Source organism: Amblyraja radiata, chromosome 1 (assembly GCF_010909765.2).
Source record: "Amblyraja radiata isolate CabotCenter1 chromosome 1, sAmbRad1.1.pri, whole genome shotgun sequence".
Taxonomy (NCBI): domain Eukaryota; kingdom Metazoa; phylum Chordata; class Chondrichthyes; order Rajiformes; family Rajidae; genus Amblyraja; species Amblyraja radiata.
In genome coordinates, this window is record NC_045956.1 from 151,768,736 (window position 1) to 151,840,824 (window position 72,089).

The 72,089-nt window shown below is 42.4% G+C and overlaps 1 protein-coding gene across 1 annotated transcript; it reads left to right on the plus strand.

Annotated features, from left to right (window-relative positions):
* The first annotated feature begins 4,325 nt into the window (after positions 1–4,325).
* On the plus strand, positions 4,326–55,628 carry cplx4 (complexin 4). The gene is made up of 3 exons (XM_033025788.1): positions 4,326–4,492; positions 45,265–45,352; positions 55,401–55,628. Exons 1-3 carry the CDS (start codon positions 4,326–4,328, stop codon positions 55,626–55,628), a joined length of 483 nt encoding a protein of 160 aa, XP_032881679.1.
* Positions 55,629–72,089: the final 16,461 nt, after the last annotated feature.

Genomic DNA, 72,089 nt, shown 5'->3' on the forward strand with positions numbered 1-72,089 from the left:
CTTGCGCCACCATCAGATGTTCTAATTTAGACAGACGCCCAATCATATCTGCCATAGATGTCCCAAATCATTCGACAAGACTTGTCCCACAGACTTGGCTTTGACTTTGCCCCGACTTGGGGTTGTCAGGCTGCTCCCTTCAGCAGCCAACCAGGACTTGCTGTGCAGATCGGTGCTCTGTTGGTATCATCTTTAACTTACCAGACAGTTTGCACCTGCTATTGACTCCGAGCTTTACTCCCTTCTGGAACCCCAACGGAGCATTACAGGGAAGCACTGGAGAGCCTCTGGCCCCCATATGACTCGGATAAGCCGGTGTTATAATCGGAGTCATCTCTACCCGATAGTCCGCTAGACAGAGTTGGAGAAATACTGCAACCCTGCCAGTTGTTGTCATAGACAATTATGTTCATATGATTAAAAGAAGCATATCCCCATAAAATCAGAGATTCTACTGCTTTATCGATATGCAGATAGTTGGAATCTCCAACAGTCCCCTCTAGTGAGCAGAAATTACCATGAAGCCACCATGTGTAGCTCCCACAGGTCTCTGATAGGCACAGCTGAAAAAATGCTTTCTAAGCCAGAAGCTCTGGACTGCAATGGCAAGACCAATTAAACATTCAGGTAAGGACTGTTTGTCATACTCCATAGATAGGTGAAATATTGGGTTGTGACTCTTCAAGAATCCTGACAAATGTTGCTTAGCCATATCGTCCAGTGATGCTGCCTGACCTGCTAAATTATTCCAGCACTTTGTGTTCTACACTAATTTTCCAGCATCTGCAATTTCTTGTGTCTCTCTCTTCTATTCAATATGAACCAAGGTATCATCTATTCATTCCTAGTTTACTGGTTCTGGATGGTCCTTGGTTACAACTGGCTATGCCATGTGCATGTTAATTGCTCCTAAACTCAAATCCTCTCACAATGAAGGCCAACATCAGCTTTCTTCACTGCCTGTTGTTTCTGCATGCTTACTTTCAGTGGCTGATGTACAAGCACACACAGGTCTTGTTGCACCTCCCCTTTTCCTAATCTGAAACCATTCAGATAATAATTTGCCTTCCCGTTCTTGCCACCAAAGTGGATAACCTCACATTTATCCACATTATACTGCATCTGCCATGCATCTGCCCACTCCCCAAACCTGCACGTCCCCCTGCAGCCTCATAGCATCCTCCTTGCAGCTCACACTGCCACCCAGCTTTGTGTCATCCGCAAACTTGGAGATGTTACATTTAATTCCCTTGCCTAAATTGTTAATGTATATTGTAAATAACTGGGGTCCCAGCACCGAGCCTTGCAGCATCCCACTAGTCACTGCCTGCCATTCTGAAAAGGACCCGGTAATTCCTACTCTTTGCTACCTGTCTGCCAACCAGTTCTCTATCCATGTCAATACCCTACCCCCAATACCATGTTCTAATTTTGCACACTAATCACTTGTGTGGGACATTGTTAAAGGCTTTTTGAAAGTCCACATATACCACATCCACTGGCTCTACCTGTTACATCCTCAAAAAATTCCAGAAGATTAGTCAAGCATGAATTCCCCTCATAAATCCATGGTGACTTTGACCGATCGTGTCACTGCTTTCCAAATGCGCTGCTATAACATCTTTAATATTCCATTTTGAAGGTACATTCTTTCATTCTGAGGCTGTCCCCTTTGGTTCTAGACTCTACCATTACTGGAAATATCCTTTTCACATCCAATCTATATAGCCCTTTCATTATCCGATAGATTTCAATGAGTTCCCCCCCTTATCCTTCTAAAGTCCAATAAGTACAGTTCCAGACGCTCCTTATACGTTAACCTAATGATCCCCGGAATTATTCTTGTCATCCTCCTTTGAACCTTCTCCAAAACCAACACATCCTTCACCAGATATGGGGTCCAAAACTGCTCACAATATTCCAATGTGGCCTCGCCCTCATCTGATAAAGCCTCAGCATTACATCTTTGCCTTTACAATTTAGTCCCCTCGAAAAGATTGCTAGCCATCTCACTCACCATCCATCCCGTACATGTGGCCCACTTGGACAGATAAAAATCCAAATAGAAAGTTAGTCTAATTTAGGACTGCTGGAGTGGGGGAAGAAACATAGAGGCATAGAAACTATGAGCTGGAGTAAGAAGTAAAGAATATTTAATTGTCATAAGCACCAAGTGAATGAAATTCTTACTTGCTCTAGGTTTACAGACATATTAAGTAGCAACACAACAGTTAAATATTACATATGATAAATATGAAAAACATAAATTATCAAATATACCAGATATCATGAATAGTGCAAGCTGCAGTGCAGTGCAACCTTATACAAAGTCCATAGTGGTAGGTGCTGAAGTGGGCTTGTTGCTGAGTACGGTGTGGGAACTTGACAGTTGATGGGAAGAAGCTGTTCTTGAACCCTGAGGTTAATGGTTATCTGGCTCCTGTGCCTTATTCCAGGTGGTAGCAGCAAGATGAGAGCCCAGCCAGCTTGATGTATGTGTTGATGATTTTTGATGATTTGATGATACTTCCCGCAGATCCCTTTGGTGGCGAGGTCAATACCCATTACGCCCGGGCTAAGTCACTTTCTGCAGCTTATTTTGTTCTGAGGTGTACTTTGTTCAGGCCTTTCAGCATTCTCTGCCATTTAATATAATTGTTGTTGACTATCAACCTCAATTCTACTTTCCCCTTACATCTTTGTGTGTACAAAATCCAGCAACTTGCTTTCCAGCCTCCTCAGACATTGTTATGTCTTTGCTATATCTATCCTTTTCATAGAAGTGACCTGTGTCCCAGAAAGAAATAAGTCCTGCTTTTGAGTGAAATATTGTAGTTGCATTTTTAATGGGCCAATCTCTTTTTCATTTCATGAACACGAATACTGCTTCATGTCTTTCTAACTTTCTAACTTTCTAACTCTTGAAATTGAATTAAGTTAATTTTTGAAAAGAGTCAACAGGGCCATGAGAAACAGAACTTTAAAAATAAAATTTAAGGTGTACAACATCAAACAATTAAAATACACAAGAACATTACAAACATTTTCTTCAAAGTTGCAGTAGTTCCAAATGTGAAGTGGACTGAACCCATTTCTCAAAATAATCTCATTATTTATCTATTTTTGATATGAAAGGTTTTATGCCTGAATTACATTATACAGTGTATATTAGAGTAAGTCAAATCTACGTCATGTTCCTCAAAAGTTACATAACTGGTCTTTCATATGAACAAATCTAATCAGGAATTATGAACTTTTTTTTGTGATTACCTGCAGATAGACAAATGTAACATTAATAGTTAAGAATTGCATACTGTATCGAGATTTTCACACTTCTCAAAGGCTTTAAGTAGCAATGTTGAAACTATTTGTCCTTTCCCAGAATTCTTAATATCCTTATGAATAAAAACCTTTTGGTTTTAAATCCATTTCATCAAATAATACCACATTGAGAACATAACCCTTCCATAATGAAAATGTAATCTGCTGCACTTATCAGTGGTTTGAAATCCGTGGCTTTGAAAAATTAAACTGGTTCTGTGCTGAAAATAAAAAAATTTAAATCTCAATATGATGTTTTGACTTTGTAAAAGTACAAAAACTGAAATGGATGTGAAGTTATGGAAGACACGTGATAAGCTATATTTATTTTATTTTGTTCTACTGTTTTTAATGTAACATATTACATTCAATATACCAAATTTATGCTCCATTCATCATGTAAATAGGATTAGTGAATGCCACTGATTAGTTCGGGTCATTAACCTTTACTAGAATGACAAAAATGCCATAATATCCTAACATACTGTGCTGTGGAATTTACTTTCCTTTATTCATCGTTGGTGGTCATCTGAATACAGCTCATATCATTCATGATGTATTTTTATATAAACCTCTCTTTTGACCTGCATTGTTTTTCGACAACAGCTGCTATCTGATTAAAGGCGAATCTGATTAAAAAGATATACTTGGTTGAATTTCTCTGAATAAAATTTCAAATTCTGATGCAATTTAGTGTTTTCATTTCATTTATTTTTAATCAACAAGAAAACAGGATTCTATCGGCAAAAAAACAGTTGCTCACGCATTACGTAAATATCAATAGAAATAGATGGTGAGCAATAATGAATGCACAGTGTGATCTGAACCATCTGCCTTTGGAAGATTCATGAGATCAGTGGTTTAATCCAGATTACTAAATGCAAACCATTTTCTCAAAGGCACCTTAATGTAAAAACCAGGCAGACTGACTGGTTCGCTCTTCATTTTCCTCACAAACACTTTTTTTTATTTGTGACTTAAAATCGAATTATTTTCATAATAAAATGTCTTTCTTGTTGAAATCGATGGTGAGTAGCCAGGTAAAGAATTTGGGGCTTGGAGGTGGAAGTGAAGAAAGTAAAGAAGAAGGAGGTTCCTCGGATCCTGCAGCTGCAGCAGGCATGACAAGAGAAGAATATGAAGAATACCAGAAGCAGGTGCTGGAAGAAAAGTAAGTTTGACAAAGACTCGTAACAATAATTTGAATGACTTTAAATTTATACATTCCCATTTCCAAGAATAGCATCAATCCATACAAAATAATTGCACAGAAGTTACAGTATGAAATATTGTTAATAGTACATTTTTGACGATTTAATATTTTTTTACACTGGAAAATGAAAACCTTAATGCTCAATTATTTATTTGTGGAACCTTTTTGCTATCAGTGTGTGGATCTGATGTAAAAGAATCAATAAACCCTTCCCTATAGCTCAATGTGAAGAGTTATTATGGAACCAATTATTTCTTGAGTAACCTCAGATAAATTCGTCGAACAACCAAAAAAATACTATTCTGTAAAATCTCGGAAACATTCTTGTAACTAAATAAAAAAGCTTTGAGTTTGTTGTCAAAATTGCATCATCCCCAAATATATTCTCTGGTTGATATGATCATTTCCATGTGTCAAGCAGCACGTTTTAAAAGTTGTTGAAGGCAATTACATATTCGATCATATTCATATTCAGTAAAAGAGCAAAGGAATTTCTTTATTTTACAGTTTTGAAAGTTCAGTAAATTATCCTAATTGGTGGTGGAAGGAAAGGAAAGTAAGATCCCCTACATTTTAATGATAGCTCTAAATTGCCTGCTTTTACCAAACATTAAAGAGATGCTGCCCTTTGATTTTAGCTAATATTTGGTTAAAATGTCAAATAAATAAACAAACAAAAAGGGCAGCAATTATTATGATTATTATGAAGCAATCACAAATCACTCATGTACCATGCCATTACTTTTTTTAAGTGGTCTAATAATGTGTGTGCAAGTTTATTATGGAAACATTACTTTAGATTTGGTACCTACATTAAATTCTATAGAAGGCATAAAATCTGCAAAATATGCAGGCCAACTGCCCCATTTGATTTATTATTTTTCCAAGAATAAATGTAAAACATTTATCTTCTCCTAAACTAATTCACCTTGCACTTTACAAATTTAGCTTGTAATAAATTCACCCATTCCATAAGTCTTTTCCTGAATTTCCATATTACTAGCAGACTTATTAAACACCAATTCACAGAGGCTCCCAGTTAAAAGAGAAAGTCCCTGGTCGCTGCTTTGTCTCAGTCACTAATCCCATTCCATTACCTGCATAAATTCTACATGCATTGATTTTTCTCATGATTCTTTCAAAATATTCCTTGTCAAGAAAATCTACATCCAAGAACGTAAATATATATATATGAAGTCGAGGCAGAAGTGGGCCTTTTGGTCCTTTGCGACCACTGTTGCTTCTCAAGACCGTAGGTGTTCTTCAAGCTCTAAAGCATATTTGTGCAATATCCCCATTTCTTGTAATTCCCATAATATTCAGAAATCTATTGATCCCTGTTTTGAATGAGCCTCCATTACCAGGGTAGAGAATTCCATGTGTATGAAGAAATTTCTCCTCATCTATGTCCTGCTCAGATATATATTCCTTATATTGAGTATATTACGTTATCTCAGTGATATAGTCCATGATCTTCTTATAATTCAACTAGCTTAGTTTAAAAAATGATGATTAGTTTGATTGCTAGATGTGAATGAAAAGACATCATCACTTTAAATTTGTTATCTCCCGCATCTTTAATCGCTAGAATTTGTGTGAAGGTTGAAAATGTTCTTTTTCTTCTGTAAATAGTAAAATTGTCAAAAGGAAATCTTTGTGGCTCCCTAGTTACTCTAAGTTATGAAAATAGATTGATGACACATTACAGCAACGCTGCAGGCATTAACATTGATATGTTAATCCATACAATAAACTTTACGCAATGTAACAAATTACTCAAAAGATTAACTATATATAATTGGCACAATATTGCCCAAAGAGTTTTACATTAAAAGGATACCTATCTCATCAATTTACCCAGATTTGCCAGCATCATCAAGGACCCACACACACTCCTGGCCACTCACTCAGCTCCCTGCTGCCTTCAGGTAGAAGGTACAGGAGCCTGAAATCTGCAACATCCAGGTTCAGGAATAGCTACTTCCCCACAGCCATCAGGCTATTAAACTCAACTCAAACAAAACTCTGATCATTAATACCCCATTGCACTTTATCTGTTTGTTTATGTGTGTATATATATGTTCCTTGGTATATAGTCACACTGATCCATTCTGTTCTTTATTTATACATGCCTACCATATTCTGTTGTGCTGAAGCAAAGCAAGAATTTCATTGTTCTATCTGGGCCACATGACAATAAACTCTCTTAAATTTCTTGAGAAACAATACTGACAGGAATGTTACTTGAAGGACTGGTGTTATAAACTGTCTCTTTAAACTCAGTTTTGTTTAAACTTTTAACCTCTCATGAAAGAAAGGTCATTGACTATTTTTTAAAGATTCAATCAAATGGTTAGCTTAGTTCAGTTTAGAGAATCAACTTGGAAGCAGGTCTTTCAACCCACCCTGATCACCGTTCACCCATTTACACGACATAATTCTACTTTCTCATCTACTCCCTGCACATTAGGGGCAATTTGCAGAGCCTACTCAACCTGCAGACCAACAAGTGTTTGGGATGTGTGAGAAAATCAGAGGAGCTGGGGGAACCCCATGTGGCGACGGGGAGAATATGCAGACTCCACACAGGCAGCACCCAAGATCAGCATCAAACCCAATTCTGTGGCATTGTGAGTCAGCAGCTTTATCAGCTGCCCCACTGTGCCACCACCTCAGGATATCCGAAATTAAAAAAAACTACAAATGCTGGATATCTAAAACAAAAACCAACAAAGATGGAAATTCTCAGCAGTTTAGGCCACAGTAATGGAAAGAGAGACAGAATCAATAACTGTGGCCCAGTGTCAGTGACCCAAGTAACATGTTACTTAACATTTAAAAAAAATGCAGATACTGAAAATCTAAAACTTTTAAAAAAAGGGTCCACAGCTAAAAATGTTAACTGTGTTTCTTCCATGAATGCAATGTGATCTGCTGATATTCTTTAGCATTTCTGTTATATGTCTCTGCTCAAATTGCCACAACACAATATTTGTTAATATTTCAAATAAATCTAAATACTAAATCTACTACTAGTATACTGAACAAAAATTTGAAACGTTAGAGGAAACTGGGGCACTCAGAGGAAACGCACTCAGAGGGAGAATTTGCAAACTCCACACTGGCAGCAGCCGAGGTCAGGATTGAACCTACGTCTCTGGCACAAGTGGTGCTGGTGGCGGTGCCTTGTGGCAGTGGCTCGACTGCAGTCCATCTGTCTTTTTTCTTTGTTTTTGTCCTGTTAGGAGTATGTTATTTTTAGCAGTGTATATGTGGGAGGCGGGGAGTGTGGGGGAAACGTTTTAATCTCCTCCCTGATCGGGGGACGCGACTTTTTCCTTGTCGTGTCTCCGTTGTCGTTGGGGCCTAACATCGTGGAGCTGGTGGCCTCCAACCGGAATCGACCCGAGGGCTCCAGCCATTGAGCCTGTGGACTCACCACTGCGGAGCTGGCTGACTTCGGGGTTGTGGTGGCGCTGCGGCTGTGGCTGCGACCCGACTTCGGAGCTTCGGCCATGGGCCCTGTGGACGGTGGAGTCGGGAGCTCGCAGGTCCCTGGTGGGAGACCCGGGACTTTCCCTGGCAGGGAGCTCCTGCAGCGGCAACTTCGCCCGCACGAATCGAAGGGTTTGAATCAGAGGGGTTTGGAGCAGGGCCTTACATCGACTAGCGCGGCTTAAATGGCCGCGGGACATACCATCGCCCGCCGGGGGCTTTAACATCAGGTGCCCCAGTCACCTCGACGTTGCAGTTTGGCTGCCTGACCGCGGGAGAAGAACAAAGGACAGGGAAGAGATAAGACTTTTGCCTTCCATCACAGTGAGGAGGTGTTTGGAGATTCACTGTGATGGATGTTTATGTGGAACTGTGTTAATTGTGGGTTTTTTGTTTTTTTTGCTGTTATTTCGTTCAAACCTTGCTTGTTTGAATGACAATAAAGGGCAATTGAATTGAATTGAATTGCATTGAATTGATGGGGCAGCAGCTCTACTAGCTGCTGTTCTGTTCCTATTAGCAGTTAAAACATTTTTTTGCGCATATTGTTATTGATGCATTTTATAACAACTCTGCGGGACAGGCAACATCTCTGGATAGAAGGAATGAGTGACGTTTCAGGTTGAGAACGTTCTTCCATGCTGTATTTCTCTTCGGTCCTCCAAGTCTGTGCCCGCTTTCACCAACCTATTTTCACTAATCTATCATTAATCCCATTTTGTTTTAATCTCCACAAAGTCTCAACAACTCTCCAGATCATACCACCCACCTACATACTAGGAGCAATTTACAGTGGCCCTATTAACCTGCCCACACATGTAAAGTGGGAGGAAACCAAAGCACCTGGAGGAAACCCACGTGGTCACCAGCAGAAAGTACAGACCCCTCACGGACAGTACTGTGCATCAGAAGGCCCAGCTCCTACTCTTTTGATCCATTCAAGATATTTAAATTGCTGCCCAAGATGTATTAGTTTAGAGAATTCCATTGCTTGATCTAGTTTATTACCACTGAAGCCAAAATAATGGTGCAATTACATCAGAACAAGTATAGATTTTCAGGGGTAATATTAATCTTACATCATTGTAATAATTTATATAGTCATACAGCACAAAAACTTGACCAAGCTGACATACATCTACATTAGTCCCACCTGGCTGCATTTTGGCCCATATCCCTCCAAATCTTTCCATAGAAACATAGAAAACAGGTGCAGGAGTAGGCCATTCGGCCCTTCGAGCCTGCACCGCCATTCAATATGATCATGGCTGATCATCCAACTCAGTATCCTGTACCTGCCTTCTCTCCATACCCTCTGATCCCTTTAGCCACAAGGGCCACATCTAACACCCTCTTAAATATAGCCAATGAACTGGCCTCAACTACCTTCTGTGGCAGAGAATTCCAGAGATCATAAAATGTTTTTCTCATCTCGGTCCTAAAAGATTTCCCCCTTATCCTTAAACTGTGACCCCTTTCCGATCCATGTATATGGCCAAATATCTTTTAAATGTTGTTATAGTAGCTGCCTTAACCAACTTCCATATACCACCAAAGATAAAAACAATCCAGCATCTCTGGATAGAAGGAATGGGTGACGTCTTGGGTTGAGTTTCACAAATTCACAACATCACCCATTCATTTATCCAGAGATGCTACCTATCCCTCTGAGTTAATCCAGCATTTGTGTCTATCTTTGATGTAAACCAGCATAAGCAGTTCAGAATCAGAATCAGAATCAGAATCAGATTTTATTCGCCAAATATGTTTTACAGTATACGAGGAATTTCACTGGCCAGGTCAGTCATACAATTAAAAACAACAGACTCAAAAACACATTTTAACATGAACATCCACCACAGTGACTCCTACACATTCCTCACTGTGAAGGAAGGCGAAATAAAGTTCAAGTCCTTCCTTTTGTTCTTCCTCCGTCGAGGGCCTCGAGCCCACGGTTGACGGGACAGTCTTGACTCCCGTAGCCGGCGGCGTTCGGGCGCTCTGCGTCGGGCGTTCAGCTCCTGCATCGGGGGGTTGTCAGCTTCCCCACGCCGGGCGATCGAACCTTCTGTGGTATTGGAGCTCCCGACTAGCCTCTCCTGAGACTGCGAGCCCTTGATGGTAAGTCCGCAGGCCACAGTTGGAGCGATCCCAGGCAAGGGATCGCAGGCAAGCGAAGTCAGTCAGTCCGCGCCCCGCGGTGGGGCTCACGACAGTCCGAGGAGGCCAGCTCCAGCGATGTTGGGCCGCAGAGCCCGGAGAATGTGATCCGAAAAATTGATCACATCTCCGGAAAGGTAGGAACTTGAAAAAAAGTTTCCCCCGATCCCCTCCACCCTCCCCCCACATAAAACAAACCGCAGTATATTAAAACAAACTTTTAACAAATGCTAAAAATAACAAAAAGATGAAAAAACTACATATTCCATCTGCTCCACTGCAAAATCTCCAAGGTATACCTACTTTGAAGACGTTCTCTCTCCGATGAGAATTCTGCAACATCCTTTCTTGGTGCTCCCCCTCTGTGATTCCTCCTGCTCTCCAGCACTACACCAAATAGTTTTACTGACCTCCTGATTGAATTTTACCGATTGTATGTCTCATTGTCATCTTTCCCTCAGATAACAATGATCCAATCTGCATTTTCCTTGATCTTTGTTGCCTTTGATCTCATTTTCATAGAAAAATAGACAATAGGTGAGTAGGCCATTCGGCCCCTTGAGCTAGCACCGCCATCCAATGTGATCATGGCTGATCATCCACAATCAGTACCCCCTTCCTGCCTTCTCCCCATATCCCTTCATTCCGTTAGCCCTAGAGCTCTATCTAACTCGCTTTTGAACACATCCAGTGAATCGGCCTCTTATTCCTATTTGGTCTTTGGTCTTCTTGTACCCTTGGTGCAACAACCTCATTGTAAGTCCTGTCCAGGAAGCTCTTGTTTTCCTGGATGGTCCTGAGATCATCCAGCTGCTGCTCCAGTTCCCTAACACGGTCCTTCAGGAGCTGCACATGGACACAATTTTTGCAGATGTAGTTGTCAGAGGCATCAGCAGTGTCCCTGACTTCCCACATCCTGCAAGAGACACACTCTAACAACTTGCCTGCCATTATTTCAGTCGACAAATCCCAATTGTTTGTGCCTCTCACCTTCTCTTTCTCCTCGCCTCAGCCTCCTCGCCGAAGACTCGCACTTTACTCACCAAGGCACTTCACCTTAACAAGGTTCGCACCGCGACAGATGCACTTATTTTTATCTGCTACCTAATCCACTACTTTAGGGCTAATCTGTAAATTACTTGAAACTTTGGCGCTCTTTTTAAATCTCCGTTCCCTCTGAGTCGCCTTCTTTCAGCCAATACGCTCTTCTGGCTGTTGCTTCTTTCTGACCTTCACACCTTACCCTTCCATATCTCTATGTCTCCCTCACCCCAAACAGTTTGAAGGAGGGTCTTGACACAAAACATCACCCATTCTTTCTATGCAGAGATGTTGCCTGTCCCACTGAGTTACTCCAGCATTTTGTGTCTATCTTCCATATACCACCTGTGTGAAAAAGTTGCCCTTCAGGATTGTATTAAATCTTTCCACTCTTACCCATATCTTCTGGATTTGATGACCCAACTGTGGGTAAAAAGACTGCATTTTCCCTATTTATTCCTCTCATGATCTTACACCTCTGTCCAACCACTCCCTATAGCTCAGGTCCTTGAGTCCTGTCAACATACTCTTAAATATTTTACACTCTTTTCAGCTTAACAAAATTTTTCCTGAAAAAGGGTGACCAAAACTAAACACAATACTCCAAATGTAGCTTTACCAATGTCATGTATAACTGTAATTTAACATCACAACTTCTATACTCAAGCGCCCTGACTGATGAAGGCAAATGTACCGAAATACGTACTAACATATCTACCTATGACACCACTTTCAAAGAAATACATATCTGCACTCCGAGATCCCTCTGTTGTACAAGACTCCCCAGGGCCCTGCCATTCACTGTGTAGATGCTGCCCTTGTTAGACTACCCAAAGTACAACACCGCACACTTATCTACATTAAACTCCATTGATCATTCCCCAGTTTCGTCGTGCCCAACTGTTCGATATCGTGCTGTAATTTTTTATAACAATCTTTGCTATCTGTGATATGACCCATTTTGGTGTCATCAGCAAACTTACTGATTATGTTTTCTACATTATCATCCACATCAGTGATTTAAACCCCAAACAGCATTGGCTCCAGCATGGTTCCCTGAGGCACACCACTAGTCACAGGCCTCCTCTCTGAAAATCAACCTTCTGCCATCATTCCCTGCCTCCTATCTAGTTGTCTAGCTCTTCCTGGATCTCACTTTATTGCATTCCATTATATTGTTAGCTTTTATGGAAATCGGTTCAAATTAGCTTTAAAATTATTATGGATAAGGCCAAGGCTGGTGCCCAAGTTAAAGGTCTTAATATTTTTTAAATGTTGTCAAATATTGACAATTTGATTGATTGACAGATACAGGATTTGAAACGAGCGCTTTGGTTAACTAAATCCACAGTATTAACTAGTATTAATTAGTGCACAGCGAGAGTATGAACTAATGCACAGCATGGATCAGCTGGTTACACTAATTCTATGTTATCCATCTTTCAAATTCACTCCCAACACACGAGTGGCAAATTACAGAGGCCAATTAACCTACAAATCTGCACATCTTTGGCATGAGGGAGGACATTGAAGTATTACTGGGTGAATGTGCAAACCCCCACACACATAGCAGGATCCTGAGGTCTGGATCAAACCGAGACTCTACAAACCCAGATCAACAGCTCTACCAGGTTTACTATCGTGCTGCCCTAGTGGTATTAGGCTGGAGTTGGCAAAAATTCAATTGGAGCAGAATGTTTATTGGGCAAAGAGTCGTCTGGAAAGTGGGAACGTTTTTAAAAGTACTTAAGTGAAAGTTCAAGGTATGCTTGTTCATGTTAGAGTAAAGGAAACGTAGGAAGGAATAAGGAAGCCTGAATGACCAGTGAAATAGAGGTTGTGGTCAGGATAAAGGAGAAGGCATGGGTCAGGTATAGACAGCAGGGATCGAGTGTGGGGGATTAAGGAGGAAATAGGGCAGAAATGGGGCTAGAGATAGCTCTGGCAGATAAGATTGATAATCCAAAGAAACATTATAAGAATATTAAGCAAAAAAGGTAACAGGAGAGACAATAGTGTCCCCCAGAAATCAAAGTGATCGTCTATACATGGACAGAGGAAATGGACAAGGTTCTCAATAAATATTTCTTCTCTATTTTTACTGCGAGGAAAGATATGAAGACTGGGGATCTTAGGAAAGTTAATAGTCTTGAGGACTGCATTACAGTTGAGGAGGTGCTGAATGTCCTAAGATATATCAAAGTAGATAAATCAGCCAGAATTGATTAGAAATATCCAAGGACACTGTGGGAAGATTGAGAATAAAGTGCATGAGCTCTGGAAGGTTAGATTGCATGGGATGCAAAGAGAGCTTGATAACTAGAAGGTAGACACAAAATGCTGGAGTAACTCAGCGGGACAGGCGGCATTTCTGGAGAGAAGGGATGGATGACGTTTTAGGTCGAGACCCTTCTTCAGACTAGTTAGGGAAAAGGGAAATGAGCAATATAGACGATGATGTAGAGAGATAATCACAGAGGGGGAGCAGTGAGAGAGGATGTTGTAGAACTCTCATCGGAGAGAGGATGAGAATGTCTTCAAAGTGGACATACCTTGAGGAGATTTCACAGTGGAGCAGACGAAATGTGTAGGAAGCAACTGAATTGTTATTTGTCTGTGTTATTTGTCATCTATATCAATGATTTAGACAAGAAAGTACAAGGTATGATTAATAAGATTGTAGATGATGATAAAAGAATTGGTCTTGCTGACAGTGAATATGGCTATCAAGTATTACAGCAGGATCTTGATCCTGGAGAAAACCCACGCAGGTTATGGGGAGAACATATAAACTCCGTTTATAGTTAGAGCAGGGACTATCACCACATTTAAGAAGCAATTAGACAGGTACATGGATAGGTCAGGTTTAGAGGGATATGGGCCAAATGCAAGCAAGTGAGACGTGCAGATGGGACATGTTGGTGGTTGTGGACATGTTGGGACAAAGGGCCTGTTTCTCCACACTGTTTGACTCTATGAGTCCATGACACTATGGGTATGTATGTCCAATCTCCTAATCTCCTTTCACACTGCAAGCCCCCCTCCCAGGAATCTATCAACTGAACCTTTCCCACATCCACTGTAGCACGTCTAATCGTCTATTGGTATAGGCAGACAGGCCAGACCTACACTCGGTAGCACAGGTCTAAGAAGGGCCTTGCATAATTACAATAATGTGACCTTTCTCTGGAATTCAAATGTTTTTGCAATAAAGGTGGAAGCTGTGGGAGGGTCTGCCTGTCAAGGATAGGCCTAGTCAGCCACAGCAGGAAAAGCAACCTTAGATGATACATTCCCCTCCCCATGCAGGACAACATCAAAGCCACACCATCATCTCTCGCAGAGGGATGGGTGCCAACTACAGACTACTAAAGGTCATCATGTCATGAATATAATATTCCTCTTGTATTAATCTAATTTCTTGATTCATACTGAACTGATTCATTTCTAACTGATGATAGAAACATAGAAAATAGGTGCAGGAGCAGGCCATTCGGCCCTTCGAGCCTGCACCGCCATTCAATATGATCATGGCTGATCATCCAACTCAGTATCCTGTACCTGCCTTCTCTCCATACCCCCTGATACCTTTAGCCACAAAGGCCACATCTAACTCCCTCTTAAATATAGCCAATGAACTGGCCTCAACTACCTTCTGTGGCAGAGAATTCCAGAGATTCACCACTCTCTGTGTGAAAAATGTTTTTTTCATCTCGGTCCTAAAAGATTTCCCCCTTATCCTTAAACTGTGACCCCTTGTTCTGGACTTCCCCAACACCGATAACAATCTTCCTGCATCTAGCCTGTCCAAACCCTTAAGAATTTTGTAAGTTTCCATAAGATACCCCCTCAATCTTCTAAATTCTACCTATTACAAGCCGAGTCTTTCCAGTCTTTCTTCATAAGAAAGTCCTGACATTCCAGGAATCAGTCTGATGAACCTTCTCTGTACTCCCTCTATGGCAAGAATGTCTTTCCTCAGATTAGGAGACCAAAACTGTACGCAATACTCCAGGCGTGATCTCACCAAGACCCTGTACAACTGCAGTAGAACCTCCCTGCTCCTATACTCAAATCCTTTTGCTACGAATGCTAACATACCATTCGCTTTCTTCACTGCCTGCTGCATCTGCATGCCTACTTTCAATGACTGGTGTACCATGACACCAGGGTCTCGTTGCATCTCCCCCTTTCCTAATCGGCCACCATTCAGATAATAGTCTACTTTCCTGTTTTTGCCACCAAAGTGGATAACCTCACATTTATCCACATTATACTGCATCTGCCATGCATTTGCCCACTCACCCAGCCTATCCAAGTCACCTTGCTGCCTCCTAGCATCCTCCTCATAGCTAACACTGCCCCCCAGCTTCGTGTCATCCGCAAACTTGGAGATATTGCATTCAATTCCCTCGTCCAAATCATTAATATATATTGTAAATAGCTGAAGTCCCAGCACTGAGCCTTGCGGTACCCCACTAGTCACTGCCTGCCATTCTGAAAAGGACTCGTTTACTCCTACTCTTTGCTTCCTGTCTGCCAGCCAGTTCTCTATCCACATCAATACTGAACCCCCAATACCGTGTGCTTTAAGTTTGTATACTAATCTCTTATGTGGGACCTTGTTGAAAGCCTTGTGAAAGTCCAGATATCACACATCCACTGGTTCTCCCTTATCCACTCTACTAGTTACATCCTCGAAAAATTCTATAAGATTCGTCAGACATGATTTACCTTTCATAAATCCATGCTGACTTTGTCCAATGATTTCACCACTTTCCAAATGTGCTGCTATCCCATCTTTAATAACTGACCCTAGCAGTTTCCCCACAACCGATGTTAGACTAACTGGTCTGTAATTCCCTGTTTTCTCTCTCTCTCCCTTTTTAAAAAGTGCGGTTACATTAGCTACCCTCCAATCCTCAGCCATTGAGGATGATACATGATGGTTGTAGACATTTGTCACTTGTGCAAACATCCTTGTGTACAGTTGATTGAAGGGTGGTTAATGTTGTGATTCTATGTATGAATGTCTGCAAGGACAAGCCTGGAAAGTATAGACCCATGAGCCTAGCATATGTCATAGATAAGTTCCTGAGGGATAAGCTTTACCTTGGAGCAACTTTACACACGGCAATTAATTTACAAACTTGTAAATCTTTGGGATGTGTGAGGAAACCAGAGCACCCAGAGGAAACCTACAGTAACAGGGAGAACGTGTAAACTCCACACAGACAGCACCTGTGGTCAGGATCGAACCCGGGACCCTGGCACTGTGTGGCAGCAGCTCTGCCAGCTGCTTCACTGTGCCGCCCTTAAAGAATAGGTGTCAAGTCTTCTAATGTTTTTGCAGTTTCCCCGCTTGAAAGGGATTTGATTTATCTACCCCGAAATGATGAACTGGATTCACTCAGACCAAACACTTCTTTTCCACCTTTTTTATTTTCTCCTTCTTTTATTTTGGCAGATTAGTCCTTAGCAGTTTTTAGCAGTTTTTAGCAGTTTTAGTCTTTACCATTTTTGGTCTTTATCAGGTGAAAAACCGGCTGCCAATCGGGTCTGTAGAAAATCAGTCCTGCTTGCCTTTTCTGGCTCTCGCGGCAGTCTTTTCGGACAGTCCTTTTGATTTACTGTTCAAGTTCTCTGCTCGCAAGTCTCTACTCACTTCTTCCCTGGCTTCTGGTGCTGTGTGCCCTTTTGACCCCCAGGCAGAACTCGGCAGGCTGGGGTTCCGCCCACTTTAATCACTGTCTCGTGATTTCAATTGTAGCATTTCTCTGCACCTGTTCTTTCATTTCAGTTTGACTTGACACCTCCCACTCGATCTTCCAATGGAACCACTTGGGAGATCGACGCTTTAAAGTCAAACTTTGAAGTCTAGGTTTGAACTTGGTCTTTATAGGCTACCAGTCAATCTGTTGTGGTGCTTGGGAAAGTTGTGCCCCATTGCGCAGCACAAAAAATGTATTTTAGAGCATTTTCTTGTTTTCTTATTGTAATGACTCCTGTCAAAGAGATGGCCTCCCACTTTGGATTGTTTAGGGCTTTGTTCTTGCCAAGAAACCTCTTCGCTGCTCTCCAAATCCATGCGACTGTCTTGATCAGTCGAGTTAGAATGCTGAACCACTTGACATCAACAAGGTTCTGAATAGCTGACCCTGCAGGTGGTCTCTTTGGGCTTGTTGGTTCCGGTTCTTGGTTCTCTACTTTGGCCCTTGATAGTGCTGCAACAAAAGCTTTCTTCTGTAACTTGTTGATGTTCTCTCTGGCAGTGGCAGCCAGTTCTTTAGCTGATTTTATTGGCCACTCACTCACAGGCAATACCAGGAACTTCGGTCCATTTTGCCACTCCGAATACTGATCAAGGTCTTGAGGGCTGGCACCTCTGGTGATTACATCAGCGATGTTTTGTGGGCCAGGAATCCACCGCCAGTCCTGAATGTTGGTGCTTGTTTGAATCTCTCCAATCCGATTGGCGAAGAATGTCTGAAATCCGTAGCTTTCTCGCTGTATTGCACCAAGGATTGTTTGGCTATCCACAAGATGATACCACTTCTCCACTTGAATTTGACTGTGTAGCTCAAAATACTTCTTTAAGCGTGAGGCGAACACTGCTCCGCACATCTCTGCTTTAACAGCGTCTCCTCTGTGGTCCAAGGGAGTTAACTTGGCCTTGGATTCCACAAGTCTGACAATTGGGCCATGGTCTGAATCCCATCTCAGGTACATCACTGCCCCATAGGTGTGCTCACTTCCGTCAGAAAAGGTGATTCCCAAGGGTTCAGTTGCGGAGCAAGAGGGAGTCAGTGCCCTGACGAACTTGACTTTTCCAAGTTGTACGTACTCTTCAAAGAGCTTAATTGCATCCTCCCTGAGTCCATCTGAGAGTGCCATGTCCCATGTGTCTCTGACCGAACAGCTTCCCTCTTTTGCTTCTTGGAAAGCTCTGCGTACTAGAATCGCTCCCTTTTGTTTAACAGGAGCCACTATGCCGATGGGGTCATATATCCCTGCTACCTGGCTGAGAAGCTCTCTTCTTGTTAGGGGATTTGGCGTCTGAGTTTTGATTTGCTCTTGTAGAAGGCTTTGACCAAGCCGCATCCTTTTCTTTCTCTTGGAGAAATTGATTCCCACCATAACGTGGAGCATGTCCTCTTCAACAATGTAGCCCAGACCAAGTGCCTTGTTATCATCATCATGCATTTGGTTTGGTAGGATCATGCTTTTTGTTTTGCTTTTCTTTAAAGCATTATTGTCCTCCTTCCTCCCACTTTGGCCAGACAGAACCCAAGGCTTGAGCTCAAACCCACCAGCTTTTAGGATTCGTTCCACATTTGCTGTGATGATTCTCAACTGGTCGAGGCTGTTGTGAGATGTGAGGATGTCGTCAACATAGCTGTCTTTCTGGAGTACTTGCTGCTCATCCTTGAGGTGGGTAAAAGAAGGAAGATTAGCAGTCTCACGCATTGCCAACTGTGCAATGCACCCCGCAGGTTTGTCTCCGATGTTCACTCTTGTGATAGCATACTCTCCCAGCTCCTCGTCCTCGGAATCTCGCCAGAGGAATCTGTGTAAGTGTACTTCACGGTCCTCCAACCAGACTGAGTTATACATCTTCTTTATGTCTCCCAGAGCAGCATAGATTCCGCCTCTGAATCTGAGGAGGACGGCGCGAATTTGGTTGAGGACGTCTGGATCTTTCATCAGCAAATCATTTAAGCTGACACCATTGCACTTTTGGCTGCTGTTCCACACTAGTCTCACTGGGGTTGTGACAGAGTGGGGGTTTGGAGCAATAAGGTGACTCACATACCACACTAGTCCCTTCCAGTTTGCAATCATGTCTTCGGACAATTTGATTGCAGCCTTTCGGTCCACCATGTCGTGCACCTGAGCTGTGTAGGCACTTTTCCATTCAGGTTCTCTGGATAGCTGCCTCTCCGTCCTGAGAAATGTGGCTTCTACTGTCCTTTTATTATTTGGTAGAGAAGCTGGGTCTTCCAACCAAGGATAGCTAGCATGCCAATGTGGGTCTTTACTGTGACGGTCTCCTGTTATGTAGGTGAGGCCTTCCCTTACCACTTCGAGCTCTCTCTCTTCAGCAAGAGTCATTTCTTTTCCGCCTGGCTGGCAGTTTCCACAGCGGCAACCCCCGCACTTTGGCTCACATGCTGCTCCAATGCTATCCCACTTCCACCAATCCAAGAAGTCCCGATTGGCGGTTGATGTACGTGACTTCTGGACTTTGACGGCGACCTGTCCGTTTGGTGAAAGTTCCTCAGGGACTGGGGCAGTGAGCTCCTCATACTTTAAAGCAGCTGCTCTCATTGATCTTGCGAAGTGTGTTTTGGACATGTGGGCTGACATGGTAAGCTTCTCAAATAGCTCAGGATGACAACCTCCAACAGTCTTTCCCAGTGGTCCATCCCACAGAATGAGATCTCCAACAGTTCTAATCCTCTGAGGCGCTAGCTGACCTTCTCTATGGCTTATGAGCAAATGTATCTCTTTTGGTCTCACAAGTTCCTCAAGTGGGACGTCTGGAAAGAACTTTTGCAGCTGCTGTGGTGTCACATGTTTGTGAACATCTGCAATGCTGTCCAATCCATAACAAACTAACTGGTGCGACTTGAGTGTGCCCTTGGGAGTCTTCACTCGGATCTTTAGAAGGTAGCGCATCGTCTCTACGTGGACCTTCATCCCCCCAACTCCATGGACGATAAGCGTGATGTCTTCACTCCTAAGGTTCAGTCTACTCGCAGCCTTGTGAGTTATGTAGTTGGTATCTGAAGCCAAGTCAATTAATGTCCCAACCTTTTGTCCAGCATTTGCTACGACCTCCAGAAGCATCAAAATCACTGGATGCTCTTGCAGTCCACCTTCCTTTAGGAGGCTTGGCTGATGCTTTGCAGTGTTGAAGGCTCTTGATGCAGTGTTGGAGAACACATCTCGGCATTGTTTTGCCAACTCTGGTGGAAGTTTGCTGAAAAACTCCTCTTGGTCCACTGTATATTTCTTCTTGCCTTTATCTTCCTCTGGACCAAATTTACTCCTTCTCTGATCCACACTGCTTTTCCTCATCTCATAATTGGGGCACAGATAAAAATGATGCTCAGGATTCTGTTCATCCTTGCAGATTTGATTTTTACACAGATATGCAGGTTTGCAGTATGAACCATCATCATGAACTTCAAGACACTTTTTGCATGCTCCCAACTTCTTTACTGCAGCTCTTTTCTCTGTCAGCTTTAGCCCTCGAAACTGCTTGCAGAAGTACAGCTTCCTTTTATGCTTTATGTCACCACAGACTACACAACTATTGTGGTCATTTTCTGACTTGGTAGACTTGGTTCTGGCATGTCTTGGTTCAGTCCGAGTTTCCTTTCTACTCGGCTCCTCGTCCCTCAGTTGCTCGAGCTGTTCGTATATGCTCTCCTGCTCTTTGAGAAATGACAAGAGACTGTCAAACCGTTTCTCTGGTGCCACAGCATTCCTCTTGTCAGCTACATAAACCAGCCATTCCTTCTTAAGGGTTTCTGGAAGCTTGGTTTCAATTGATTTTGTCATCAGTGGATTTTTAATAGCGCCTGTGTCTCCGAGATCGCTCAAGTCATTAAGCGCCTTTTCCACAGCTTGAATTAATTCCACTATTTTACGTGGCTGATGTCCTCTGACAGGTGGGATTCCCTGAAGCTCCTCCACTATCTCAATAGCAATAGCTGTTTGATTTCCAAACCGGTTCTCTAGGACACGAAAGATATCATCTGCAGTGTTATAACTTGTGAGGCGGAGGTCTCTTGTAATTTTGTCCTCCAGACTGTCCAGCAATTGAACCTTCTTCACCTCATTTGATCCAGTGGGTTCACCTTGCTTTTGCAGTGCTTCCCAATCCTTCCTCCATCTATAAAAGTCACGCTTGTTTCCAGTAAACTTAGGAAGGGCCGTGGGTCTCAGTCTGATGGCTGGTGAAGGATAATTGAAAGCATTCGCCGCTTGTGCTAATCCTTCAGCGTTCTTCTTTATTCTTGCCTGTATGAAGTCAGCCTTCCTGGAAACCAGCTTGGGGACCAGAAGCTCGAGTGTTCTTAGGTGTTTCTGGAAGCTCTCTTGCTCATCCAGAGGGACCCAACGTTTCCACCGACTGTACGTCTCCTTTGCAGTCTCTACCAGTTTCTGCAGGTGGTTAAGCATGAATTCATATGCTTCTTGGTTGCTATTTGATGATGCGGTGGCAGCAGCAAGTTCACATGCACCATCTGCTGTCTGTAGTGAGGTGGATAATTCAACATTTCCAAAGTTTGCCCATAGAGTGTCCTGGATGAGCCCTTTGATCTCTTTTAGTTTCGACTCACACTCCTTTGCAGTCTTTGCCAGGTCGGCTTTTTGCTGTTCAGTTAACACAGTTACTTCATCTGCGTCCAGCTCCGCCTCCAGCTCTGCAATGAGTCCAGCCTCCACATCGTCATTGGCTTCCATGACTTTTTCGGCCTCCTGCATGAGTTTGTTGAAATTGTTCCTGAGCTCCTCTTCAGACATTTCTTCATGGTTCCTAATGATGCTGTTAACAAGACGAGAGAATGCCCGTTTTGCTGTTGTCCTCTCCACCTTGAGCTGCTCAGCTGACTTTCCAGCAACTTCATCAGCCATGTTTTATCTTGACTTAACTGTCTCTTTTCCAGGTTTCCAGATCCTGGCCCCGCCCGGTTTTTCACTGGAGTCTCCTGGTCACAGCGGTTTTTCACTGTCAAGTCTTCTAATGTTTTTGCAGTTTCCCCGCTTGAAAGGGATTTGATTTATCTACCCCGAAATGATGAACTGGATTCACTCAGACCAAACACTTCTTTTCCACCTTTTTTATTTTCTCCTTCTTTTATTTTGGCAGATTAGTCCTTAGCAGTTTTTAGCAGTTTTAGTCTTTACCATTTTTGGTCTTTATCAGGTGAAAAACCGGCTGCCAATCGGGTCTGTAGAAAATCAGTCCTGCTTGCCTTTTCTGGCTCTCGCGGCAGTCTTTTCGGACAGTCCTTTTGATTTACTGTTCAAGTTCTCTGCTCGCAAGTCTCTACTCTCTTCTTCCCTGGCTTCTGGTGCTGTGTGCCCTTTTGACCCCCAGGCAGAACTCGGCAGGCTGGGGTTCCGCCCACTTTAATCACTGTCTCGTGATTTCAATTGTAGCATTTCTCTGCACCTGTTCTTTCATTTCAGTTTGACTTGACAATAGGTGACATTTAAATTCATGAAACGATGCGCAATTTATATTATCCCAAATGGGCTGCCACTCCTGGACTGTTCAGAAATGTGTTATTGGGACAAATCTGCAAGCTTTGTTTCCTGCAGCTCTATACTCAAGAAGAAAGGAGATAAATTCTTCTAACTTTGAACACTTGTTATCTTTGCAAACATCAGTTTGCAAAGATAACGATACTTTCCAGGCTTTTCCTTGCAGCCATTCTTACATGAGGATGAGGGGAGATCTTATAGAAGTATACAAAATCATGAGAGGAATAGATCGGGTAGATGCACAGAGTCTTTTACCCAGAGTGTGGGAATCGAGGACCAGAAGACATAGGTTCAAGGTGAAGAGGAAAAGAATTAATAGTAATCTGAGGAGTAACTTTTTCACATAGAACAAGCAGCCAGAGGAGGTGGTATGGAACAAGCTGCCAGAGGAGGTAGTTGAGGCTGGGACTATCCCATTATTTAAGAAACAATTGGACAGGTGCATGGATAGGACAGGTTTGGAGGGATATGGTCCAAGCGCAGGCAAGTGGGACTAGTGTAGCTGGGACAATGTTGGCCAGTGTGGGTGAGTTGGGCTGATGGGCCTGTTTCCACACTGTATCACTCTATGACTCTAAGCCTAAACATTTCTGGGCCACTCTGCCCTTTCCCAGCAGAAGGAATCTGGATCAGGCTGGAACTCCACCTATGGACCTACCATCTACCTCATTGGAGACCCTTGGACTATCTTTAATCTGCCTTTACTGGACTTTATCTTGCACTAAACTTATTCCCTTTATCATGAACAGTATCTGTACACTGTGGATGGCTCAATAGTCTTTCCGCTGACTGATTAGCAGGCAACAAAAGCTTTTCACTGCACATCGGTACATGGGACAATAAACTAAACTAAATTAAACCTCCTTTGGAAATCATAGTCCCTTCATTCAATGCTTCTTTGACAAGTGCCATATTCATTGCTGCTCTCGTAAGTGATGATAGGAGAATCGCCACTTTGTATGAATTTCACTTTGTTAGCACTTTGCACATCTGACAATAAAGGCACTTTAGAGCATTGTTCCTTGGAGATTGTCGTGAGATTATGCCCAATATCCAGTTGAAAATTAAGCAGGTATTATAGAAGAGAATATAATAAACTCCTTGGAGGTTATCCAAAACGTCATGCAAATAAGTAGGCAAGAGAAGATTTGTAAGAAATATGTTATTTTATAAAGCAAATAACTACCAAAAGCCATGATCATGTTCAGCTTAATTTTCCATGGCATCATGATAATAAATCTGTCATAAAATCTTGGATACAACAGGTAATTACTAGTCAGCCATATCCAAAGAACATCTCATTAAACGTGATTATCTTAGATTGCTCTTGTCTTGCTTCCAAAATCTCTGCAGGACAGATTGCATCCATGTTGCCACGTATATCTTTGAAGAAGGAAAGCATTTGGAATAACAGGAACAGGGCAGTGCATAGGGTTAAGCACATGATGTGATTATGAGTTTTCATTATCATGTCGTGATTTCTACACATGATCTAATTCTGGCCTGGGCTGATGTCGTTTGGCTTCAACAAGACTGCAGGAAGGCGTCTCATAGTCCCGCAGGTCTCTTTGAGTTATCATGGAATATACCACAAATCTTTCCACTTTCCTGCACTATCTTGAAAACCATTTTGTATTTGACTCAATTCTGCCATCCACCCAAATTTCTAAACAAGAAGTAATGCCATTAATGTATCTCCAATTATGCGATGGAACAAGATTAAGTGAAAAAAAACAAATTAGTTTTTATTACTTGAATGGGGAAGGAAAAAATGTTATGCTCCTTGTAAGTGGTTAGAGAAGTCTTAGGTATGATTTAGGTAAATCTTAGGGCGGCACGGTGGCGTAGCAGTAGAGCTACTCCCTTACAATGCCAGAGACTCAGGTTCGATCCTGAGCACTGGTGCTGTCTGTGTGGAGTTTGTACACTCTCTCCGAGACCTGCGTGGGTTTTCTTCAAGATCTTCTCCACACTCCAAAGACGTACAGTTTTGCAGGTATGTAGGTTAATTGACCTGGTTGTAAATGTAAAATTGTCCCTCGTGAGAGTCGGGTAATGTTAATGTGCGGGGATTGCTGGTTAGTGCAGACTCAGTGGGCCGAAGGGCCTGTTTCTTTGCTGTATCTCTGAAAAATACATTTTCTCTTGTTGATGGAGAGTGTGTATGTGTTGTCAAGGCTTAACTGTGAACAAAGACCAGATGAATGTGGATCTGCCAGCTATGTTACAATACTCCTCTAGTGCTAACATTTTCAAAGCAAGGTTAACACAATTGGTAAAGGATTCATTAGTGAAAGTCTATACAGAACATTGAAAATTCAATAGCGATAGGTCACAATGAAGAAAATAGCTTAATACTAGACTAAGTGGGACCCGTTGGGTCCGAGCATCACACGGGTGGGCTGGCCACCCAACGCAATATTCCACCTCTCCACCAATTCCAATATTGCTGGCCAGTGGGGGGGGGGGGGGCTTTCTGTTGCGCTAGTATGGGTGTTGTGGGCTGAAGGGACTGGTTTCTAGAGGGTTAGCATGGACATTGTGGGCCAAATGGATTCTTGGGCTGGCAGCTCAGTCACTGAGGCCAGGCAGCTCAGTTACTGAGGCCTGGCAGTACAGTCACTCGGACCTGGCAGGCTGGCAGCTGAGAAACTGCCAGAAATTCTGCCCAAAACAGGTGACTCTGTGTGAGAGAGAAGGGGGAGAGGATGGACTGAATGGATGATTGGGCTGGCACTTCAGTCACTTACAGCTGGTGGGCTGGCAGTTCACTTACTCATGACTGATGGGCTGGCAGTGCAGTCACTCACGGCTGGTGGGCTGGCAGTTCACTTACTCACGGCTGATGGGCTGGCAGTGCAGTCACTCACGGCTGGTGGGCTGGCAGTTCAGTCACTCACAGCTGATGGGCTGGCAGTACCCTTAAAAAAAAAATCGCAAACCGTACGTGGGTTTTGAATTCCCTATTGAAAGGGAGTGGGTGTTTAAGCTGTCAGGACATTTTATAATTTGCCAAAATATACATCTCAGTACCATAATGATAGATAACTTACTTTTCCACACACCACTCATAAGTCTGGAGATTTTTTTAATGATAAATTTAACTTCAGAAGCGTTTTCTTTTTGCATGTGAAAACCCACTTCAGAACCATGGGCGATTTAAACATTTTACAGCCTGATTTATCACTTCTGAAACTTTTTAGATACCAAAGGAATCAAGAAAAAACACAAATAATGCCTTACTGTTGATGAAATGCAGTGAGCAAACGCGATCATTCCTATATTTTCAATCTCGATATCTGCACGGTCAATGTTCGGCAAGCACTTTAGCTGTTGTTGTCCCTTCAGCTCTCGCTTCTCTTTACCTTCATTTCTCTTCACCTTTGGAATTCTGAAGTAGGATAGATTCTCACGGTTACCCTGACTTCCACAATTATTTACAGTGGAAAAATTTACCTTTTTGGCGGTTTTTAACAGGTAGGAAAGTACGCATTTCATGTATTAACAACATATACCGGAAGCTGCGATGTCCTCCAGATGGATTGAGCAGTTCCGTTTGTCAAGCCCTTTCACCCGGAGACCTTACGTGCAACCCTTATACACACACACACAGACTCTCAAATACACACTCACACACAGACTCACTCCCACACACGACACAGACTCACACAGACTAACACAGACACACACACACAGGCTCACACACACACACAGACTCACTCACACACAGCCAATACTAAAATGCCAAGTAACTTCAGAACATGGTGAACATACAGTGTATAAACCGAATGATTCAAATGTTTAAAGCCTCCTTTCGAGGCTGCTGCTGAAGCAAAAACATGCTTTAAATAACTTCCAACAAACACACTCACCATAGACAGAGCAGTAAGCTCTCTTGAATTATTCAACGATGTCTTCACTCTGTGCCTTCTGCAGTCAGCGCCATCTTGCCCGTACCGGAAATTACGCACTCAGCGCCATCTTGCCACTAACCGGAAATGACGTCAATGGCGTCATCTTACCACTAAGCGGAAGTCACGGAATGAGTGCTAATTTTGCAATTAAACACAGTCCTGATCAATTAAAATGTTTATCCAAGCTTTATCCATCCGAAAACTGTTGCAAGCATGCCCTTTAAAAGCCAAGCCAATTGGGCAAACACTTTGCAAGCCAACAAAACATATTTTTTGAGAGCCCTTTAATAGACAAGCCAATTGGGCAAACACTTTGCAAGCCAACAAAACACATTTTCTGAGAGCCCTTTAATAGCCAAGCCAATTGGGTAAACACTTTGCAAGCCGACAAAACACGGTTTCTGAGAGCCCTTTAATAGCCAAGCCAATTGGGCAAACACTTTGCAAGCCAACAAAACACATTTTCTGAAAGCCCTTTAAAAAGCCATATAGCCAATTGGGCAAACACTTTGCAAGCCAACAAAACACATTTTCTGAAAGCCCTTTAAAAAGCCAAAAAGTCAATTGGGCAAACACTTTGCAAGCCAACAAAACACATTTTCTGAAAGGCCTTTAAAAAGCCAAAAAGACAATTGGGCAAACACTTTGCAAGCCAACAAAACACGTTTTCCGAGAGCCTTTTAATAGCCAAGCCAATTGGGCAAACACTTTGCAAGCCAACAAAACACGTTTTCTGAGAGCCCTTTATTAGCCAAGCCAATTGGGCAAACACTTTGCAAGCCAACAAAACACGTTTTCCGAGAGCCCTTTAATAGCCAAGCCAATTGGGCAAACACTTTGCAAGCCAACAAAACACATTTTCTGAAAGCTCTTTAAAAAGCCAAAAGGCCAATTGGGCAAACACTTTGCAAGCCAACAAAACATATTTTCTGAAACCCCTTTAAAATTCCAAATAGCCAATTGGGCAAACACTTTGCAAGCCAACAAAACACATTGTCTGAAGGCCCTTTAAAAAGCCAAAAAGCCCTTTAAAAAGCCAAAAAGGTAATTGGGAAACACTTTGCAAGCCAATAAACACATTTTCTGAAAACAACATCCGGGGGACACTGTGGAGTAGGTAGAGTGAGGTAGAGCCATCTGGCAGAGACTGAGTGAGCCACGACACTTCTGGGTTTTATAGTCCCTACCCCCTGCCGCCAGCGGGGGCAGCAGAGAGAATGGAGAATGTTTTAAAAACATTAATAACTCTCTGCTTTTTCATCAATGGGAAAAATCCTCTGGTCCAGTCTGGCGGAGGGGGGCTCTGAGTGTGGTAGCCAAAAATAACTGCCGTAAGTGGCGCCGTTCTCTTGGAAATCACAAAATAGTACGTCAAAAGTGGTCGAGGTTTTAGTTTTAGCAATATAGATAAAATCCCCCCTTATCCTTCTAAACTCCAGTGAATACAAGCCTACTCTTTTCAATCTTTCCTCATATGACAGTCCCGCCATCCCAGGGAGCAAACTCGTGAACCTACTCAATCACTGCCTCAATCACAAGGATGTCCATCCTCAAATTAGGAGACCAAAACTGTACGCAATACTCCAGATGTGGTCTTACCAGAGCCCTATACAACTGCAGAAGAACCTCTTTACTCCTAGCCTAAAATCCTCTTGTTATGAAGGCCAACATTCCATTAGCTTTCTTCACTGCCTGCTGTACCTGCACGCCAACGTTCAGTGACTGGTGTACAAGGTCACCCAGGTCTCGCTGCACCATCCCCATATCTAACCTAACCCCATTGAGATAATAATATGCCCCCTTGTTTTTGCCGCGAAAGAGGATAACCTCACATTTATCTATATTATACTGCACATGCCACGCATCTGCCCACTGTCCAGGTCACCCTGCAACCTCCTAACATCCTCTTCACAGTTCACACTGCCACCCAGCTTTGTGTCATCTGCAAACTTGCTAATGCTGCTCCTAATTCCCTCTTCCAAATCATTTATATGGTTTATAACAGTTGCAGCCCCAACACCGAGCCTTGCGGCACTCCACCCGCCACTGCCTGCAATTCTAAAGCCCGTTCACTCCTACTCTTTGCTTTCTGTCTGCTAACCAATTTTCTATCCGTGTCAACAACCTACCCCCAATACCATGTGCTCTAATTTTAGTCACCAGTCTCCCGTGCGGGACCTTATCAAATGCTTTCTGAAAGTCTAGATACACTACATCCACTGGCACCCCTTCATCCATTTTACTTGTCACATCCTCAAAAAACTCCAGAAGATTAGTCAAGCATGATTTCCCTTTCATAAATCCATGCTGACTTGGACTAATCCTTTTACTGATATCCAAATGCCCCATTATTACCTCTTTAATAATTGACTCCATCATCTTTCCCACCACTGAAGTCAGGCTAACTGGTCTGTGTTTCCCCATTTTCTCTCTCGCTCCTTTCTTGAAAAGTGGGATAACATTAGCTATCTTCCAATCCACAGGAACTGATCCTGAATCTATTGGACATTGGAAAATGATCACCAATGCGTCCACTATTCCTAGAGCCACCTCCATGATGACCCTGGGATGCAGACCATCTGGCCTAGGGGATTTATCATCCTTCAGTCCCATTAGCCTACCCAATACTATTTCTCGCCTAATGAAAATTTATTTAAGTTCCTCTACCCCCTTAGATCCTTGTTTGTGTCTTCCTTAGTGAAGACAGACCTGAAGTACCTGTTCAACTCTTCTGCTATTTCCTTGTTACCCATAATAATTTCACCCATGTCTGCCTTCAAGGGACTCACAGACTTTGCTATTCTTTTTCCCCTAACATATATAAATAAGCTTTTACTGTCCTTCTTTATATTCCTGGCCAGCTTCCCCTCGTACTTCATCTTTTCAGCCCATTTTGCCAGTTTTGTTTCCTTCTGCTGTCCTATGAAAGTTTCCCAATCCTCTGGCTTCCGGTAACTCTTTGCTGTGTTATACATCTTTTCTTTTAGTTTTATTCTATCCCTAACTTCTCTTGTCTTCCGGATTATGCATAGAAATTCCTGCCATTGCTGTTCCACCGTCATTCCTGCTAGGATCCCTATCCAGTCTACCTTGGCCAGCTCCCCTCTCATGCCTTCGTAGTCCGCTTTGTTCAAGTGCATCACTGACACTTCCGATTTAACCTTCTCCTTCCCAAATTGCAGATTAAAACTAATCATATTATGATCACTACCTCCAAGCGGTTCCTTTACCTCGAGTTCTCTTATCGTATGTGGTTCGTTGGACAACACTAAATCCAGAATTGCCTTTTCTCTGGTCGGCTCCATTACAAGCTGCTCTAAGAATCCATTTCGGAGGCATTGTACAAACTCTCTTTCTTGGGGATAACACCAATTAGTGTCTTCTTGCCTTTACAATTCCTCAACTCAATCCACAGTGACTCTACCTCGTCAGTCCCTATGTCTTCCTTCGCAAGGGACTGAATTCCATCCCTAACCAGCAGTGCTACCCCCCCCCCCTCCTCTGCCCACCTGCCTGTCCTTTCTATAGGATGTATAACCCTGCATATTCAGTTCCCAGGCCCGATCCTTCTGCAGCTACGTCTCAGTAATCCCCACAATGTCATATCTACCAACCTCTAACTGAGCCTCAAGCTCATCTACTTTACTTCTTATACTTCGCGCAATCATATACAATACTTTTAATTCATTACGCATCTCACCTTTCACATCGATCCCTATTACACTTGGCCATACTCTCCTATCCCTTTGTGAGCTTTCTTTCCCATTAATTCTGGGGTCATTAACTATCCCTTTACTCTCTTTCCCTTTAACTCCATCCTTGACTATCCCATTTGACACCACACCCCCCTTATTCAGTTTAAAACCACCCGTGTAGCAGTGGCAAACCTGCCTGCCAGAATGCTGGTCCCCCACCTGTCACGGTGCAATCCGTCCCTTTTGTACAGTTCCCCCTTACTCCAAAATAGATCCCAGTGATCTAAGAATCTAAATCCCTGCCCCCTGCACCAGTTCCTCAGCCACACATTCAGGTCCTGTATCTCCCTGTTCCTGTTCTCGCCAGCACGAGGAACTGGAAGCAAACCGGAGATAACAACCCTGGAGGTCCTGCTTTTCAGCATTTTTCCGAGCTCTCTAAAGTCACGCTGCAGAATATTCATCCCCTTCTTTCCAACATCGTTTGTGCCAACATGCCACTTCCGGCTGTTCACCTTCGGCCTTGAAGATTTTCTGCACTCTGTCGGTGACATCCAGGATCCTGGCACCAGGGAGGCAGCACACCATCCTCGAATCCCGTCTGTTACTACTGAAACCCCTGTCTGTACCTCTCACAATGGAGTCTCCAATTACCACGACGTTGCCTGACGTCGGCCTCTTTGGTTTTGGCTCAACAGCACTTTTTGCTTCGCAAGCCAGTCCGCCGCTCAGTGTGTTAACATCTTCTGTCCCGACAGCTTCTAAGTGGGTGAACCTGTTCACAAGATGTACAACACCCGGGGACCTTTGCATTCCATGTTTCTTTCCCTTTATTGACTATAGGTCTGCCTTGGCAGCACGTTCTATGCAACCACCACTGTCAGGTTCATATTAAATCTTTGCCCCTCACCTTAAACCTTTGTCCCGTGGTTCTCGATTACTCCTACTCTGGGCAAAAGACAATAGACAATAGACAATAGGTGCAGAAGTAGCCATATGGCCCTTTGAGCCAGCACCGCCATTCAATTTAATCATGGCTTGATCATCCACAATCAGTACCCCGTTCCTGCCTTCTCGACATATCCCTTGACTCCATGATCTTTCAGAGCTCTATCTAAATCTCTCTTGAAAGCATCCAGAAAATCGGCTTCCACTGCCTTCTGTGGCGGAGAATTCCACAGATTCACAACTCTCTGGGTGAAAATGTTTTTCCTCATCTCCATTCTAAATACCCTATCCATTATTCTTAAACTGTGGCCTCTGGTTCTGGACTCCCCCCAACATCGGGAACATGTTTCCCGCTAAATGTCCAATCCCTTAATAACCTTTTATGTTTTAATAAGATCTCCTTTCATCCTTCTAAATTCCAGTGTATACAAGCCCAGTCACTCCATTCTTTCAATATATGACAATCCCGCAATCCCGGGGATTAACCTGGTGAACCTATGCTGCACTCCCTCAATAGCAAGAATGTCCTTCCTCAAATTTGGAGACCAAAACTGCACACAGTACTCCAGGTGTGGTCTCACCAGGACCATGTACAACTGCAGAAGGACCTCTTTGCTCCTATACTCAACTCCTCTTGTTATAAAGGTCAACATGCCATTAGCTTTCTTCACTGCCTGCTGTACCTGTATGCTTACTTTCAGTGACTGATGTACTTTTCCTAACTTGAAACAATTCAGATAATAATCTGCCTTCCTGTTTTTGCCACCAAAGTGGATAACCTCACATTTGTACACATTAAACTGCATCTGCCATGCATCTGCCCTCTCACCCAACCTGTCCAAGTCACCCTGCATCCTCATAGCATCCTCCTCACAGTTCACACTGCCACCCAGCTTTGTGTCATCTGCAAATTTGCTATTGTTACTTTTAATCCCTTCATCTAAATCATTGATGTATATTGTAAATAGCTGTGGTCCCTGCACCGAGCCTAGTCACTGCCTGCCATTCTGAAAGGGACCTGTTAATCCCTACTCTTTGTTCCCTGTCTGCCAACCCATTTTCTATCCACGTCAGTACCCTGCCACCAATAACATGTACTCTAATATTCCCACTAACCTCCTATGCGGGACCTTATCAAAGGCTTTCTGAAAGTCCGTACACTACATCTCCTAGTTACATCCTCAAAATATTTCAGAAGATTAGTTAAGCATGATTTCCCCTTCGTAAATCCATGCTGACTCGGACCAATCCTGTTACTGCTATCCAAATGCGCCGCTATTACATCTTTTATAACTGACTCCAGCATCTTCCCCACCACCGATGTCCGGCTAATTGGTCTAAAATTCCCTGTTTTCTCTCTCCCTCCTTTCTTAAAAGGTGGGATAACATTAGCTACCCTCCAATGCACAGGACCTGTTCCTGAATCTGTGCATTTACCCAATCTATTCCTCTCATGCTTTTGTACACCTCTATATGATCACCCCTCATCCTCCTGTGCTCCAAGGAATAAAGTCGTAGCCTGCTCCGCCTCTCCCTATAGATCAGGCCCTTGTCCTGTCAACATCCTCCTAAATCTTCTCTGCACATTTACCAGTTTGACAACATCTGTCCTATAACATGGCCCAGAACTGAACATAATATTCTAAATGTGGCCTCATCAATGTCTAATATAACTGCAACATGACCTCCCAAATTCTATTCTCAATACTCTGACTGATGAAGGCCAATGTAGCTATTTAGTTTGAAAAATGATGTCCATCCTTTGTCATTACAATCCACACTGGTTTAGTGGATTATTGACTCACCTACATCATTAATGACATTACTTGAAAAATCATCCTGAATATTTGTGTATAGCAATGAGAAAGGATTATGCTGAAATTGGTAAAATTCCAGTTTCATAATGGAGGTTCAGTCTCTATTTGGAGATTTTAAAAGAAAAATCTATGCTGCATCGCAGTGTAACTGAGTTACTCCAGCAGTTTGTGTTTTTTTTTTAATAAACCAGCTTCTGCAGTTCTTTGTGTGGTCCTAAATCAGGTCATGTGATTATAATTACATTGTTGTCTTTCCATATTTTTTACAGCATAGAAGGAGGCCATTTTGGCCAATTGGCCTCAAGAAGCAATTCCATTATTGTATTCCCTGTAACTGATCTCCCGACATTGCCATTAATTCCTCTCTCCCAAAGATTCCAGCATTCACATACTGATTAAGGGCATTTAAACTGACCAATTAGCTTACTCTACCCACAGGTCTTTGGTATGAGGGAGGAAACTAAACCAACAGGAGGATACACACATGGCTACAAGGAGAGTGCCAACTCTACCCAGACAGCACTGGAGCTCAAGAATGAACCCAGTTCAATAAAGCTGTGAGGCAGTATCTCTACTAGCTGTGTCACTGTGCACCACTGTGTTATTCTTTAGTTGTATCAATAAAGCCAGAAGAGAAAAAGGTTAGTGAATTTGGCAGTGAATAGGTTTTGGAAGTATGGACATAATGAGTTCTAATAATAGGTTATGGCATATGGCATGACAAGGATAAGAAGGTGATTTAAAACTAACAAATCATAATTCACTCAGAAGCAATGGATTAAGAATGGACCAATTATAATGGGAAAGGAATATGTCAAGGAAGCTGACTAACCTGTGGTAAAATATGTGAACTGAGATTTATTTAAGGAATGTAATGAAGATAAGATATTTTATGTCAGAGGTTAATGATACTGGAGGGATTACAACTACCAAAGCAGAAAATTGATTAATTATGAATTTACTAATGGGATTTAACATTAAAATTAATGGCCAACAGGATTCATTACAGTGTAAATTTAGATTCCAGTTAATATTTTAAGGAATTAAAGACTGGCACAGACTAGGCTAAGTAGAAACAAAATAACTTTAAGCAGTTTACAGGAAGGATTAGGGATCCATTAAAGAAAATGAAAATGGGATTTCTAAACTATATTTAATCTCATAGCTCTGTAAAGTAGGGTAAATAAAAGTGAAAATGGCAATCTCTCTGAGCAAGGCAGCAAAAATCAAATCTACTAATTTTTTATTTTTTTTATTTGACTTAGAATGCAAATTAGTGTTCATATTCCACATCCTTAGATATTGTGCAGATACATTTCCATGGAGCATTGCATAAGAGCTGAAAAATCTGTACAGAAATTCAACAGATTTTGTTTGATCAGAAAAAGTGTTAATGAAGACAAAGAAACGTATCTCCAAGAATAAATTGTTGGATTTGTGTGTATGGTTCTATTTGTGGCGTACTTTGTGGGGCTAGTGAGTGGCAGCAACTGTTTACTAAACGTGCACTTTCCCTTAGCTATCATGAGCTCTTGCATTGAAAGTTCCCATCAACTATGGCACCCTCTACAGGGGGATCTGGGAGAAGAGGGAATGTAACAGAGTCATTAAACATAGCCGTGAAATTTGTATCAGGAAATATAAGAGACAGGATTAAGAGACTGAACACATTTAAACAACATATTTTGCAAGGCTAACACGCATTAAAATCCTAAAGAATGATATCCCAATAATAGTCATAGAGTTATAGAACATGGAAGCAGTCTCGTTAGCCCCTTATCTATGCCGGCCAGGATGCATAGAAACATAGAGAAATAGGTGCAGTAGTAGGCGATTCGGCCTGCCTTTGCCCTATTTCACTGAATTCCTTTAGCCCTAAGAGCTAAATCTGACTCTCTATCGAAAACATTGAGTGAACTGGTCTCCACTGCATTCTGTGGCAGAGAATTCCACAGATTCACAACTCTCTGGGTGAAAAAGAATCCTCATCTCTGTCCTAAACGGCCTGCCCCTTATTCTTAATCTATGCCCTATCTAAAATAATCTCATTTGCTGTGTTTGGTCTATATTCCTCCAAATCTTTTCTATCCACATACTTGACCAAATGGTTTATTAAATGTTGTACCTGCCTGAACTACTTCATCTGGCATCTTGTTCCATATCCACCCTCGTTGTGAAAAAGTTGCCCCTCAGATTCCTGTTAAATCTTTCCACTCGCACCTTAAGCACATACCGTCTAGTTATTGATTCCCATAACCTGGCAAAACGACTCTGTGCATTCACCTTATTTATTCCCCTCATGATTTTACGCACCTCTATAAGATCAGCACTCAGCCTCCTGCACTCCAAGGAATAAATGCCTAACCTGCCCATCCTGTCTCTATAGCTCAGATCCTTGAGTTCTGGCAACATCCTCGTAAATCTTCTCTACACTCTTTCCAGCTTCATGGCATGTTTCATAGCATCATTACATCAGTACCCTGTTCCTGCCTTCTCCCCCATATCCCCATGACTCCGCTATCTTTAAGAGCCCTATCTAACACTCTCTAGAAAGTATCCAGAGGACCGGCCTCCACCCTACTCTGAGGCAGAGAATTCCATAGACTCACAACTCTCTGTGTTAAAAAAATTGTAACCATGTTCTGCAGGATTTGCCTTGTTATTAATAACATACCTGAATGAATATTTTATTGTCACATGTGACAAGTCACAGTGAAATTGTTTGCTTGTACACACTAGGTATGCAAATAGTCACCCATAAAGGGCTCTTACAAAGTTACAAAGTACCACCGCGCCAGGTCCCCCTTTGTTCCCCCCCCCTCTTCACGCCAGTCCCCCTACGCCGTGTCCTCCTTTGTTCCTTCCCTCAGCAGCGGCGTTCTCACTCTACGTTGTCCGTTGGTCGGAGCCATCATTGGTCGCCGCACCGACCTATTCTCTATTGCTGCCTCCGTGACACTGACCCAGGCCCCAGACGCAGGCTCCACAGACCCAGACCTGGCTGCGGGCTTTGTCGACTCGCTAGGCTCCATCTCTGATCCGCGAGACTCCGGCCCGCGCGGCTAAGGCCTCGGCTTCTCAGCATCCCCCCATAAGGTGTCTGCCGCAGCGGCCCTACTATCCTATAAACTAATATTATTTTATATTTATAATGACACAGAAGAAGGCCATCTGGTTCATTGTATACACACTGGCTTCCAGAGGAATAATACTTTTTTGTCTCCTCTCCTTATTTCGCAGCATCATTGCAACATGTCCTTGCACATGTCAGTCACCTCCCCTTTGATTTGTTTTTGCCCTTAATCTACTCTAATAGACAATGAACAGTAGTTCAAACAGCGCAATTTGGAATGCGTGAGGAAACTGGAGCACTTGAAGGAAACCCATTCAATCATGGAGGGAACATGCAAACTCCACATAATCAGCACCCGAGGTCAGGACTGAACCTGGGTTCCTGGACCTATGTAGACCAGCATTCCCCTCAGCTCTACTGAATCACCCACCTGTGCTTCTAAACTAGCTACACATCTACCCAGACTTCCCCAGTACGGTTATAACTCTGCTGCTAAACTGACAATATAGAAAACGGCACAAAATCTAGGAGTAACTCAGCAGATCAGGCAGCATTTCTGGAGACCATGAATAGGTGACGTTTCAGGTTGAGATCCTTCCTCTGACCATCAAAGAGAATAGGGTAACTTCTTTAAAGTAGGCATACCTTGGATTTCACATTGGAGCAGTCAAAATGCAGAAACAAAGAAGTGCAGATGGTGGTTAATACACAATACATGACGTGTTTGAATCTTCCAGTCCACCGGATCGGTTCTGGTAATTCATCAGATCAGCTATCAGGTCAAACTCTTGGTTTTTCCCCTAATTCTTTTAGTATTTCTCTTTTCAAACAAATAATCAATTTATTTTCATAAAACCGTGTAAACTCTGCGTCAACAATAGTGTATGAAGAGTGTTACACCTTTTAGCAACTCTATTGTTGAGAAATACTTCTTAAAATCCCATTTTGTCATTACTGTGGTCCTGCTATCCAGCCTTTTACCAGCTTTACAAGATTGTTGCTAGGACCTGAGAGCCAAAGCTATAAGGAGACGTTGGGCAGGCTAGAACTTTATTCCTTATAGTGCAGGAGGATGAGAGGTGATCTTATAGATGAGTATAAGATCGTGAGTGGAGCAGATAGAATAGACATACAGCGCCTTTTAGCCAGAGTAGGGGATTCAAGAACCAGAGAACATGGGTTTAAAGGACATTTGAGCAGATACATGGACAGAAAAGGTTTAGAGGGATGTGGGCCAAATACAGGTAGGTGTGACTAGTGTAGATGGGGCAGCTTGGTTGGCATGGGCATGTTTGGGCCGAAGGGTCTGTTTCCATGTTGTATGACTATGACTAACTATCATCACAGGCCTTCATCAGTACAACATATTCCTTTGGGTACAACAACCATCTTGAGCAAATCACCCAACGTTTCTAAAATATAAATATTGAATTATAATTTTTTTTCCTGAAGGTTTGATGGTTCAGATACTCACCTTACTATTTCATTCTGATAGTCAGATGGCACCACTGCTAATCAATGTGTATACATTAAAATTGCAGTACCATTCCCTGATCGACTTGGCAACTGTGTGTTAATTTCACAGGACACCAGGATTTGGAGGTATAAACAAAATCAAAAAATAGACGAGAGTCATTTGAAAGCTGCAAGATTAATACTGAATCAATGCATTTTGCAGTGTTTTTCGTTTCTCTGGTTTCAGTCCTTCAGACATTGTGTAAAATTCATATTCATCATCTGACAATTTTGAACCAATCTCATAACTGCTTGGTCTTTTATAATGTAAACTCAGTCGTGGCACCTCTTTGTTGCTGGAGAAAAATTGATTCAAATCGAGTCCTTAATGAAATATTGCATTGTTCCTTTGAGGAACAAGGTATAGCCTTGAATCTTGAAGCTTTTAGCATTAATGGTGTGTTGCAAATGCTCATTTCCATCAATTGAATGATTGCCTTCAATTGTTTTCAAAGGAGGGATTACATTTCATAATATTCTGCTTTTACAGTTTGCCTTTTATGGACTGCCTTATCACAATGTGGCTGCTTTAATGGGCATTTCTTAGAGAACCATGCAGGTCTCTCCATTTTATCCAGTTCAGTGTTGGGTATTTATGTTGAAATAATCCCATGCCAATTCAATTCAGTTACTGTGAATCCAGAAAAAACCTTCCACATACAAGTCTATGAGATGATAATAAAAGTTATGAAAAATAGAAATAAGAGTGAGTGGCACATCAGGACAGCTAGTATGGTCTCTGCTTCACATGTTCCAAGACACGTCCAATATCAATGGATATTTTTAAAGCAGAGATTATTGATTAGTACGGGTGTCAGGGGTTATGAGGAGAAAGCAGGAGAATGGGGTTAGGAGGGAGAGATAGATCAGCCATGATTCAATGGCAGAGTAGACTCGATGGGCCGAATGACCTAATTCTGCTCCTATCACTTATGAATTTTTGAACCTAGGTTTAATCCTGACCTTCAGTTTCCTCTCACAACCCAAAGATATGTATTTTATTAGGATAATTTACCACTGTAAATTACCCCGTGTGCAGGTTAATGGTAGAGTTTGGGGGGTGGGGAATTGATGTCAATGTATGGAGAACCAAAACAATTTGTATGAATGTAGAATTAGTGTAAATAGTTGGTTCATGGTTGGCACACAGCAAAACAAAGGGCCTGATGTATCTCTCTATGGCTACAATAGTTCACCTGCTCCATCAAGCCTGCTCCACCATTCAATAACATCACAGCCGTTCCTCTTATCTCAATATCATTTATAATTCTCCCCCATAACCCTTTTGTGTCAAGTAATCTATCCATCTCCTTGTTGTTGATATTCAGAGACATAGCACCTACAGTTTTCTGTGATAATGAATTCCACAAGTTCACCACCCTCTGAATGAAGACATTTCTTTTCATCTCAATCTTGATCATCTAACCTCATATCCTGAAACTGCTATTCTGGTCCATGCGTCTGCATTCAGCCTGTCAAGCCCTGTCAGAATTATGTACATTTAAATGTGATCTCCTATCAACCATTTAACATCTAGTAAATACCACATAAGTCGTCGGAATCATCTCCAAAAGTCTCTGTTGCACTTCCTTTATGACAAGTTCAAAATTGAAACTCCAGGGTTAAAAAACATAGTGCTGGAGGAACTCAGTGGGTTAGGGTTAGGCAACATCTGTGAAGGGAATGATCAGGCATGTTTTGCATCAGAACCCATCTTCAGGCTGGAGATCCGAAATGTCGTGTGTCCCTTCCCTCCACAGATGCTGTTTGACCAGCTAAGTTCTTCCAACACATTGTTTTCTCTCAACATGCCAGAATCTACATTTTTATGCGCCTCCGTATTACTCCAGAAATGGTTTCATCCTGACTCAGTATAATTGTAGTCGGCCATCCTTGGTTATACAATCAAAACCTCTTGCAATGAAAGTTAACATATGATTTTTGAACATTGAATGGCCCAGCACAGAAACAGACCTTTCGGCCCATAATATATGTGCCAAACATGATGCCAAATTAAACTAATTTCCTCTGCCTATATGTTTTTAATATCCCACCATTCATGTGCTTATCTAAAAGACCATTAAATGTCACTCTCGTATCTGCTTCAATCACCATCACCTCTGGCAGAACATTGTAGCCACCAACCATTCTCAGTATAAAAATAATTGCCCTAAGCATCTCCGTTAATTTTTCTCCCTCTCATCTTAAAGCTATGCCCCCTTGTATTTACCATTTCAACCCTAAGAAAAATGTTCTTACCGTTTACTCTATCTATGCCTCTCATAATTTAATGAAATACCATCAGGTCTCCTCTCAACCATTTAGACGAGGGATATTAAATGTAACATCTCCAAATTTGCAGATGACACAAAGCTGGGTGGCTGTGTGAGCTGCGAGGAGGATGCTATGAGGCTGCAGGGTGACTTGTAAGGCAGATTATTATCTGAATGGTGTCAGGTCAGGAAAAGGGGAGGTGCAACGAGACCTGGGTGTTCTTGTACATCAGTCACTGAAAGTAAGCATGCAAGTACAGCAGGCAGTGAAGGAAGCTTGGCCTTCATAGCGAGAGGATTTGAGTGTAGGAGCAAGGTGGTCCTACTGCAGTTGTACAAGGCCTTGGAAGACCATACCTAGAGTATTGTGTGCAGTTTTGGTCTCCTATTTGAGGAAGGACATTCTTGCTATTGAGGCAGTGCAGTGTAGGTTCACCAGGTTAACTCCCGGGATGGCGGGACTGACATGTGATGTGAGAATGGGTCAACTGGGTTTGTATTCACTGGAATTTAGAAGGATGAGAGGGAATCTTATAGAAACATATAAAATTCATAAGGGATTGGACAGACTAGATGCAGGAAAAATGTTCCCGATGTTGGACCAGGGGTCACAGTTTAAGAATAAGGGGTAGGCCTGAGATGAGGAAAAACCTTTTCACCCGTAGAGTTGTGAATTTGTGGAATTCTCTGCCACAGAAGGCAGTGGAGGCCAATTCACTGGATGTTTTCAAGAGAGAGTTAGATTTAGCCCTTAGGGCTAATGCAATCAAGGAATATGGGGAAAAAGCAGCAACGGGTTACTGATTTTGGATGATCAGACATTGAATGGTGGTGCTGGCTCGAAGGGCTGAATGGCCTACTCCTGTACCTATTGTCTATGTTTCTAACCACAATGCCCCTGACAAATCAATCCAGGTTTGTCCAACCTTCTTATGATTTATACTCCACAATCCAGGCAACATCCTGGTAAACCTCCTCTACACCTTCTCCAAAGCCTCCACATCCTATCACGGGGCGAGCAGCACTCCACACAATACTTCCAACTGCATCTTAACCAAGGGTTTATAAAGCTGCTCTATCTCAACTGCTTTTACACCAGCATGTTTTCTTTCAGTGACTGCTGTACAAGGACAATCAGCTTTGTAATATTTTACAATAGGATTTCCCAATCTATGACCATTTGACGAAAACTCTGCTTTGTGTTTGTCCTACCATAGTGGATAACTTCACATTTATTCACAATATGCTACATCTGCCAACTCACAATCCCATTGAGTTTTGTATTGCTGACAAACGTAGAAATATTATATTTAGTTCCTCAACTAAATCTTTAGTCTTTGGAGATACAATGTGGAAGCAGGCCCTTTGGCTGACCAGCGATCACCCCACATATTAATTCTATCCAACACACTGGGGACAATTTACAGAAGCCAATTGAACTAAAACATGTACGTCTTCGGAGTGTGGGAGGAAACCGGAGCACCTGGAGAAAACCCATGTGGTTACAGGGCAAATGTACAAACTCTGTACAGCCAGTATCTTTAGTCAGGACTGATGCCAAGTCTCTGGCGCTGTAGGGCAGCAACCCTACCACTGTTCCACTGTGCCATCCAAACTAATTGAAATATATGCTGCATAACTCCCCCTTATGTAAAGAGCTCTGGATAACATGTAGCGGCAGAATTATGACTCACTTGAATAAAAACAATTAGTTCTAAGGCAGGGCGGCACAATGGCCTATTAGTTGAACTACTGCTTACAGCGCCAGAGTTTCAGGTTCGATCCTGACTACAGGTGCTTGTCTGTATGGAGTTTATACGATCATCCCGTTTTCCAGAGGTTTGGTTTCCTCCCACACTCCAAAGGCGTACAGGTTTGTAGGTTAATTGGCTTGGTATAAATCTGAAATTGGCCCTAGTGTGTGCAGGATAGTGTTAGTGTGTGGGGATCACTGGTGTGCAGACTGTGGGTCAAAGGGCCTGTTGGAAACATAGAAACATAGAAAATAGGTGCAGGAGGAGGCCATTCGGACCTTCGAGCCAGCACCACCATTCATTGTGATCATGGCTGATCGTCCCCTATCAATAACCCGTGCCTGCCTTCTCCCCATATCCCTTGACTCCACTAGCCCCTAGAGCTTTATCTATTCCTCTCTTAAATCCATACAGTGAATTCGCCTCCACTGCCCTCTGTAGCAGGGAATTCCATAAATTCACAACTCTCTGGTTGAAACTAAGACTGTGGCCCCTGGTTCTGGACTCGCCCAACGTTGGGGACATTTTTCCTGCATCTAGCTTGTCCAGTCCTTTTATAATTTTATATGTTTCTATAAGATCCCCCTCATCCTTCTAAACTCCAGTGATTACAAGCCTAGTCTTTTCAATCTTTCCTCATATGACATTCCTCCCGCCATCCCAGGGATCAATCTCGTGAACCTACGCTGCACTGCCTCAATCACAAGGATGTCCTTCCTCAAATTAGGAGACCAAAACTGTACACAATACTCCAGATGTGGTCTCACCAGTGCCATATACAACTGCAGAAGAACCTCTTTACTCCTATACTGAAATCCTCTTGTTATGAAGGCCAACATTCCATTAGCTTTCTTCACTGCCTGCTGTACCTGCACGTGAACTTTCAGTGACCGGTGTATAAGGACACCCAGGTCTCGCTGTACCTCTCCCTTACCTAACCTAACCCCATTGAGATAATAATCTGCCCCCTTGATTTTGCCGCCAAAGTGGATAACCTCACATTTATCTATATTATACTGCATCTGCCACGCATCTGCCCACTCACTCAACCTGTCCAGGTCACCCTGCAACCTCCTAACATCCTCTTCACAGTTCACACTGCCACCCAGCTTTGTGTCATCTGCAAACTTGCTAGTGTTGCTCCTAATTCCCTCTTCCAAATCATTAATATATATGGTAAACAGTTGTGGCCCCAACACCGAGCCTTGCGGCACTCCACTCGCCACTGCCTGCCATTCTGAAAAGGACCCGTTCACTCCTACTCTTTGCTTCCGGTCTGCCAACCAATTTTCTATCCATGGCAACTATTTGGGGGTCTGTAAATAACACCAATTAGCGTATTCTTGCCTTTGCAATTCCTCAACTCAATCCATAGTGACTCTACCTCGTCAGTCCCTATGTCTTCCCTCGCAACTGACTGAATTCCATCCCTCGCCAGCAGAGCTACCCCCCTCCTCTGCCCACCTGCCTGTCCTTTCTATAGGATGTATAACCCTGAATATTAAGTTCCCAGGCCCGATCCTCCTGCAGCCACGTCTCAGTAATCCCCACAATGTCCATGCTGTTCCATGCTGTATCTCTAAATTAAACTTAACTAATCTAGACTAAACTAAACTAAACTAAACCAGACTAAACTAAACTAAACTGAACTCAGTCTGAAGAGTTAATTGGCTTGGTATAAATGTAAAAATGTCCCTATTGTGTGTATGATAGTGTTGGTGTGCAAGATCGCTGGTCAGTGCAGACTCGGTGGGCCCAAAGGCCTGTACCACGCTGTACCACGCTGTATCTCTAAAGTAAACTTCAACTAAATTTGAACAAAAGATACTGGCTTTGCCAGCAATGCCTATGTCCCAAGATGAATTAAATTAATTCACAGGTCAATAGACTGTGAAAATAATAAGGGTAAAAATAATAAGGCTCAAAAAGAATGGCAAGATGCAGCAGTCAAATGGGTCAATGATAAATCAATTATCAAAAGGTGTTTAAAACATTATGATCTATTTAGACATGAAATTGGAAAAGAGACAAATGTGTTGGTTAGAAACACATAACGGAAATTATGAGCATGCGGTGTTCAATTAATCCCATATGTCGATAATGTGGCCTCATTATGTAGCTGCAAATCAGACATTGGGTACAACCAACAGCTTACATTGTAAGCTTAATTTTGAATGTAATATTTTGTAAGTCTGTACAGGGCCCTTCTGGTCAGACAGACCAGAAATTATTTTTGTTTCAGTATGTTTTATACGCATGTCAAGGACTATTTATTAATCTGCTATTTATCACTGAGTTGAAAGCTTTCCCAGCTTTTCACTCAAACAGATCCACCAAATCATTTATTTGCCAATTTTGTCTTTTAACTGCAAAACAATTGTGTTCAAAGATCAACACATGCCAAAAAAAAAACTCTCATCTCTGCAGTAAGCACATTTTGTCTAGTTGTGATTTCATTGCATTTACGTAAGTTTTACTCTGAGGTAATTTGGCCCACAATCATTCTTCCTTGTACCACACTCACTCCATTATCATTTTGCCTGCTTATTTGAACGCTTTAACACTTGCTTCTTAAAAGCTTACCTGCTGCATCTATTCAAAGGCTAATATTTATAATAGTAGCCTGTATTAGACAAGGTGTATACCACCACTCAGTAAAAGCTTCTCCTCTGATATCGGGCTCCAGAATCGTCCTTCCATTAGTTTGGGTACTGTCCTATTCACCTCTACCCCATTGAGGACATTGAGGAATTGATGTGCTACAATACACTATAATGCTGAGAACTATATTCTGCTCTCTATATCTTCCTCTTTGCTCTTGATTGTATCTATGTATGGTATATCTGATTTGTTTGGATAGCATGTAAAACAAAACATTTTACTGCACCTCAGTGTCATTCGCGTGTGATAATAATAAATCTAAACCTAAATCAAGGCATAGAATATCAGTGGCAATGTTATAGTATAATGTATAAAGCATTGTTAATATTGGAGATAGACACAAAAAGCTGGAGTAACTCAGCAGGACAGGCAGCATCTCTGGAGAGATGGAATGGGTGACGTTTCGAGTCGAGACCCTTCTTCAGACTGGTTAGGGATTATGGAAATGAGAGATATAGACAATGAAGTTGCAGAACTTTCATCGTCGAGAGGAAGTGAACTTCTTCAAAGTAGACATGCCTTGCGGAGATTTCGCAGTGGAGCAGTTGAAATGTGTAGGATGGAAAAATATTGGTATTGGTTTATTGTTGTCACTTGAATCACCAATGCATAGAATACTATGAATCATGTCTGGTAAATGGGTTGAGTAAGGTACTTAATGCTTGACATAGACTTGTTGAGAAAAAATATCTGTTTCTGTGCTCGATGCCTCTATAACATTACTCGCAGCAGCAATTAATAATAATATGATCGAATTTGCCAACCATTCAACCAAAAAGTTCAAATTTGGCAATGGGCTGTACAGTGACATGGTGAGGAGAAATGTGTTGTAAAAGCTGAAGGCTTTGAGTCTGAAGAAGGGTCCCAACCACAAATGTCACCTATCCATGTCTCCAGAGATGCTGCCTGATCCACTGAATTACTCCAGCACTTTAAAACGTTTTTATTCACTTTTTAGCTTTGTTTTTGAAAATGGTTCCACTGCTAGAAGATTCTACAACCAAAACCTACAAAAAAAAGCTGGTTGTCAAAGTCAACTCAACCATCAAAGTGTATTTTAGGAGAGTCTTAATCGTTAAAATAAATGATTTTTCTTGATTTCAGAATGGAACGTGATGGCATTTTTGCACAGAAGAAAGCAGAAAGAGCAACTCTCAGGGTCCACTTAAGAGAAAAGTACAGGCTTCCAAAGGTGACACAGACATTTTATTGACATATCATGTGAAATGCTAAATGATCATGATAGAATGGTGTTGCACTTAGTTTAGAGAATTATTTTTGCACTACTTTGACCATTTAGCAATGTGTTACACTGTATCAAGTTTTATACCAACACCCTCATCTTATGTGTGAGATCTTGCATGGAATCACCATCAGCAGGAGTTCAGTTGGATCTCCCCTTCTTGGCCAAGTGTGTGGAAATAAAGTTGGAAGTAACATACTCTCATTAATGAGCCTATCTGGAGTTTCTGCCAATTTTCTGCACAAGTCACTGTTGTTGACTGTAGGCTCCAGCGACACAATGATACAGTTACTGGATCAGTGTTGTGATCCAACGATGAGCATTTGAATTCCACCACAGCAATTTAAATTCAGTTCATGAAAATAAATCTGAAATAAAGCATCAGATCAGTAATGTGATCATGAAAGTCCACAGTTCATCAGTGTTCATAATTATATAAATTCATAAGTTATTGGAGCGGAATCATGCTATTTGGCCCAAGGAACCTACTCCACCATTCAATCATGGCATATCTATCTTTCCTTCAGGGCTGATCCATGTTTCCTTCATCTATCAGTGTCCTTCAGTGAAGAACATTTTGGCTTGTATACAACACCCACTCATCATTGTTGTCGACTCTTAGCTGACTTCTATCGACAATAGACAATAAACAATAGGTGCAGGAGTAGGCCATTCGGCCCTTCAAGCCATTCAATGTGATCATGGCTGACCAATGTGATCATGGCTGAAGTGGTCAAGCAAGCTACTCAGTTCAGCGGTAATCTTGGATTGACAATAAATAGTTGGCTGCTCAGAAATATCCTGTGTGTGAATAGATAAACAGTTGATTCAAAGAAACTGAAAGGAACATATTAGGATTGAGTACAGAGAACATGGATTTATGAAAGAAAATCCTGATTGACTAATATGCTGGATTTTGCTCAGAATATGACGAGCAGATTAGGCAAGGGGAAACCAGTGGATGTGGTGTGTTTGGACTTTCAGAAGGTTTTCGATAAGATCCCACCCAATAGTTAGTTGGTATGTGCAAATATAAATTGGAATAACATGCTCTCATGGACTGTCTCAGGCTGTAAGGCCGTTACTTGCGGGGCCTAGCAGAGATCAGTACTGGGCCCACAACTATTCATCATCATCATTGTTGAAAACATCAACGGGCACGGTGCCTTACAATGCTATGTACCACAGTGATCACAACTTCTACTGAAGTGTGGATGGCCGTTGGTTCGCTAGGATCTTGTTTCTGGTCCTGCTGGGGGTCCGCAGCCCCCTCCTCACCTGACAAACCAGGTGGGAGAGATGGTTTAGTCGCCGACTATCCGACCATTGAGCAGGTAGCACGGGATTACATGGTACCCGCACATACATAAAAATTCAGACCACGGAACCCCTGAAATATTCACAGCTTGAAAGGATAGATAATTATCCCCAGCTGAGGAGCCTAGAACCAGGAGATATGGTCTCAAATTAAGGTGAAAATGTAGGATTGAGAGAGACACAAAAAGCTGGAGTAACTCAGCGGAACAGACAGCATATCTGGAGAGAAGGAATGGGTGACGTTTCGGGTCGAGACCCTTCTTCAGACTGGTTAGGGATAAGGGATAAAGAAATAGATGATGATGTAGAGATAAATAACAATGAATGAAAGATATGCAAAAAAGTAGCAATGAAAAAGGAAACAGGCCATAGTTAGCTGTTTATTGGGTGAAAATGAGAAACTAGTGCGACTTGGGTGGGGGTGGAATAGAGAGAGAGGGAATGAAGGGGCTACATGAGTTAGAGAAATCAATATTCATATAACTGGGCTGTAAGCTGCCCAGGAAATGTAAGATGCTGTTCCTCCAATTTGTGTTTAACCTCACTTTGACAATGGAGGAGATCTAGAACAGAAAGGTCTGTGTGCGAATGGGAAGGAGAATTAAAGTGTTTAGCAACCAGGAGATCTGGTAGATTCGGGCGGACTGAGCGAAGGTGTTCAGCGAAATGATCGTCCAGTCTACGTTTGGTCTCGCTGATGAATAAGAATCCACATCTTGAACAACGGATACAGTAGATGAGGTTGGAGAAGGTGCAAGTGAACCTCTGCCTAACCTGAAAGGACTGTCGGGATCCCTGGTAAGAGTCGAGGGAGGACGTACAGGGACAGATGTTGCATTTTCTGCGTTTGCAGGGGAAGGTACCTGGGGACAGGGTGATTTGGGTGGGAAGGGATGAGTTAACCAAGGAGTTGCGAAGGGAATGGTCTCTGCGGAAGGCGGAAAGGGTGGAGATGGGAAGTGGTGACTCGTGTTGGGATTCCGTTGGAGGTGGTGAAAATTTCGGAGGATTACATGTTGTATGCGACGGCTGATGGGGTGAAAGGTAAGGACTAGGGGGACTCTGTCTCAGTTGCAACTAGGGGGAGGGGGAGCAAGGATTGAGTGGCTGCACTGGTATTTTCTGCTCAGTGATTGAATATACACAGAGATCAATATTTTTTTTACATATTAGAGGAGGCACGAAGGTGCTCAATGAGGATAGGGTGGTAGATGTTGTCTACATGGATTTTAGTCGGCTGATCTGGAATATTAATATGCACAGTATTAATTGTAACTTGGCCTTATGAATTCACAACTGGCTCACAGAAAGTTGTGATGGAAGAACAATATTCAGACTGCATATCCCTGACCAGTGGAGTTCATAGGGATCTGCTGTTTATCTATATGAGGAAAACATTTTTCACACAGAGAGTGGTGATTCTCTGGAATTCTCTGCCACAGAAGGTAGTTGAGGCCAGTTCATTGGCTATATTTAAGAGGGAGTTAGATGTGGCCCTTGTGGCTAAAGGGATCAGGGGGTATGGAGAGAAGGCAGGTACTGGATACTGAGTTGGATGATCAGCCATGATCATATTGAATGGCAGTGCAGGCTCGAAGGGCCGAATGGCCTACTCCTGCACCTATTTTCCATGTTTCTATGTTTTTATATTACTAAAAGTCTGATCTTGACCACTTCCTGGTGCTCTGTATATTGATTTTAGAAAAAACGTTGCCACTTATGGCTGTGATTTTTGGGAATTTTACTCAGTCCCCCTCCGCTGCGCAGGACAAGAGGATTTTTCCAATCGATGAAAAATAAAAGAGTTATTAGTGTTTAAAAAATGTTGAGATTCTCGCTCCTGAAGGCCACGCCCCTTCCGGAGGGACTATAAAACCCGGAAGTGTTGAGTGCCTCAGTCAGTCTCTGCAAGATGGGGAGCGAGAGGGTCACATCTCTCAGTCTGAGCTGTGAATAACAATGAACACATGTCTACGAAACAGTGAGTGGTTTTACTGACCTGTCAGTGCCCTTAATGTGGTTTGAAAATATAGTTTGGAAATGCTAAAGCTGTGTTGCCTTTGGTTTGGAAATGCTAAAGCTGTGTTGCCTTTGGTTTGGAAATGCTAAAGCTGTGTTGCCTTTGGTTTGGAAAGGCTAAAGCTGTGTTGCCTTTGGTTTGGAAATGCTAAACCTGTGTTGCCTTTGGTTTGGAAATGCTAAAGCTGTTTTGCCTTTGATTTGGAAATGCTAAAGCTGTGTTGCCTAATTAAAGTTGCCTTACCTAAGTAAAGTTGCCTTGCCTAATTAAAATTGCCTTTCCTAATTAAAATTGCCTTGCCTTCTATATAATTAAAAGTCTAATCTTGACCACTTCCTGTTTGCGCTTTATATTGATTTTAGGAAAAACGCTACCACGTTTGGCTGTAATTTTTGGTCATCTTACGAGTCCCCCTCCGCTCATCAGGTGCCGAGGATTTTTCCCATTGAAGAAAAATAAAAGAGTTATTAGTGTTTAAAAATTGTTGAGATTCTATCGCCTGTCAATCACGTCATGAAGGCCACGTGCCTTCTGGTGGGAAGGCGGGAGGGACTATAAAACCCAGAAGTGTGGGAGTGGCTCAGTCTCTGCAAGATGCAGGAGGGAGAGGTCACGACTCTCTGTTTTTAGTGGCCTTGCACCCTGCTTGAAATGGTATGAAACTGCACTTGAATTTGGTGGCCTTGTACCCTGCTTGAAGTGGTAAGAAACTGCACTTGAATTGGGTGGCCTTGCACCCTGCCTGAAATGGAATCTCAAGGAATAGCCGTGAGTCAACTGCCAGCCCACCAGCCGTGAGTGAGTGAGCTGCCAGCACAACAGCGTAGAGTGACTGAGCCACCAGCCCAAGAATCCATTTGGCCCACAATGTCCAGACTAGCTTTCTGGAAACCAGTCCCTTCAGCCCTCAACACCCATACTAGCGCACCAGAAAGCTCCCCCCCCCCCCCCCCCTCCCCCCCCCCCCCCCCCCTCCCCCCCCCCCCCCCCTCCCCCCCCCTCCCCCCCCACTGGCCACCAATATTGGAATTGGTGGTGAGGTGGAATATTGCGTTGAGAAACCAGCCCTCCCATTTGATGCTGGGACCCAACGGGTCCCACTTAGTCTAGTGATATATTTAAATGACTTGGAGATAAACGTAGACAGGTTGATAAGTAAGTTTTCAGGTGATACCAAGAGTGCAATGTGGAAGGCTGTCAAAGTAGATAGTAGGATATGGATCAGCTATAGAAATAGAATATGGAACACAGCACAGGAATGGGCTTTTTGACCCACATTGTTTGTCCCGAACATGATGCTAATTTAAACTGATCTCATCTGCATACATGATCCATATATTTCTATTCTCTGCACCTCCATGTGTCTATCTAAAAGATTCTGACTGTGTATTCTATCTTTGCCTCTCATAATTTTATAAATAACAATCAAGTCTCCTCTCAACATCTGATGTTTTAGAGAAAAATGGGCAGAGAAATGGCAGATGGAGTTTAATCTGACCAAATGTGAAGTGTTGCACAGTGACAGATCTAATGTAAGGGGAAAATATACAATTAATGCCAGAACCTTAACAGTGTTGATGTACAGAGGGATCTTAAGTCCATAACTACCTGATAGTGTGGTAAAGAAGTCATATTGTATGCTTACCTTCATTGGACAGGGGATCGAGTAAATGAGTCTGGAAGTCATCATGCAGATTTATAGGACTTTGGTGAGGTTGCATTTGGACTATGGCGTGCAGTGCTGGTTGCCCCATTACAGGGAGGACGAGGAGGGTTTGGAAAGGGTGCAGAGGAGATTTACCAGAATGATGCCGGGATTAGAGGGTATTAGATACAGAGAGATTGGACAGACTTGGATTGTTTCCACTGGAATGCTGAAGGTTGTGGAGCGACCCGATAGAAGTATATAAAATTAGGAGAGGCACAGATAAGGTGGACAGTCAGAACCTTTTTCCCAGGATGGAAGAATCAAAAACTAGAAGACATCGCTTTAAGGTGAAAGGGGCAAAGTTTAAAGGAGATGGACGAGGCAAGTTATTTTTGCACAGAGGGTGGTGAGTACCTGGAATGTGCTGGAAGCAGATATGTGGCATTTAAGAGGCTTTTAGATAGGCACATGGATATGCAGGGAATGGAGGGTATGGAATTTGTGCAGGCAGGCAAGAGTTGGTCTTGGCATTATGCTCAACACAGTCATTGTAGGCACAAAGGCTTGTCCCTGTGCTGTACTGTTTATGTTCTATGAGCTGGTTATAGTAGGGAAATGCCTTTGAGATAGGTGATCAACCATTATCTTTGTAACTAGTAGCGTGGATAGGGGAGAACCAGTGGATGTGGTGTATCTGGACTTCCAGAAGGCTTTCGACAAGGTCCCACATAAGAGATTAGTAAACAAACTTAAAGCACACGGCATTGGGGGTTCAGTATTGATGTGGATAGAGAACTGGCTGGCAAACAGGAAGCAAAGAGTAGGAGTAAACGGGTCCTTTTCACAATGGCAGGCAGTGACTAGTGGGGTACCGCAAGGCTCAGTGCTGGGACCCCAGCTATTTACAATATATATTAATGAGCTGGATGAGGGAATTGAAGGCAATATCTCCAAGTTTGCGGATGACACTAAGCTGGGGGGCAGTGTTAGCTGTGAGGAGGATGCTAGGAGACTGCAAGGTGACTTGGATAGGCTGGGTGAGTGGGCAAATGTTTGTCAGATGCAGTATAATGTGGATAAATGTGAGGTTCTCCATTTTGGTGGCAAAAACTGGAAAGCAGACTATTATCTAAATGGTGGCCGACTAGGAAAAGGGGAGATGCAGCGAGACCTGGGTGTCATGGTACACCAGTCATTGAAAGTAGGCATGCAGGTGCAGCAGGCAGTGAAGAAAGCGAATGGTATGTTAGCTTTCATAGCAAAAGGATTTGAGTATAGGAGCAGGGAGGTTCTACTGCAGTTGTACAGGGTCTTGGTGAGACCACTGTACAGTATTGCGTACAGTTTTGGTCTCCAAATCTGAGGAAGGACATTATTGCCCTAGAGGGAGTGCAGAGAAGGTTCACCAGACTGATTACTGGGATGTCAGGACTGTCTTATGAAGAAAGACTGGATAGACTTGGTTTATACTCTCTAGAATTTAGGAGATTGAGAGGGGATCTTATAGAAACTTATAAAATTCTTAAGGGGTTGGACAGGCTAGATGCAGGAAGATTGCTCCCGATGTTGGGGAAGTCCAGGACAAGGGGTCACAGCTTAAGGATAAGGGGGAAATCCTTTAAAACCGAGATGAGAATAACTTTTTTCACACAGAGAGTGGTGAATCTCTGGAACTCTCTGCCACAGAGGGTAGTCGAGGCCAGTTCATTGGCTATATTTAAGAGGGAGTTAGATGTGGCCCTTGTGGCTAAGGGGATCAGAGGGTATGGAGAGAAGGCAGGTACGGGATACTGAGTTGGATGATCAGCCATGATCATATTGAATGGCGGTGCAGGCTCGAAGGGCCGAATGGCCTACTCCTGCACCTAATTTCTATGTTTCTATGTTTCTATGTTTCTATCTTATGAGTTGTGTAACATGTAACGTGTAACAAGAAGATTGAGGGGGGATCTTATAGAAACTTACAAAATTCTGAAGCGGTTGGACAGGCTAGATGCAGGAAGATTGTTCCCGATGTTGGGGAAGTCCAGAACAAGGGGTCGCAGTTTAAGGATAAGGGGGAAATCTTTTAGGACCAAGATGAGGAAAACATTTTTCACAGAGAGTGGTGAATCTCTGGAATTCTCTGCCACAGAAGGTAGTTGAGGCCAGTTCATTGGCTATATTTAAGAGGGAGTTAGATGTGTCCCTTGTGGCTAAAGGGATCAGGGGGTATGGAGAGAAGGCAAGTACTGGACACTGAGTTGGATGATCATCCATGATCATACTGAATGGCGGTGCAGGCTCGAAGGGCCGAATGGCCTACTCCTGCACCTATTTTCTATGTTTCTATGTGCAAGGGACAAATACTACTGCTCATATTTCTTAAATTTTTACATTTTAAATGTCAATATTGGGCCAGACCCGAAGAAGGAAGAGGAAGAGGACTTTATATTGATACTTGAAGTTTGTTCTAAGCCATTAGTCTGCTTGGTGTTTATGATGGTTCCTCTTACAATAATACACCATAAGGAAACCTAGTACAGGAACATAGTGGAGCTGTGGTGCTTAGTGCAGTGGCAGTTAGTGCCGCTGCCGCCAGGGACTCAGGTTCAATCTTGCCCTCATGTGTTGTCTGTGAAGTTTTCAAGTTCGTCCATGGGTTTCTACCTGGTTTTCTCCTACAAAGACCCGCTGATAGATTATTTGACTTTTATGTAAGGAAGTAGCAAAAGAATCAAAGGGCATGCGAGAGAGAATATCCTCACAAGGAGAGAGGAAATAAGGAGAGAGGAAATGGGACCAATGAAGTTGCTCTGCTGGAAGTTGGCATTGATTCAGTGGGCCAAACTTCCTCCTTCTGTGTTACATTACGTAAAACTATTCCATCAAAATGATTACCATAATTACTGTGACAGCTTCTTAAAGTTGTGCAACTGAAATTGTGTTTTGCATCCCTAAACACAACTTTAACTAAAGAGACCATGTTAATTCTGCTCTCAGTGTCTCCATTTTACTCTCAATTTTCTATTGATGACTTTTTTTAACATTAATTCTTCAGTATTATTTCTGAAATCTAAAATGTTCACCTTTATTGCAAGGTTTACCATTAATTATTCACCATGTTTACAATACTGACCAATTTTAGGCATGAGCCAATTTAAAAGTTCGACTGGGAAAAAATTGATGTGGTCACATTAGTTGCAAGATTAAAGAGGAAAGGAATCTGTCAACTGATTACTGGCAATGGTTTCCTGAACACATTAGCACCTTGGTAATGATGAATTCATTTATGAAACCTGATGAGCTTTAGATGAAAACCAGGCTCCAAATTAATGCTGGTAAAACTGAATGAAAATAGGAATTTGAATTAGAAGTGACCTTTTTTTACAACTAATTGTGCTACAGAGATGACATCTTGCTTTATTTGTACCATAGGAATTGGAGAAACATTTTATTTTGAAGCATGTGGAATAGTTGAGTGAATTTTCTCTATTGCTGTAACATTAAAGGGGGCAACCACCATGGAAAATAGTATTAAATGGATCTACAATTGCACACCAAGTAATACATTTCATCAAATACTTCAGCCGATCACTTCTAGATATTGTTAGGCATATTCAGTTTACTTTTCTCCACAAAAAGTGCTGTGTATTTTCATTAAGCATTAGTAAGGGTGTCAGGTGTTATAGGAAGAAGGCAGAAAAATGGGTTTGAGAGGGAAAGATACATCAGCCCTGATTGAATGGTGGAGTAGACTTGAATCAGAATCAGAATCAGATTTTATTCGCCAAGTATGTTTTGCAACATACGAGGAATTTCACTGGCCTGGTCAGTCATACAATTAAAAAGCAACAGACTCAAAAACACATTTTAACATGAACATCCACCACAGTGACTCCTACACATTCCTCACTGTGAAGGAAGGCGAAATAAAGTTCAAGTCCTTCCCCTTCTTCCTTGGTCAGGGGCCTCGAGCCCCCTGTTGATGGGACGGTCTTGACTCCTGTAGCCGGCGGCGTTCGGGCCCTCCGCGTCGAGGCGTTAAGCTCCTGCATCGGGGGGTTGTCAGCTCCCCCTCGCTGGACGATCGAACCTCGCGTCGGGGCTGGTTGAACCTTCTGCGGCGTTGGAACTCCCGACTAACCTCTCCCGAGACTGCGAGCCCTTGATAGTAAGTCCGCAGTCCGCGGTGGGAGTGATCCCAGGCAAGGGATCCGCTCCGATGTTAAGTCCGCGTCCCGCGGTGGGGCTCACGAAAGTCCGAGGCGGCTTCCAGCTCCATCAATGGAAGGCCGCTGAGCCCGGAGAATGTGATCCGAAAAATGATCACATCTCCGGGAAGGTAAGAACCTGAAAAAAAAGTTTCCCCCAATCCCTCCCCTCTCCCCCCACATAAAATAAACTGAAGTACATTAAATCAAACTTTTAACAAACACTAAAATAACAAAAAGATGAAAAAACGAACAGACTGCCGGCAGGGTTGGCCATCTCCCCGGCGCCCCTGGTGGGTAAATTCATCTTGATGGACTGAATGGCCTAATTCTGCTCCTCGAACTTATGAACTAATGAAGCAGGCACATTTCATCTCTTGTAATACGTAGTCTTCATTCCACAAGCTATTTTTGCAAAAAGTTTGAAGTAAACTTCAATTCCGCAGCATTACGTGAACATAAGACTGTCTAAAAATGATAGTGTATGTGACTTTTACCTTGCAAGCAAATAAAAATGCAGCTCTGTAATACTTTATGCCCCTCTGTACTGTTGCCCCTTTTGCATAGGCATCTGATTTTGCAACGCTGTCTTCAAAGATACTTTTACTTCTGCCTCTTGAGTTTGACATTTCAACATTCTTCATTTTTTGCATGTTGGTGTTAAAATGTCGAGATTTAGAAAATACTAAAGATACAGAGTCATTATGATTTGAACAAAAATAAGTAAAAATCAGAAGCTTATTGCACATTTTAAATATATAAATTATATCGTATTAATTTCAATTTAATTTAATTATTTGTGCATTTGTGCTTGTGCAGAGCGAACAGGATGAAAATGAGATACTGATGGCTGGAGATGACGTTGAGCTGCCCGAAGAGCTGAAGAAGATGGTAACTGAAGATCAGGAGGAAGAGGAAGTCAAAGAGTCTTTTATTGGACAGATTCAAAACCTTCAGAATATGGATGTAGACCAAATAAAAGAAAAGGCTCAGGCAACAATTAGTGAAATTAAGCAGGCTGCAGAACAGAAGTGCTCCTTAATGTGAGCCATTATTTTTTTTTCCAGTTTTGATCGATTGAAAGATAATGGAAACAGACCCTTTGATGCACCATCCATGCCAACCATGCCGTTCACATCACACTAGTTTCTGTTATCCCAGTTTCCCCATCCACTTACAGAAGCCAATTAACCTACAAAACAGTACGTCTTGGGAACATTGGGGGGGGGGGGGGGGACCGGAGCTTCCGCAGGAAACTCATGCAATCACAGGGAGAATGTACAAACTCCACACAGACAGCACCCAAGGTCAGGGTCAAACTCTGGTCTATATCACTGCGAGACAGCAGCTCCACCAGCTGGCAATAACTCTGATAAACCTTTGCAATCGTGCAATTCACACTGCATGCAGCAGTCTTGTGGGCAAATCATGAGAGGAATAGATCAGGTAGATGCCCAGAGTAGGGGAATCGAGGACCAGAATACAGAGGTTCAAGGTGAAGGGGCAAAGATTTAATAGGAATCCGAGGGGTAACTTTTTCACACAAAGGGTGGTGGGTGTATGGAACAAGCTGCCAGAGGAGGTAGTTGAGGCTTGGTCAATCTCATCGTTTAAGAAAAAGTTAGACAGGAACATGGAAAGGACATGTTTGGAGGGATATGGACCAAGCACAGGCAAGTGGGACTAGTGTAGCTGGGACATTGTTGGCCAGTGTGGGCAAGTTGGGCCTGCTTCCACACTGTATCACTCTATGACTTTACGAGTGATTTTCTAATGAGTGAGATGACTTACCCAACTGACACCACAAACATAAAAGCACATTTCATACTCTGATAAAATACAAGTATGGATTTAAATAGTAGGGGTTAAATGTTGTGTAATATTGGGTCAATATATTCCATTGAGTTGTTGTTCAAGGAAATGATTAGTCTACCTCCAATGATTTTTTTATTGAAATTTCTCATTTAACTTCCTTTTGAAGATATTCCTTAATACAACCACCCATTTACTTAATATTTAAAATCAGAAAGAATCAAAGGTACTGAAAATCTGAGATAATACTGAAAATACTGGAAATGTTCAGTAAGTCAGGATGCATCTGTGAAAAGGGGAACTGAATTAAAGTTTCAGATTGAAGAAACTTTGAATATTTGTCAGAATTCACAGGACCTTTGAAATGTTAAATCTGCCTCAGTTGCCTAAATGTTCAATCTCTCCACAGATGCTCACTTTCCCTCCATTTTATTTCAGATTTCCAGTACTTGCATTATATTGCTTTTGCATAAGTGATCTGGGGATCATTATCTTGCACCATTTCATTTTTTATCTTGGTACCAGTCATAGGAGGGAAAAATATCCTCACTGCAACATGTAATATCCGATCCGAGAAAGAAATGCCATGAAAGTTGCATTTGAAAGTTTTTCATAAAATTAGTAATGTTTAGGACAAATCATGCTTATTGACACATCATTATTGATTCCTTGTTTTTATGATCTGATAGCATGATTGTTTTGTTACTAGTATAGCAATTGCAGGGCCAATAATTCAGAGATTTGGGTTTGATTCCTGCCATGCCCTGAGGAGCTTAAATTCAAGTATTTAGATCAATCTAATATAACATTGACAATTGAGTAGTAGAATCTGGGGAGGTTTAAGGGAACGTGGGAAGAATAAAGTAGGAGAGACAAGGAACTGCAGATGCTGGAAGAGAGAAAAAACAAAGTAAATAAACTGGTCAGGCAGCATCTTTGGAGAACATGGATAGGCAACGTTACGGGTTGGAACTGACAGTATGAAGAAGGGTTCCGACCCATAATATTCCTTATCCATGTTTTCCAAAAATACTGACTGACTCGTTGAGTTACTCCAGTACTTTCTGTTTGTTGCTCAAGAACAAAATGGGGTCAGTGTAAGTGGGTGTTGGATCATTGGCATTCACACAATTGGCCAAAGGGCCTGTTTTCGGTCTGTATGACGTTGAAGAGCAAGTTAGTTAAATATGACACACTTATTTGTTCCATATATTGTAGCATTCAACTTGTCCAAATTCTGTACAGAATGGTCAATGGATTAAAAAAAAGCAATAAAAAAACAATGCACTTAGCAAATTAAATAAGGAATAACTTGTGCGTGTGGATTATCAGCAGTACAACTCCACCAAGTAAATTACTCAGTGGAGAACCTTCTCCAGTTAGTTGCAGTCACCGGTCATCTATCTTGAGCCAAAGTTGGCTATGTGAACAGTAATAAGATAAACAGCCTGCAGATTGCAAGAATTTATGGTTGGAGCTACCCAAATTGATGAATGATTTTGTGCTTTAAAGTTTTAATGATTAATTTTATGATCCCCTGCAACAAGGTGTGAATCTAACCTAAGAATTCTCATCAGATTAGTAGAGTTGCTGCCTTACAGCACTTGTAGCGCCAGAGACGTGGGTTCGATCCCGACTACGGGTGCTGTCTGTAGGGAGTTTAGAGCTCTCCCCTTGGCCTGCATGGGTTTACTCTAAGATCTTCGGTTTCCTCCCTCACTCCAAAGACGTACTGGTTTGTAGGTTAATTGGCTTGGGTTTGCATACTTGGTATAAGTGTAAATTGTTCCTAGTATGTGTAGGATAGTGTCAATGTGCAGGGATCGCTGGTTGGTGTGAACTCGGTGGGCCAAAGAGCCTATTTCCACGCTGTATCTCTAAACTAAACCAACTTTTTTTTACTGGTTTGTTGCCTCTGAGAACCCTTCAATGTGGATGGCTGTGCTCTCAAATCAATGACATTACAATGTTAGGCAATAGGGATCTTCTGGATTGATAGTAAATAGTAGCAATGTTACAACATTTTGAGATTTTAAAAATCAAATCTGTAATTTATCCCATCAGATAAAAAGATGTTTAATTTGACACCTAATTCACTTTCAGTATTCAGTATTAAAAGATTTATGGCCATTTTCATACTCGGAAATTAGCATCTTGTTCCCTATTGCTTTTCCATTGACTGAACACAAAAGCTGTGATCGAGGACAGTCAAAAGCCTATCTTTCTTAAAAATTAAGAGAACTGAAAGAAATTTTCAGTTATTATAGATTGAAGCATTCTGAAACAAATATGAAGCAATCTTACTTAGATGATGAAATTAAAGCATAAAATTAGTTAGTTACCTAGTTGTAGCTAATTACAGAATTCAATTACTAGATCTAAACATCTATCAATTTCTTAAGAATAGATTAACATTTTTAAATAGCCTAAGTGTCCAAATAACATTCACACAAGAATTCACAATAAAACATGATTTTTAAATCTCATTGTCATGGATTTATAGGCCAAATGGAAGGAATACCTGCAAATGCATGTTTAATACCTGCAAATTAATGGCCATTTAAATCAACTTACGAGTGGGTTTTTCTGGAACGCGACCATTTGGAACGTTGCGGTTTGCGGTGATTTAGACCCCATATCGGCATGAAAAATACTGCTGGTTCGTATGGGGACTAAATCACTGTTTCGCAACTTAAAATGTGAACTAAAGGCATCTTAAGAAACACTTTTATACTTAAAAATAAACGGCTTTCATTTACCTGTCACCTATGTGAAATCCGTCCCCGTTGTCAGCCTTGACGGCTTTAGAAGCTGATTTTAAAATGACTCCAGCGCTGAAATTGTCGGGCGTTTTTAAAAAATAAAGACACAGAACGGCCGTCGGAACAATTCTTCAGCAAAAGCTTGCACTCCGACAAAATATAATCCAGGACAAGGTAGGAGAAAACCGCGTTTTAACCCCGCCCCCCCCTCAAACGCGCCAACATCGTGCACACGGCCAGTGGCAGAACTGCAGCGCTGTTGAAGGTAAGTATTGTAACACACCTGTAAATAGAGGATTGATCCCAGGCAGCAACCTATAGCAGTAACCATTTTTCATGGTTAGATAGTTGCATCCACTTTCTATGAGTTTTGCGTTTAATTAAGCTATTTCAAGTACTTTATTAAGTTTTCAAGTACATTCTCATACTTCTCAGTAAACCAGAAGCAGGTACCAAGCACACACAATATCAAACTATGAAGGTAGACAGAAAATGCTGAAGTAACTCAGTGGGACAGGCTGCATCTCTGGAGAGAAGAAATGGGTGATGTTTTGAGACCCCTCAGACTGATGTCAAGGGAGTGGGCGGGACAGAGATAGAATGTAATCGGAGACAGTAAGACTGGTGGGAGGACTGAGAAAGGGGAGGGAATGGAGAGAGAGAGAGAGAGAGAGAGAGAGAGAGAGAGAGAGAGAGAGAGAGAGAGAGAGAGAGAGAGAGAGAGAGAGATATTTGAAGTTAGAGAAGTCAATGTTCATACCGCTAGAGTGTAAGCCATTCAAACAAAATAGGAGGAACCAGGAGATCAGGTAGGTTAAGTCGGACTGAGTCACCTCCAACGGGATCCCACTACTGGCCACTTCTTCCCATCTCCACCCCTTTCTGCATTTCACAGAGATCATTCCCTCTACAACTCCTTGGTCAACTCGTTCCTTCCCAACCAAACCACACCCTCCTCTTGTACATTCCCCTGCAACCGCTGGAGATGCAACACCTGTCACTTTACCTCCCCCCTCGACCCCATCCAAGGATCCAGGCAGTCTTTTCAATAGACAATAGGTGCAGGAGTAGGCCATTCGGCCCTTCGAGCCAGCACCGCCATTAAATGTGATCATGGCTGATCATCCCCAATCAGTACCCTGTTCCTGCCTTCTCCCCATATCCCCTGACTCTGCTATTTTTAAGAGCCCTATCTAGCTCTCTCTTGAAAGCATCCAGAGAACCAGCCTCCACTGCCTTCTGAGGCAGAGAATTCCACACTCACCACTCTCTGTGAGAAGAAGTATTTCCTCGTCTCCGTTCTAAATGGCTTACTCCTTATTCTTAAACTGTTGCCCCTGGTTCTGGACTCCCCCAACATCGGGAACATGTTTCCTGCCTCTAGTGTGCCCAAGCCCTTGACAATCTTATATGTTTCAATGAGATATCCTCTCATCCTTCTAAACTACTGAGTGTACAAGCCCAACTGCTCCATTCTCTCAGCATATGACAGTCCCGCCATCCCGGGAATTAACCTTGTAAACCTATGCTGCACTCTCTCAATAGCAAGAATGTCCTTCCTCAAACTAGGGGGCCAAAACTGCACACAATACTCCAGGTGTGGTCTCTCCGGGGGGTCTGAATGTGTGGCTGAGGGGCTGGTGCAGGGAGCAAGTATTTAGATTTATAGACCACTGGGATCTCTTCTGAGATAGGAGTGACCTGTACAAAAGTGACGGGTTACACCTTAACTGGAGGGGGACCGAAATTCTGGCAGGCAGGTTTGCTAGGGCTACACGTGTGGGTTTAAACTAAATAGTAGGGGGGGGAGGGATTGACAAGTTGGGAGTATCAAGATGGAGTTGAAGGGGAAGTGGCTTCAGGAAAAATTACAAAAGATTCTCGAATTAATGGGAAGGAAAGCTTGAGAATGGACAACAGAGTAAGGTCAGGGCCAATTGCGAGGGGGGAAGTGAATACAGAGGTCAAAGTGTTGTATATGAATGCGCGAAGTATAAGGAATAAAGTGGACGAGCTTGAGCTCAGTTAAAAACTGGCTAGTATGATGTTGTGGGAATTACTGAGACATGGCTGCAAGAGGGCCAGGGCTGGGAAATGAATATTCAAGGATATACTTCCTATCGAAAAGACAGACAGGTGGGCAGAGGGGGTGGGGTTGCCCTGCTGGTGAGGAATGGAATTCAGTCCCTTACAAGGGGGGCCATTGAAACAGGAGATGAGGAGTCAGTATGGATAGAACTAAGGAATTGTAAGGGTAAAAAGATCCTAATGGGACTAATCTACAGATCCCCAAACAGTAGCCTGGACATAGGGCGCAAATTGAATCAGGAGTTAAAATTGGCATGTAGCTAAAGCAATGCTGTGGTTGTTATGGGAGAATTCAACATGCAGGTAGACTGGGAAAATCAGGTTGGTACTGGACCCCAAGAAAGGGACTTTGTAGAGTGCCTTTGTGATGGATTCTTAGAACAGCTTGTATTGGAGCCTACCAGGGAGAAGGCAATTCTGGATTTAGTGTTATGTAATGATCCGGATTTGATAAAGAACCTCGAGGTAATGAGCCATTAGGAGGCAGTGACCATAACATGGTCAGGTTTAATCTACAATTGGAGAGGGAGAAGAGTAGATCAGAGTGTTGCAGTGTTGCAGTTGATTAAAGGGGACTATGGGGCCATGAAGGAGGAGCTGGCCAAAGTTGACTGGAAAGATACACTAGCAGGGATGACAGTGGAACAAATATGGCAGGTGTTTCTAGGAATAATACAGAAGGTGCAGGATCAGTTCATTCCTAGGAGGAAGAAAGATTCCAAGGGGAGAAAGGGACGACCATGGCTGAAAAGGGATGTCAGGGATAGTATAAAAATTAAAGCGAAGAAGTATAACGTAGCAAAGATGAGCTGGAAGCAAGAGGATTGGGTAATGTTTAAAGAACAACAGAAGATAACCAAAAAGACAATATGGGGAGAAAAGATGAGATACGAAGGTAAGCTAGCCAAGAATATAAAGCAGGATAGTAAAAGCTTCTTTAGGTATGTGAAGAGGAAAAAAATAGTTAAGACCAAAGTTGGACTCTTGAAGACCGAAAAAGGTGAATTTATTATGGGGAACAAGGAAATGGCAGATGAGTTGAACAGGTACTTTGGATCTGTCTTCACTAAGGAGGACACAAACAATCTTCCTGATACAGTAGTGGCCAGAGTGTCTGGGGTGACAGAGGAACTGAAAGAAATTCACATTAGGCAGGAAATGGTGTTGGATAGACTGATGGGACTGAAGGCTGATAAGTCCCCAGGGCCTGATGGTCTGCATCCCAGGGTACTTAAGGAAGTGGCTCCAGAAATCGTGGATGCATTGGTGATAATTTTCCAATGTTCTATAGACTCGGGATCAGTTCCTGTGGATTGGAGGGTAGCAGTAACAGGATCAGTCTGAGTCAGCATGGATTTACGAAGGGGTAATCATGCTTGACTAATCTTCTGGAGTTTTTTGAAGATGTAACTAGGAAAATGGACAAGGGAGAGCCAGTGGATGTGGTGTACATGGACTTTCAGAAAGCATTTGATAAGGTCCCACATAGGAGATAAGTGGGCAAAATTAGGGCACATGGTGTTGGGGGTAGAGTGCTGAGATGGGTAGAGAAGTGGTAGCAGACAGGAAACAAAGAGTTGGGATTAACGAGTCCCTTTCAGAATGGCAGGCAGTGACTAGTGGGGTACCACAAGGCTCGGTGCTGGGACCGCAGCTATTAACAATATACATCAATGATTTGGATGAAGGGATTCAAAGTAATATTAGCAAACTTGCAGATGACACAAAGCTGGGTGGCAGTGTGAACTGTGAGGAGGATGCTATGAGAATGCAGGGTGACTTGGACAGGTTTGGGGAGTGGGCAGACGCATGGCAGATGAAGTTTAATGCGGATAAATGTGAGGTTATCCACTTTGGTAACAAAAACAGGAAGGCAGATTACTATCAAAATGGCGTCAAGTTGGGAAAAGGAGAAGTACAACGGGATCTGGGGGTCCTTGTACATCAGTCTATGAAAGTAAGCATGCAGGTACAGCAGGCAGTGAAGAAAGCGAATGGCATGTTGGCCTTTATAACAAGAGGAATCGAATATAGGAGCAAAGAGGTCCTTCTGCAGTTGTACAGGTGAGGCAGAGGTGAGGTCAGGTGAGGCACAGATTCACTTGCACCTCCTCCAACCTCATCTACTGTATCCGCTGTTCCAGGTGTCAACTTCTGTACATGGTCGAGACCAAGCGCAGGCTGGGCGATCGTTTCGCTGAGCACCTCCGTTCAGTCCACCTTAACCTACCTGATCTCCTGGTTGCTCAGCACTTCAACTACCCCTCCCATTCCCAATCTGACCTTTTTGTCCTGGGCCACCTCTTGGGTCCAGCGCAAATTGGAGGAACAGCACCTCATATTTCGCTTGGGCAGTTTACACCCCAGCGGTATGAACATTGACTTCTCTAACCTCAAATAGCCCTTGCTTTCCCTCTCTCTCCATCCCCTCCCCTTCCCAGTTCTCCCACCAGCCTTACTGTCGCCGACTACATTCTATCCCTGTCTCGCCCACTCCCCTAACATCAGTCTGAAAAGAGGTCTCGACCCGAAACATCACCCATTCCTTCTCTCCAGGGATGCTGCCTGTCCTGCCATTACTCCAGCATTTTGTGTCTTCCTTCAATTTAAACCAGCATCTGCAGTTCTTTCCTACACATCAAACTATGAAGCTCCACTGCTCACTGTACATGAGAAGAAACACTATTTAAAATTAGTCATTTAAGCCTTACTCCAATTTTATTCCAATCCCAATTTTGATTCCAATTTCATTGATATAAAATAATGATTCAATATTTTGCCAGGTCAGCTACTTGTGTAGAAGATAATTTTTAAAGAAATTATCCTTAATTATTAACTATATATTGACCTGCAATTGCATTCTATTATTGCGAGAAAAACAAGACTGAGATAATGGTAGCACATTATATTTACTTTATTATTCAATATTGTTTAATTAAATGATAATAATTACACTTGGGTGTCCAGATCAATTTTATCACCATCGGCAGTCACTCAAAACGAGTATGACTGTCCTCTCCAATCCATAGGGTCGTCTACTTGTGGGTCTGTAGAGGCCGATCTGCGATCCACACACCTTGGTGCAACGTGGGCAGTGGAGACTGGCGGTGGTTGGTAGTTGTCGAGCCCCCTTCTCTCTCTCTTTAAACCCCTGTCCCACGGTACGAGTTCATTCCAAGAGTTCTCCCGAGTTTGCCCTGATTCGAACTCGGAGATTTACGGTAATGGACACTCGTCGGTACTCAGGGCTCTCGTGGACATTTTTCATCATGTAAAAATCTTCACGAGTCTTCCCGTGCTTACCTGCCATTAGCGAGTCTTCCCGAGTACCTGCCGTTAGCGCTAAGAGACGTCCCCGAGCTTACCACGAGTTTGATTTTTTTTAAACTCGGGAGAGCTCTTGGAATGAACTCGTACCGTGGGACAGGGCTATTACGGTGCTGTCGCTTTGTCTCTGCGACACGGCGTAGTTCCATTTCATGACGTGCAGCTCCTTCCTGCACGGATTTCCTCCAGGAGTGCCTGTCCAGTGCAATGTGCTCCCAGTTGCTTGATGTGATGTGGGATTTCTTCAAACTATTCTTGATGTTGTCCTTGAAGCATTTCTTTGGCCCACCGGGGGCTCGCCGACCTTCCTTCAATTGAGAGTACAGGATATGTTTAAGGAGACGTGTGTTGGACATTCGGATGACATGGCCAGTCCATCGAAGTTGGTGCTGCATTATTGTGGTGGTGATGCTGGTCATGTTGGCTTCCTCCAAAACACTGATTTTGGTGCGATTGTCCTCCCAGCTGATCCTCAGAATCTTTCGTAAGGATCTTTGATGGTATTGTCCCAGGGCTCTCAGGTGCCTGCTGTCCATGACTCGGCTCCATACAACAGGGTGAGTGGACAACGGCTCCGTAGACCAGCAGTTTTGTTTGAGCCTTTAGGTCTCGGTCTTTAAAGACTCTTTTCCTGTGTCTGGGGTAGGCTCCACTTGCACAACTCAGGCGATGGTTGACCTCAGAGTCGATGTCAGCTTTTGGGGAAAGAATGCTGCCAAGGTAGGGGAAGTGGTCAACGTTTTCAAGAGTGGTGTCGTCTACTTTTACAGTGGGCTGGGTAGACGGCTGGTTGGGTAGAGGTTGATGTAGGACCTGGGTCTTCTTGATATTTAAGGCTAGGCCCATAGCTCTGTATGCATTAGCAAAGGCATTCAAGATGCCCTGAAGGTCTTCTGCAGAGTGTGTTGCAATGGCGCAGTCGTCTGCGTACTGAAGCTCCATGATGGCGGTGTTACTGACTTTGCTCTTGGCCTTCAACCTATTAAGGTTGAATTTAAGACATCCGTGAGAGAAGAGTTTCCAATCATATAATATTCAGACTGCTTATTTTTGTGGTGCCATTATCATAGTAAACCATTCAATTGAGTATCATCTAGCACAATTGAACAATGAGCTATATGAAGAAATATTATTGAACTTAGTTTAAAAAATTTTTTTAAGAAGAGTCACGAAATTGGTAAGAGATCGATCGATGTCCGAGCTTTCAATCAATGCAACTGATAGAATAGATACCTAGGATGGATCAAAGGAAACTATGTGTGGGATACCAGATACAGATGACAGCAAGATTAGAGAGTCACAATGTTAAGGTGATTAAAGGCAAGTGAGACTATGGAATGGTTTGGAAACAAGATTGAAAATATAAAATGCAGGTTATGGCAAACTAATATTTAAAGGGAAAGGTTGAAGGATCGCCTGGGGAGCTGTGGAACAGTTGAGTCATGTCATGATTTAATGATACTTTGTCACATGCACTTAGGTACAGTGAAATGCTTTGTTTTGCATACAACGGGAAAAATCATACAGCAGACCTCACCTGGGCAGTACACTGGCACTAAGTTACAAAAAGTTAATATTATTGAAGTTGTAGCTTTTTCTACACACGATTCCTCTCTTCCCTCTTACAGGAGACTCGCAAAAAAAGCAAGAAAGCCTTATCTGTCAGCCAAGGTGGCCTTTGGCCACCGGATATCTCCGTTTCTGACTGTAGTTGCTTTCTGGGCAGCTGACAGGTGCTATGCAGACTAGATCAGAGATTAAATCATACCGAGTTTCATCTGGAATAACAAGTATGTTTGCCACATTTATCTAAAACACACCAGGACTTAAAGTTGCCCCAAAACTCAAGAGTTTGTCCCATGTCCACTCTGTTATAAAGACCACATATACCCATGTGTCAACAAGATAACCCATCTCCAATCTTGTCTTAGTTTATCCCTGCTTTTGACAAACCAAGCTTCAAACCTGTCCTCTCAATTTCAATATGAAGAAGGTAAGATAAGTTTGCGTTGATATAGCATACTTATGATACTGATGTCCAACATATTTCTTTGACATTTTCCAAACATTGTACATCAATTCTAATGCAAGATACTTACATGTGGTAGAGAAACAACCATCCAGGTAAATGGTCATAGAGTCATACAGCGCAAAAATAGGCCCTTCGGCCCAACTTGTTCATTCTGACCAAGATGTTCCTCATGCCCACTTTTGGCCAATATCTCCCGAAGCCATTCCTATCCATCTACCTGTCCAACTGCCTTTTAAAGGTTTTTATTGCACCTACATTCTTTGGAAGCTCAGGTTGCAAATAATTGAATTTTCAACACCAGAGAGCAATGGAAGCGGAATCATTAAATATATTTAAAGTTGCGACAGACATATTGTTGGATTTCATTTATCCGATTGAATAGTGGAGCACGATCAAGGGGTTGCATGATCTACCGTTTAGTTATATTCTAATATTACATCATGTTTCTTAACCAGGATGTATAATGGCATCTTTGATTTAGGATTATTATCATATATACCGAGGTACAGTGAAAAACTTTGTTTTGTATGGTATCCAGTGATTTTGTATCCAACCAAATCAGATCTTACTGTACACAAGTCCAATCAAGCTAAACTCAAGTACAATTGGAGGAGCAAGGGGAAAGATACAATGTGCAGAATATAGTTCTCAGCATTATAGTGCAACAATTCCAAAGACAAAGTCCAATATCCATAATGTACTGCAGTATATGGAAGGGCCATGCAGAAGCCTGATAACAGAGGGGAAGAAGTTGTTCCTGAATCTGGTGGTGCATGCTAGAATGCATCTGTATCTTCTACTCAATGGGAGCGGGGAGAAGGAATGACCAGAATAAAAACAAATGGAAACCATCCAATTTTTACAATTCTTCTGAATTATATTTCAATCTATTGAAAATTTGTAAAGGATTAAGCATAAGAAATGGGAGTAAAGCATGACGGACAGCAATACCCAAATCCAGACTTTGGCAAGTGATTCTATCCTTTTCCGGCCACCATATTTGATTGACTAGAAATGTTTACAACCATAACATACCATGGAACGCCAAGCTGAAATTACAGCCCATTACATATTCATTACACCACACATTCCCTTCTCTGTGAGTATTCTGAGGGATAGGTTATATAGGCATTTGGATGGGCAAGGGCTGATTGGGGACAGTGAGCATAGTTTTGTACGTGGGACGTCGTGTCTCACAAATCTGATTGATTTTTTTGACGACGTGAGCAAAAAGGTTGATGAAGGCAGAGTGTAGATGTTGTGTACATGGACTTTTAGTAAGGCATTCGACAAGGTGCCACTTGGTAGGCTGCTCTGGAAGGTTAGATCTCATGAGATCCAAGGAGATAGCTGAAATGGCTCCACGGAAAGAAGCAGAGAGTAATGGTGGAAGGTTGCTTCTCAGAATGGAGGCCTGTGACCAGTGGTGTGCCACAGGGTTCGGTGCTGGTGCATGGTTCCATGAAGGTCGATTCGCAGGTAGATAAGGTGGTCAAAAAGGCTTTTGGCACTTTGGCTTTCTTCAGTCAGAGTATTGATATAGAAATTGGGAGTTCATGTTGCAGTTGTATAAGACGTTGGTGAGACCACATTTAGAATATTGTGTTCAGTTCTGGGCACCATGTTATAGGAAAGATATTGTCAAGCTTGAAATAGTTCAGAAAATATTTACGATGATGTTGCCAGGACTAGAGGGTGTGAGCTATAGGGAGAGGTTGAGTAGGCTGGGTCTCTCTTCCATGGAGCATAGGAGGATGAGGGGAGATCTTATAGAGGTATTCAAAATCATGAGAGGAATAGATCAGGTAGATGCACAGTCTTTTACCCAGAGTAGGGAAATCGAGGACTAGAGGACATAGGTTCAAGGTGAAGGGGAAAAGATTTAATAGGAATCCAAGAGATAACTTTTTCATGCAGAGGGTGGTGGGTGTGTAGAACAAAGCTCCCAGAGGAGGTAGTTGAGGCTGGGACTATCCCATCATTTGAGAAACAGTTGGACAGGTACATGGATAGGACAGGTTTGGAGGGTTATGGACCAAGCACAGGCAAGTGGGACGAGGGTAGCTGGGACATTGTTGGCCGGTGTGGGCGAGTTGGGTCGAAGGGCCTGTTTCCACACTATGACTCTATAACTCATCTCCAGCCCTCTCTCGGTTCACCTCTGCTTTTGACAAGCCAAGTCTCCTGTCAGTTTCAATGTAAAGAAGGAAGGATGAATTTGCATTGATGCAGTGTACTTGTGGTACTGATGGCCAACAAAGCATCTTTGAAATTTTCCAAACATTATATATCAATTCTAGTGTGATATTCTTGAATGTATTATAGAACCACCCATCCAGATGAATAATAATAAAGCTTTATTTCAGACACAGGTCCATATAACACATCATACAGTATAAGGAGATACAAAAATACATTAAAAATTGCATATTAGCCTATATGATATACAAGCTATTGCACCAATGCCATCTTAGCCTAGAAGTGAATCTATAGCAGCTTTTCAGAGGGCTGACTAGGACTTCAATTATGTGGTTCTCTGACTTGTCCAGGCGACACATAAAACTAAACATCAGCTGTCTTAAGAGTGCCTCACAGGTTGGCACTCTAGTGGACACAAACAATTGACTGGCACTATGCCACCTAGGGACACGAAGCAGCAACCTCATTGCATCATTGTATGCTACCTTGAGCCTCTGCATACTCTTTTTCTTATAGTTAGACAACAATTGAGCAGTATATAACGGTGTGATGTAGGTTCTGAACAGGGAACACTTCACAGAGTCAGAGCACATAGAAAACTTCCTTATAAGCATGTTAGCTTGAAAATAAATTTTACAGTGCTGTTGGTAGAGGTCTTTGTCATCCGTCCAGTCATCGGATATGACATGACCTAGGTATTTAATTTCCTCACACACAGCAAGAGGACTGTCTGACAAATAAAAGGTCGGAAAAGTTGATTTCCTGTCCTCAGCGCTTCTAACTATCATTATGCGGCTTTTCTTAGCGTTATACTTTATGTCATAATCAAGGCCATACTGAGTGCACACCTTTAACATCTGCTGCAGCCCAGCACAAATGGACAGAGCAGGACTAGGTCATCTGCATACATAAGATGATTAACAATAGTGTTGCCCACAAGACAGCCAGTTTTTAACCTATTTAACTGATTTGATAATTCATCCATATAAACATTAAATAAAATAGGAGACAAAATTCCTCCTTGCCGCACTCCGTTACTAACACAGAATGGAGCAGATACAACATTGTCCCATTTAACCTGAAACGTTTGATGGGCATACCAAAACACTAAAATTCTCACTAAAAATTTAGGGGCACCTCTATCTAGCAATTTTACAAACAATTGTTCATGATTAATTCTATCAAATGCCTTGGACGCATCAATAAAACATAGGAATACAGATGAATTCAGGCTTGTGTACCTGAACACAATCTCTTTAAGAGCATAGATACACAGGTCAGTTCCATGTTTTCTTTTGAACCCAAACTGATTGTCAGTAGTAAGGACATACATTTCTAGCTTTGTTAACAGTATTCTCTCCAGTACTTTAGACAAGATACTGGCTAATGCAATAGGTCGATAATTGTCAATCACTATTCATGGAAATCTAAACAATAATGTATTCCCTTCGATATCACCAACTTTTCAACTCATTAATATCATAATTTAATCTTCACTGATGGTCTTTAATACTCCTGTGAGATTCACATCACCATGCAGAGTGCAGCAATTCTTGCTATCCTATCTAAAAGAACAAATGGCAAGATTATTCATGGTGATGTTCTTTCTCTGGCCTTGGCTTAGTAAAACAAGACAATGTTACAAATTAGACTTTACATCCAAGCAGAATTATCAAAGTGTTTCTGTGTTATTTACTACTAAAAATCCGAGAGTGATAATAAGAAAAATAATAAATAGTAAGTGCAGATAGAATGCAAACATGAGAAAAAACACAGAAATATATTTTTGAAAGAAAACTTGGGATAATGTTATTCTTCGGGGAAAGGTTGAATGTTGTTTGATGTTTAGGAAAATTGTATCTGATTAAAACCAAAATATTTCATTGAGTAAATATCAACTCATTGTTTATCCTTGTAGCAACATCCAAAACTCTGTCCAGGATAGAACGTCTGATGTTTAGGATTGAAAAAATATTGGCATCCAAATTTGTACACCTTTTGGCATATGATTGTTTACTATCTGGCATATAACCTTAAGATTATATATGAAATGGACCAAATAGTATAGCAGCAAAAAGATAATATTATATTATTTTACAAGATGAGATATAAAACATTTAGTCCAAATGTTACCAAATCATTTTATTCTATTCTACACAAAATGAAACTAAAGCTCACATTATTTTAAAACATCAGGCCATAAGTAGTTGCATTCATTTTTTTTTTTTAGTAAACACTTAATATCGTTCAATAGGCAGTCACAGGTAACATCTGTCAAGTGATAGATAATGTTGAACTAGGTCATCTATTCTTCTGATCATCGAAGGTGTGGTTGATCATTCAGTCCTTCGTCTTAAGCACGTTAAGGGGTTGGGTTTACCACAAGCCCGAAATAAAAACAAAAAATGCTGGAAATGCTGAAGAAAGAGTAAACACGACCCAATGGAAGAAGAATCGGCTGGAAACTCTTCTTGCATTCTCCTTGTTTCTCCTTCCACATTTGCAGAGTATTTCCCTTATTTTCTGTTTTAAAGTTTTCCAGCATTTTTTTTAACTGTCAATGTTCGTCGATTGACTATCAAATCGAAAGCTGGAGAACATGACTCACCTCCCGAAACTTCCAAAAGCCGATTTACTACCTCTAGGTTTGCCAGGCGTGCGAAGAGAATACCAACCTCTCCAAATAGACACAAAAAAAACTGCTGGAGTAACTCAGCGGGACAGGCAGTATCTCTGGAGAGAAGGAATGGGTGACATTTATTCAGACTGAAGAAGGGTTCAATGAAGAAGGGTCTCGACCCGAAACGTCACCCATTCCTTCTATCCGGAGATGCTGCCTGTCCTGCTGAGTTTAACTCCAGTGTTCTGTAACTACCTTCGGTGTAAACCAGCATCTACAGTTCCTGCCTACACCAACCACTCGAGTAGTTTGCTGTATTTCAGGACATATCGGATTGCTAAACCAGCACCCAACTCAATATACACCCTCTCCATCACTGGTATGTGCTGCAACAAGGTGTCATTCACCGAAGCCAATTTCACATCAATGTCCTCCTAAACTAGTAATCGAAGCGGAAAGCAAGGTTGTGTGCAAATCACTATAGGTATCTCCAAGACTTCCTGCAAATCATGTAACAGCCGGAGTAAAATACAAAGTGCTGGAGTAAGTCAGCGACTCACACTGGCAGCATATCATTTGAGCTGATGGATCGGCGACGTTTCGGATCGGGGGGCTTCTTCGGGGTTGCCTACCGATGTCCTCCAGAGAGGCTGCATGACCTGCTAAGG

Coding starts and splice junctions, on each gene's coding strand:
- cplx4 (XM_033025788.1), top strand. CDS start 4,326: ATGTCTTTCTTGTTGAAATCGATGGTGAGTAGCCAGGTAAAGAATTTG. Junction 4,493..45,264: donor AAGCAGGTGCTGGAAGAAAA/GTAAGTTTGACA, acceptor TCTTGATTTCAG/AATGGAACGTGATGGCATTT. Junction 45,353..55,400: donor AAAAGTACAGGCTTCCAAAG/GTGACACAGACA, acceptor GTGCTTGTGCAG/AGCGAACAGGATGAAAATGA.